This window comes from Oncorhynchus clarkii, chromosome 17 (assembly GCF_045791955.1).
Source record: "Oncorhynchus clarkii lewisi isolate Uvic-CL-2024 chromosome 17, UVic_Ocla_1.0, whole genome shotgun sequence".
In the NCBI taxonomy this organism is placed as follows: Eukaryota; Metazoa; Chordata; class Actinopteri; order Salmoniformes; family Salmonidae; genus Oncorhynchus; species Oncorhynchus clarkii.
Genome location: NC_092163.1, coordinates 52,604,155 through 52,676,243, shown reverse-complemented (window position 1 = coordinate 52,676,243; position 72,089 = coordinate 52,604,155). Strand labels below are relative to the sequence as shown.

Genomic DNA, 72,089 nt, shown 5'->3' with positions numbered 1-72,089 from the left:
GCACACTTAGATTCACACAGGACACCGAATAGGACAGGAGAAGTACTCCAGATATAACAAACTGACCCTAGCCCCCCGACACATAAACTACTGCAGCATAAATACTGGAGGCTGAGACAGGAGGGGTCAGGAGACACTGTGGCCCCATCCGAGGACACCCCCGGACAGGGCCAAACAGGAAGGATATAACCCCACCCACTTTGCCAAAGCACAGCCCCCACAACACTAGAGGGATATCTTCAACCACCAACTTACCATCCTGAGACAAGGCTGAGTATAGCCCACAAAGACCTCCGCCACGGCACAACCCAAGGGGGGGGGGCCAACCCAGACAGGATGACCACATCAGTGACTCAACCCACTCAGGTGACGCACCCCCTCCAGGGACGGCATGAGAGAGCCCCAGTAAAGCCAGTGACTCAGCCCCTGTAATAGGGTTAGAGGCAGAGAATCCCAGTGGAAAGAGGGGAACCGGCCAGGCAGAGACAGCAAGGGCGGTTCGTTGCTCCAGAGCCTTTCCGTTCACCCTCCCACTCCTGGGCCAGACTACACTCAATCATATGACCCACTGAAGAGATGAGTCTTCAGTAGAGACTTAAAGGTTGAGACCGAGTTTGCGTCTCTGACATGGGTAGGCAGACCGTTCCATAAAAATGGAGCTCTATAGGAGAAAGCCCTGCCTCCAGCTGTTTGCTTAAAAATTCTAGGGACAATTAGGAGGCCTGCGTCTTGTGACCGTAGCGTACGTGTAGGTATGTACGGCAGGACCAAATCAGAGAGATAGGTAGGAGCAAGCCCATGTAATGCTTTGTAGGTTAGCAGTAAAACCTTGAAATCAGCCCTTGCTTTGACAGGAAGCCAGTGTAGAGAGGCTAGCACTGGAGTAATATGATCAAATTTTTTGGTTCTAGTCAGGATTCTAGCAGCCGTATTTAGCACTAACTGAAGTTTATTTAGTGCTTTATCCGGGTAGCCGGAAAGTAGAGCATTGCAGTAGTCTAACCTGGAAGTGACAAAAGCATGGATTAATTTTTCTGCATCATTTTTGGACAGAAAGTTTCTGATTTTTGCAATGTTACGTAGATGGAAAAAAGCTGTCCTTGAAATGGTCTTGATATGTTCTTCAAAAGAGAGATCAGGGTCCAGAGTAACGCTGAGGTCCTTCACAGTTTTATTTGAGACGACTGTACAACCATTAAGATTAATTGTCAGATTCAACAGAAGATCTCTTTGTTTCTTGGGACCTAGAACAAGCATCTCTGTTTTGTCCGAGTTTAAAAGTAGAAAGTTTGCAGCCATCCACTTCCTTATGTCTGAAACACATTCTTCTAGCAAGGGCAATTTTGGGGCTTCACCATGTTTAATTGAAATGTACAGCTGTGTGTCATCCGCATAGCAGTGAAAGTTAACATTATGTTTTCGAATGACATCCCCAAGAGGTAAAATATATAGTGAAAACAATAGTGGTCCTAAAACGGAACCTTGAGGAACACCGAAATTTACAGTTGATTTGTCAGAGGACAAACCATTCACAGAGACAAACTGATATCTTTCCGACAGATAAGATCTAAACCAGGCCAGAACTTGTCCGTGTAGACCAATTTGGGTTTCCAATCTCTCCAAAAGAATGTGGTGATCGATGGTATCAAAAGCAGCACTAAGGTCTAGGAGCACGAGGACAGATGCAGAGCCTCGGTCCGATGCCATTAAAATGTCATTTACCACCTTCACAAGTGCCGTCTCAGTGCTATGATGGGGTCTAAAACCAGACTGAAGCATTTCGTATACATTGTTTGTCTTCAGGAAGGCAGTGAGTTGTTGCGCAACAGCCTTTTCTAAAATTTTTGAGAGGAATGGAAGATTCGATATCGGCCGATAGTTTTTTATATTTTCTGGGTCAAGGTTTGGCTTTTTCAAGAGAGGCTTTATTACTGCCACTTTTAGTGAGTTTGGTACACATCCGGTGGATAGAGAGCCGTTTATTATGTTCAACATAGGAGGGCCAAGCACAGGAAGCAGCTCTTTCAGTAGTTTAGTTTAGCTACCGTCCCTTTCCTCGCTCCTCCCTGGGCTCGAACCAGCAACAAAACGACAACAGCCACCACATCGAAGCAGCGTTGCCCATGCAGAGCAAGAGAATAAACCACCCCAAGGCTCAGAGCGAGTGAAGTTTGAAACGCTATTAGCGCGCGTTAACTAGCTAGCCATTTCACTTCGGTTACACCAGCCTCATCTCGGGAGTTGATAGGCTTGAAGTCATAAACAGCGCAATGCTTGACGCACAACGAAGAGCTGCTGGCAAAACGCACGAAAGTGCTGTTTGAATGAATGTTTACGCGCCTGCTTCTACCTACCACCGCTCATTCAGATACTTAGATACTTGTATGCTTGTATGCTCAGTCAGCTTATATGCAATGCAGGACACGCTAGATAATATCTAGTAATATCATCAACCATGATTAACTAGTGATTATGATTGATTGTTTTTTATAAGATAAGTTTAATGCTAGCTAGCAACTTACCTTGGCTTACTGCATTCGCGTAACAGGCAGTCTCCTTGTGGAGTGCAACGAGAAAGCGTCAGGTCGTTATTGCGTTGGACTAGTTAACTGTAAGGTTGCAAGACTGGATCCCCCGAGATGACAAGGTGAAAATCTGTCGTTCTGCCACTGAACGAGGCAGTTAACACACCGTTTCTAGGCCGTCATTGAAAATAAGAATGTGTTCTTAACTGACTTACCTAGTTAAATAAAGATTAAATAAAGGTGTAAAAAAAAAAATCGGCGCCCAAAAATAAAGATTTTATGAAAACTTGAAATCGGCCCCAATTAATCGGCCATTCTGATTAATCGGTCGACCTCTAATCTCTACCACTCCTGCTGTCTCTAGAGAGTTGAAAACAGCAGGTCTGGGACAGGTAGCACGTCCGGTGAACAGGTCCGGATTCCATAGCCGCAGGTAGAACAGTTGAAACTGGAGCAGCAGCACGGCCAGGTGGACTGGGGACAGCAAGGAGTCATCATGCCAAGTAGTCCTGAGACATGGTCCTAGGGCTCAGATCCTCTGAGAGAAAGAGAGAATTAGAGAGAGCATACTTGTGATGATCCATGGCCCGAAGCCTCCAGTGATGATCCATGGCACGAAGCCTGCAGTGATGATCCATGGCACGAAGCCTGCAGTGATGATCCATGGCACGAAGCCTCCAGTGATGATCCATGGCACGAAGCCTCCAGTGATGATCCATGGCACGAAGCCTCCAGTGATGATCCATGGCACGAAGCCTCCAGTGATGATCCATGGCACGAAGCCTCCAGTGACAATCCATGGCCTGGAGCCTCCAGCGACGGTCCCCAGTCCGGAGCCTGCAGCGACGGTCCCCAGTCCAGAGCTTACAGGGGGGGGGGGGGGGGGGGGGGTTCCTAGTGATGAAAGATGTTGGGTTTGCGCTAGACATAACGTTTTCTTTGATGGCCAAAAAGCTCAATTTTAGTCTCATCTGACCAGAGTACCTTCTTCCATATGTTTGGGGAGTCTCCCGCATGCCTTTTGGTGAACACTAAATGTGTTTGCTTATTTCTTTCTTTAAGCAATGTTTTTTTCTGGCCATTCTTCCGTAAAGCCCAGCTCTGGGGAGTGTACAGCTTAAAGTGGTCCTATGGACAGACAGATAGTCCAATCTCCGCTGTGGAGCTTTGCAGCTCCTTCAGGTTTATCTTTGGTCTCTTTGTTGCCGCTCTGATTAATACCCTCCTTGCCTGGTCCGTGAGTTTTGGTGGGCGGCCCTTTCTTGGCAGGTTTGTTGTGGTGCCATATTCTTTCCATTTTTTAATAATGGATTTAATGGTGCTCCGTGGGATGTTCAAAGTTTTGGATTTTTTTTTATAACCCAAACCTGATCTGTACTTCTACACAACTTTGTCCCTGACCTGTTTGGAGAGCTCTTTGGTCTTCATGGTGCCGCTTGCTTAGTGGTGTTGCAGACTCTGGGTCCTTTCAGAACAGGTGTATGTATACTGAGATCATGTGACAGATCATGTGACATGTAGATTGGACACAGGTGGACTTAATTTAACCAATTATGTGACTTCTGAAGGTAATTGGTTGCACAAGATCTTATTTAAGGGCTCCACCTTTCCATTTAAACTTTTTTGTGTTTTTTGAAACAATTAATTTTTTTCATTTCACTTCACCAATTTGAACTATTTTGTGTATGTCCATTACATGAAATCCAAATAAAAATCTGTTTAAAATACAGGTTGTAATGCAACAAAATAGAAAAAACGGCAAGGGGGATAAATACTTTTGCAAGGCACTGTATCGTGCACCAGCTTTTATTTACAAAAATAAGTAGTCCGCCGCCCCTTGTCTTACCAGACGCCGCTGTTCTATCCTGCCAGTACAGCGTCTAACCAACCAGCTGTATGTTGATAGTGTCGTTGTTTAGCCACGACTCCGTTAAGCAAAAGATATTGCTGTTTTGAATGTCCCGTTGGTAGTTTAATCTTCTGCGTAGGTCATCTATTTTATTCTCCAAAGATTGCACATTTGCTAGCAGAATGGAAGGAAGTGGAGGGTTATTTGATCGCCTACGAATTCTCAGAAGGCAGCCCGCCCTCTGGCCCCTTTTTCTCCACCTCCTCTTCACGCAAATCACGGGATCTGGGACTGTTCCTGAGAAAGCAGTATATCATTCGCGTCGGGCTTGTCAGACTCGTTAAAGGAACAAAAGGATTCTGCCAGTCCTTGGTGAGTAGCGTCAACATTATGTACAAAATAAGTAAAAAAGTAAGTGACAAACAACGCAAATCAGCAATCAAAAAAACACAATCTGTTGGGGACGCGGAAAACGTCAGCATTTTTTTCCAGTGCCATCTCTTCTTCTTATTTGTGTTCTTTAGTAGTGGTTTCTTTGCAGCAATTCGACCATGAAGGCATATGTGGCTACTGTGGTAGATAAACTTCTGTATTACCAGAGAGAGAGAGAGAGAGAAACTTCACACACCAGTCAGAGTTATACTTAAACTACACCTTTAATAATAATTAAGCTTTGCAATAGCATTTGACATTCAACAATTCACTATCTTTAATGAATAGTTGAGAGTGTCAACATAATGGCAACAGATCTTTTATAGCAAAGATCCACCTCCCTAGTCGACATGACAAACCACAGATACAGTGCCTTGCAAAAGTATTCGGCCCCCTTGAACTTTGCGACCTTTTGCCACATTTCAGGCTTCAAACATAAAGATATAAAACTGTATTTTTTTGTGAAGAATCAACAACAAGTGGGACACAATCATGAAGTGGAATGACATTTATTGGGTATTTCAAACTTTTTTAACAAATCAAAAACTGAAAAATTGGGCGTGCAAAATTATTCAGCCCCCTTAAGTTAATACTTTGTAGCGCCACCTTTTGCTGCGATTACAGCTGTAAGTCGCTTGGGGTATGTCTCTATCAGTTTTGCACATCGAGAGACTGAATTTTTTTCCCATTCCTCCTTGCAAAACAGCTCGAGCTCAGTGAGGTTGGATGGAGAGCATTTGTGAACAGCAGTTTTCAGTTCTTTCCACAGATTCTCGATTGGATTCAGGTCTGGACTTTGACTTGGCCATTCTAACACCTGGATATGTTTATTTTTGAACCATATCCAGGTTCCAGACACTGCCATACACCTCCCCCAATGGGAAAAGGAGGGAGTGACTGGCGTACAGACAGGGAGACAAGTAATTGGTTCCCCATTAATCACGCCATCCCTTCACATGGTTTAAGAATAGGTAAAGACACATTCACATAAGAAGATGATGTTCCATTCTGTCCTCTTCCCTTTCTGATATTCTGCATAGCACCAGGGACATCTGAAAGACAAGCCTGACCTCTCCCCTCTCTGGGCCCCAAGTGACTGAGCCCTAGCTGAGAAGGGAAAAGTGCAACTGCCAACAAATCAAATAAATCAAATCCAATTTTATTTGTCACATACACATGGTTAGCAGATGTTAATGCGAGTGTAGCGAAATTCTTGTGCTTCTAGTTCCGACAATGCAGTAATAACCAACGAGTAATCTAACTAACAATTCCAAAACTTCTACCTTATACACACAAGTGTAAAGGGATAAAGAATATGTACATAAAGATATATGCATGAGTGATGGTACAGAGCGGCATAGGCAAGATGCAGTAGATGGTATCGAGTACAGTATATACATATGAGATGAGTATGTAAACAAAGTGGCATAGTTTAAAGTGGCTAGTGATACATGTATTACATAAAGATGCAGTAGATGATATAGAGTACAGTATATATGTATACATATGAGCTAAATAATGTAGGGTATGTAAACATTATATTATGTAGCATTGTTTAAAGTGGCTAGTGATATATTTTACATCAATTCCCATTATTAAAGTGGCTGGAGTTGAGTCAGTGTGTTGGCAGCAGCCACTCAATGTTAGTGGTGGCTGTTTAACAGTCTGATGGCCTTTCAGTCTCTCGGTCCCTGCTTTGATGCACCTGTACTGACCTTGCCTTCTGGATGATAGCGGGGTGAACAGGCAGTGGCTCGGGTGGTTGTTTTCCTTGATGATCTTTATGGCCTTCCTGTGACATCGGGTGGTGTAGGTGTCCTGGAGGGCAGGTAGTTTGCCCCCGGTGATGCGTTGTGCAGACCTCACTACCCTCTGGAGAGCCTTACGGTTGTGGGCGGAGCAGTTGCCGTACCAGGTGGTGATACAGCCCGACAGGATGCTCTCGATTGTGCATCTGTAGAAGTTTGTGAGTGCTTTTGGTGACAAGACAAATTTCTTCAGCCTCCTGAGGTTGAAGAGGCGCTGCTGCGCCTTCTTCACGATGCTGTCTGTGTGGGTGGACCAATTCAGTTTGTCTGTGATGTGTACGCCGAGGAACTTAAAACTTACTACCCTCTCCACTACTGTTCCATCGATGTGGATAGGGGGGTGTTCCCTCTGCTGTTTCCTGATGTTGACTAGTCTCTCAAAGCACTTCATGATGACGGAAGTGAGTGCTACGGGGCGGTAGTCGTTTAGCTCAGTTACCTTAGCTTTCTTGGGAACAGGAACAATGGTGGCCCTCTTGAATCATGTGGGAACAGCAGACTGGGATAGGGATTGAATATGTCCGTAAACACACCAGCCAGCTGGTCTGCGCATGCTCTGAGGGCATGGCTGGGGATGCCGTCTGGGCCTGCAGCCTTGCGAGGGTTAACACGTTTAAATGTTTTACTCACCTCGGCTGCAGTGAAGGAGAGTCCGCGGCTGGGGATGTCGTCTGGGCCTGAAGCCTTGCGAGGGTTAACACGTTTAAATGTTTTACTCACCTCGGCTGCAGTGAAGGAGAGTCCGCATGTTTTGGTTGCGGGCCCTGTCAGTGGCACTGTATTGTCCTCAAAGCGGGCAAAAAAGTGATTTAGTCTGCCTGGGAGCAAGACATCCTGGTCCGTGACTGGGCTGGTTTTCTTTTTGTAATCCGTGATTGACTGTAGACCCTGCCACATACCTCGTGTCTGAGCCGTTGAATTGCGATTCTACTTTGTCTCTATACTGACGCTTAGCTTGTTTGATTGCCTTGCGGAGGGAATAGCTACACTGTTTGTATTCGGTCATGTTTCCGGTCACCTTGCCCTGATTAAAAGCAGTGGTTCGTGCTTTAAGTTTCACGCGAATGCTGCCATCAATCCACGGTTTCTGGTTTGGGAATGTTTTAATCGTTGCTATGGGAACGACATCTTCAACGCACGTTCTAATGAACTCGCTCACCGAATCAGCGTATTCGTCAATGTTGTTGTTTGACGCAATATGAAACATATCCCAGTCCACGTGATGGAAGCAGTCTTGGAGCGTGGAATCAGATTGGTCGGACCAGCGTTGAACAGACCTCAGCACGGGAGCTTCTTGTTTTAGCTTCTGTCTGTAGGCAGGGAGCAACAAAATGGAGTCGTGGTCAGCTTTTCCGAATGGAGAGCGGGGGAGGGCCTTATATGCGTTGCGGAAGTTAGAATAGCAATGATCCAAGGTTTTGCCAGCCCTGGTTGCGCAATCGATATGCTGATACAATTTAGGGAGTCTTGTTTTCAGATTAGCCTTGTTAAAATCCCCAGCTACAATGAATGCAGCCTCAGGATATGTGGATTCCAGTTTGCAAAGAGTCAAATAAAGTTTGTTCAGAGCCATCGATGTGTCTGCTTGGGGAGGAATATATACGGCTGTGATTATAATCGAAGAGAATTCCCTTGGTAGATAATGCGGTCGACATTTGATTGTGAGGAATTCTAAATCAGTTGAACAGAAGGACTTGAGTTCCTGTATGTTGTTGTGACCACACCACGTCTTGTTAACCATACCACGTCTCGTTAACCATACTGCATACGCCCCCGCCCTACATACCGCATACGCCCCCGCCCTACATAACGCATACGCCCCTGCCCTACACTATAGTCCAAAGGGATACATTCTAATGACAAGTATCTCACATAAGCATATTATGCAAATAAAACATCTTATCTATGTTACCCAACTAATTCTGATTCATCCACCACACTACTTTGAAGAATCTCAAATATATTTTGATTTAACAATTTTTCGCTTACTACATGATCCCATGTGTGTTATTTCATAGTTATCTATAATGTAGAACATTGTAAAAAATAAAGAACAACCCTGGAATGAGTACGTGTCTCCAAACTTTTGACTGGTACTGTATAGAAATGTAATTACATCCAACACAATGTTGAAAAACAGAATGCTTCCCATCACAAGATCACACAACTAGATGTGAGCTTGACGTGATCCCAACACTGCCACCAATGTAATGAAAGAAAGTGAAAGCTGCAACAGGGAATTTAACCAGAACTTATACGTGGAAAAGTGAACTCTAACACCTGTTGCCTTGAAAGTCTAGTAGGCCTCTAGGCAGAGGCAGTAGGCCTACAATGCTGGCATATGCTTTGTTACAATAGCCTAAGTATATAACATGATTGACACAACTGTAATAATCATCATGAAATGGCCTTGGAAGTGCCATAAGTGTAAGCCAACATAATTCCTCATTTTATGTTAACTTGTTTAACTGCATTGATATGGCTCTTTTTGATCACAGTCCAGACTTGTTATAGTTGCAAATACCATGCAGTTGCACCAGGGGAATTTAAACCAAATATTTTATGTTGCAGGTGTTTGGTTTCCCTACATTTATTGATTAATTTATTTCCCATCATGAAAATGTAACCCTATTCCCCAATCAAATATGTTCATCGATACCACACACAAAAAAACATACAAATACAGCTTTTTACTCCAATCTGTTGGTTAACCCTAAAAATCTGACATAGCACCAGTATCCCAAAGTATTAAGCAAAAACAAGCATAGAAAACAGCATTGGCATTAATAATAACACTAATAAAAAATGTAAGGCTACTATTACATTCTAAGTATTTTGGTGACAAACTGGTTGATTAACAATATTGGGTTGTTATTTTCTAAAAGGCAGTGTAGAACACCATTGCCCAAAATGCATTGCTCCAATAAATAATAAAATATTGTTCCGAAATTTGCCCCCCCCCAAATGTATTTGCCTATGAATGATGTCACACCCATTTTCTTTGTATTTTCCTACGAATTAAGTCACACAAAATGTGTGTATTTTCACACAAATTAAGACCCACAAAAACTTAACAAAATCTGCTGAAATACGTTTTGCACATATTTGCACAAATTGAGTGTGAGATTGTCTTGCAGATAGAATGGTTGTTTTTATTGGGAATATTCAAATGAATATTTTTCAATATTACATTTTTTTTGAGACAAAAATATTTCTGTTTTGGGTATCTGTTGTCAACTCCGTCAGTGTCTTGCCCTTTAAGATCGTTTTTAAATATAGTGCCTTCGGAAAGTATTCAGACACGGACTTTTCCCCCATTTTGTTACGTTATATCCTATTTCTAAAATTGATGATGAAACAAACAAAAATTGAATCAATCTAAACACAATACCCCATAATGACAAGTTTTTGAAATGTTTGCTAAAAAAGAAATATTATAATAAAGAAATATCATATTTACATAAGTATTCAGACCCTTTACTTAGTACTTTGTTGAAGCACCTTTGGCAGCGATTACAGCTTGAGTCTTATTGGGTATGACGCTACAAGCTTGGCACACCTGTATTTGGGGAGTTTCTCCTATTCTTCTCTGCAGATACTCTCAAGCTCTGTCAGGTTGGATGGGGAGTGTCGCTGCACAGCTATTTTCAGGTCTCTCCAGATATTTTTGATCAGGTTCAAGTCTGGGCTCTGGCTGGGCCACTCAAGGACATTGAGACTTGTCCCGAAGCCACTCCTGCATTGTCTTGGCGGTGTGCTTAGGGTAGTTGTCCTATTAGAAGGTGAACCTTCACCCCAGTCTGAGGTCCTGAGTGCTCTGGAGCAGGTTTTCATCAAGGATCTCACTGTACTTTGCTCCGCTCTTATTTCCCGCGATTCTAATTTGTCTCCCAGTCCCTGACTCTGAAAAACATCCACGCAGAATGATGCTGCCACCACGCTTCACCGTAGGGATGGTGCCAGGTTTGATCCATACGTGAGGAGGAACTTTGCATTCAGACCAAAGAGTTCAATCTTGGTTTCATCAGACCAGATAATCTTGTTTCTCATGGTCTGAGAGTCCTTTAGGTGCCTTTTGGCAAACTCCAAGCGTGTTGGCATGTGCCTTTTACTATGGAGAGGCCACTCTACCACTAAGGCCTCATTGGTGGAGTGCTGCAGAGATGGTTGTCTTTCTGGAAGGTTCTCCCATCGCCACAGAGGAACTCTGGAGCTTTGTCCAATGGTCACTGTCAGAGTGACCATCGGGTTCTTGGTCACCTCCCCGACCAAGGCCCTTCTCCCCTGATTGTTCAGTTTGGCCTGGCGGCCAGCTCTAGGAAGAGACTTGGTGGTTCCAAAATTGTTCTGTTTTAGAATGATGGAGGCCACTGTGTTCTTGGGGAACTTCAAGGCTGCAGACTTTTATTTTGGTACCCTTTCCCAGATCTGTGCCTCGACACAACCCTGTCTCGGAGCTATATGGACAATTCCTTCGACCCCATGGCTTGGTTTTTAATCTGACTTGCACTGTCAACACTGGGACCTTATATAGATTGGTGTGTGCCTTTCCAAATCATGTCCAATCAATTTAATTTACTACAGGTGGACTCCAATCAAGTTGTAGAAACAGCTCAAGGATGATAAATGGAAACAGGATGCACCTGACCTCAATTTTGAGTCTCACAGCAAAGGGTCTGAATACTTATGCAAACAGGTATCTGTTTTTTTATTTTTAATACATTTGCAAACATTTCTAAAAACCTGTTTTTGCTTTGTCCTAATGGGGTATTGTGTGTAGATTGATATAACACATAACACATATGGAATCGTGTAGTAACTAAATAAGTGTTAAACAAATCAAAATATATGTTATATTTGAGATTCTTCAAAGTAGCCACACTTGACTCGAAGACAGCTTTGCACACTCTTGGCATTCTCTCAACCAGCTTCATGAGTTATGCACCTGGAATGCATTTCAATTAATAGGTGTGCCTTGTTAAAAGTTCATTTGTGGAATTTCTGTCCTTCTTAATGCATTTGAACCAATCAGTTGTGTTGTGACAAGGTAGGCGTGGTATACAGAAGGCAGCCTATTTTGGTAAAAGACCAAGTCCATATTATGGCAAGAACAGTTCAAATAAGCAAAGAGAAATAAGAGTCAATCATTACTTTAAGACATGAAGGTCAGTCAATCCGGAAAATGTCAAGCACTTTGAAAGTTTCTTCAAGTGCAGTCGCAAAAACCATCAAGCGCTATGATGAAACTGGCTCTCGTGAGGACCGCCACAGGACAGGAAGACCCAGAGTTACCTCTGCTGCAGAGGAAAAGTTCATTAGAGTTACCAGCCTCATAAATTGCAGCCCAAATAAATTCTTCACAAAGTTCAAGTAACAGACACATCTCAACATCAACTGTTCAAAGGAGACTGCGTGAATCAGGCCTTTATTCGTCCATGCGTGTGTGTTTGTGAACAACTTCAGGATGGTATCCTTCGGATATATATTCCTGCGATGGAGAGAAGCTTACTTGTTCATGTTCATATAATTACACCCTGTCACTCTGCCCTAAGGGTAAATGGATTTAATCCCAGGCATAATCCATATTCTGAACAGAGTATAATTACGTTAGTGAGGGAAGGCAGCAGGGCGGTTATGGATGGCAGTTGTCAGTTGTGGTAGAAAAGCGGTGAGACCAGTCATCAATGTTGTTGGTGTGTGGAAGTTTTTTGGCTCCCTGTTATGTCTGACAACCTGGTGACAATGTGGGAAAAAACAGCAGCCTCCTGTCCTCAGGAAACACAATACATGTAGAACTGAGGAAGAGAGTGCACACACACACACACACACACACACACACACACACACACACACTCGCAAAGACAACACATCATACAGGTTCCCAGACTCACAAAGAAAGGGAACATGTACTTTCTCTCTCCATCTCCAAAGACAATTTACACACACGCGCTGTTTAGCGTGTTGGTAACACATCTACCCCGGCAGAAGTCATTCAGGTATTATTTCCAGCCGCCTCTAAAGTAATAAAACTCTTGTCAAACACTAATGCGCTTAGGGCCTGAGTGACTGTTACATAAATATAAAATTGAATAGACTTAGCCTTTGCAGTGAGAATGGAAATGCAACACGGCACTGTATCATGCAGGTAGTCTATCAACATACTTTAGGTAGTTGGCAGGCTTTTTAGGCATTATCATCCAACAATGCACTGATAAGTAACATTGAACAATATGTCTTGTTCAAAACATTATTAGGAAAAGGTTAGTCTCAGTTCCCAATGACTCATAAGTAATTACAAATGTTTTCAATTTCTATTTACATGTCAAAAAGACAGTCAAATTCATGTCTTGTCAAAACATAGACAATCCTTCTAGACCTTCTTTTTGTTAGTCTACAAGTAACTGTCACTAAGCTATAGCCTATATATGCCCATGCATTAAATATGTCTAAATGAGTGAGCAGGCAAAGTGTACGCAATAAACGTTCTAGAGCACGGCAGTAGACTATATACATAATACTGTATGTATATGACTAAAAGTAAGATATGCCTACATTGCATTGATTGTTCAGGTCTTGTGTTGCCAAACGTCAATAAATGTGCTCTGATATTTAGTGAATACTGTGATCTGATAGCATCCAGTGATGTGCTTTTTTTCTCTCAGTATTTATTTGTGCAATATCATTTGGGGGGCTTGGAAAATACTTCCTGTACTTTGTATCATAAATTCAGCTATTATGTATGTCATGTTGAGAAATATTTGCTAAATATAAGTCTGGATTATTTTTTTTAGTTTTTTACCATTACTTATTTTAAATGGGTCCGTTTTACAAAATGCATACATTAATACAAAAAATGTCCCAGTACAAATATTTTCCTATTAAAAGATACATTTTAGGCCTCCCGGGTGGCGCAGTGGTTAAGGGCGCTGTACTGCAGCGCCAGCTGTGCCATCAGAGTCCTGGGTTCGCGCCCAGGCTCTGTCGTAACCGGCCGCGACCGGGAGGTCCGTGGGGCGACGCACAATTGGCCTAGCGTCGCCCGGGTTAGGGAGGGCTTGGTCGGTAGGGGTGTCCTTGTCTCATCGCGCACCAGCGACTCCTGTGGCGGGCTGGGCGCAGTGTACGCGTTTCCTCCGGCGCACGGCTGGCTTCCGGGTTGGATGTGCGCTGTGTTAAAGAGGACGCATGACTTTCAACCTTCGTCTCTCCCGAGCCCGTACGGGAGTTGTAGCAATGAGACAAGATAGTAGCTACTACAACAATTGGATACTACGAAAATTGGGGAGAAAAAGGGGTAAAATTTATATATAAAAAAAAAAGATGCATCCCATTTCTCATTTCTCCTACAGTTTACACTGTATTCCACCTGTATTCCACAGCATGATGGGAAACAGCTGGGCACTGGCCAGATTGACTTTACTGGTTATCTGGTTATCTCATGTCCAATGGAGTCAGACTGTGAAGAGGAATTCTACAACTCAAAACTGCTCTAGTGTTAAACAAAAATATAAATGCAACAATTTTACTGAGTTACAGTTCATATGAGGAAATCAGTCAATATAAATTAAATAATTAGGCCCTAATCTATGGATTTCACATGACTGGGAATACATATATGCATCTGTTGGTTACAGAGACCCTTGACAAAAATGGGCCTGAGGATCTCATCACAGTATTTTCATGCATTCAAATTGCCAAACGATAAAATGCAACGTTGTGAACAGTGTCCCATGGTGGTGGTGGGGTTATACCATATATACCATAACCCCACCACCACCATGGGACACTGTTCACAACGTTGACATCAGAAAACCGCTTGCCCACGCGACATCATGCACCAGGTCTGCGGTTGTTAGGCTGGTTGGACGTACTGCCAAATAATCTAAAACGACATTGGAGGCGGCTTATGGTAAAGAAATTAACATTCAATTCTCTACCAACAGTTCTGGTGGACCTTCCTGCAGTCAGCATACCAATTGCACGCTCCTTCAACTTGAGACATCTGTGGCATTGTGTTGTGTGATAAAACTGCACATTTTAGAGTAGACTTTTATTGTGCCCAGCACAAGGTGCACCTGTGTAATGATCATGCTCTTTAATCAGCTTCTTGATATGCCACACCTGTCAGGTGGATGGATTATCTTGGCGAGAAACACTCACTAACAGGGATGCAAACAAATGTGTACACAAAATTTGAGAGAAATCAGCTTTTTGTATTTATGGAACTTTTCAGGAATACTTTAGTTCAGCTCATGAAACCAACACTTTACATATTGCATTTATATTTGTGTTAAGTATATATATTACATTTCTATGGATAAGTCTGAGGTTTTGCCCTTTCCTCACAGTTGAACTGGTTCATGTAGTAGTTGGTCTGTATATTAATCTCACAAAATAATTCTAAATCATTTGAGTTCTTTAATGATAAACAATCTGCTCTCCCAGTTCAGACAAGACTACATCAGCGGTGATTTAACTCATTCCAAGAGGTACAGCGACTACGACACCTTTGTGGGTCTGATGGGCAGGAGAAGTGCAGGTAAGAGTCTGGGACTCCAGGGTCCAAAGAGAGCCTTTGTATTCTGTCACCGGTAGCAGGTTCTTCCACAGTATACATGATATGGATGACCGTGTGCCCACCATCTAGAAATGTTATCAACTTTTAAACCTACTGTCTATCGCACAAATAAAATGTTTATCTAATGCAGCAAGTCTGTGACTAAAACGTCTGAAGATTAATTAATATGTCGCATTATGCAGTGGTAACATACATACTGTAATATGTGATCATCTTATTTCTAGGTGTAAATGTTCTACCTCCACAAACAGTGCAATTTTATGCAACGCCTTTTGGTGAAAATGTTACATACAGTGGGGCAAAAAAGTATTTAGTCAGCCACCAATTGTGCAAGTTCTCCCACTTAAAAGGCATAATTTGCAAATAAATTCATTAAAAATCCTACGTGATTTTCTGGATTTTTTTCTACTTTTGTCCGTCATAGTTGAAGTGTACCTATGATGAAAATTACAGGCCTCATCTTTTTAAGTGGGAGAACTTGCACAATTGGTGGCTGACTAAATACTTTTTTGCCCCACTGTATGTAATTGTGTTTTTAAAGAACCAAACTCTTTTTCTGTAGCAGACATGGATGGCGTCTTTCTCGGCCTCCTGGGTCGCAGGAGCTCCAGGTCAGGTGAGTAACTCCCCCCTGGGCAAAACACTGATTCACCCAGTTTTACATATAAACAACAAAAACATTTAATGTAATTGAATCAACGTAGAAAACTGATTGGATTTTTTAAAGTCATCAACATAAGGAAAATATTTTTTCACCCAACTAAATCCAATGACATGAATTGTTCTGTTGATTTCACATTGAATTCAGGTTAGTTGACTACCAAATGTAAATCAAAAATAGACCTTTAACTGATGTCTGTGCCCAGTGGGTAGCTACTGTACACTACACAGAGTAGTTGCTGGGAAGAGACGGAAAGCAGAACCTGGAGACCGTTTGCCCTCCAGTGACACTTTGTGGAATTCCCAAATGCCAAAGTAGATGACTATTGAACGCTGGGGAACGTGTTTCATAACTACGCCTGTTTATCTTGTTGATCTGTGCGCGGTGATAGCCATTCCTCAGCCCTGGGGAGAGGAATACCCACAGCCAAGAGGAGGAATTCTCATCAAGAACGGGAGACTGAGGCACGTAGGACTTTTACATGAAATGACCACACCAAACATTACAAAAACAACACTTAAGTCATCTCAGTGATTGAGACCCATACATGTTAGAGACCATTATGGTCTAATATGGAGTGAATTGAATATTCATAAATGAATTCTCTAACAGAAAGCCTCCAAGATCGTACCAGTTATCAGCCCTGTGCTGGCTGAAATGTTGTGCTACTGCTTAGTGCTGCTCCGTCATCTTACTAGATCTGACCACAGTTTTGTTCTCCATTTTTTCTCCTTACCATCTCTCTGCTTAGATTTGCACCCGTTGTGTAGGGTCCTGCTTCGTCTACTACGCCGGACTGTATTCATCATTCACCCAGAGTTCCTCTAAATAGGATTTACTAAGAAACCGTAGTCTTGCCGTGATGCCACTGCTTATTTCTCACCACCACGAGAGGATGATTCTGTAAACATACATGTAACATATTGCAAACTAATGTAATGTTAATTCTGTATTTTACAATATGTCACCTAATGTATTACAACCATGTCTAAATTATACCAGATTAAGGGTCATATACCGTACCAGCCTTTGGTAACCCCTAGAGCACCTCTGTCTGAGATATAATTTCACACAGTCAATAAAATCAGCCTCTCTGATGAGATTAGACATACACAGCTGAGTAAAATTATGCCTTTGAGAACATACTGCAAAATATGGTTATAACACAAATAACCATATGGTCACTGCCAACATAAACAGATACAGTTCTATACACACAGTTCCCTTTTACAGGAATGTGAACTATATAGCAGATTGTAGGATTGGGTTGCTTGTACCAACACACACACCCCCCAGAAAGAGAAATCCAGAGGCTTGGTAAAAGGCAGGTGTTTGAGGCAGACTTCACTCTGATCCATGTGATCTTCAGTTAAGAACAAATTCTTATTTATAATGACAGTCTACCGGGGAACAGTAGGTTAACTGCCTTTTTCAGGGGCAGAATGACAGACTTGACCTTTCGGTTACTGGCTCAACGCTCAAACCACTAAGCTACCCTCCGCCCCAATGAATGGTGACATTATACAAGATTGATGCCTTTGTGGTTGAAGGAGTGGAGTAGACCTGCCCCGCACCTTTCACACTGACGCATGTGACTAACGTCATGCACCGTTTCCCCCCCATAGAGTACATTCAGACTCGACAGCTCCAGAGCTATTCAAAGTCTAGGACACATGCCAGTTGGGTGACTAAGATCTCCACTGAAGTAAAGAACAGGACTTAGTTATTTGATCAGCGTTGTGAAATGACGGCTCGTAAGGTGAACAGGAAGTAGATAGGACAAGAAAGTGAGGAGGATACTTCCAAGTCATTCTTGTTTGAAACAGGTTTAAAATACAGAATAAAATCTTACAGCATACATGCTGATTTGGTTTACTGTTTAAGTTACAATGGAGGCTGCCATGTGACAAATGTCAATACACCTATACAGGCCCTCTGTTTGTGAAAAGGGTGTCTGACCAATATACAGCACCACGTACAGGATGTTAAGTTAACACATGTCTATAAAACAGACATCAACCAGTGAAATACAGGGCTATAGACATAAGTCCCATTTGAACTGAAGATGAAAAGACAAGACACCCTGTGAGTTTGGTTTGAGGTGATCAATGAGTCACTTTGCTCAAAAAGTATAATATACTGGAAAAGCGTACAGAATAAGAATATGGTATAATACAATGAAGACTCATAAAAATTAAAACAAAATCAGTCTGCGACATCAGCTAATGACATCACACACACACCAAACATCCCCACCCATTGTCATTTCCCAGAAAACTCTCCCCTAAAAACGATTGAATCATCCTATCCATAACAGATTTAAATAGAACTTGAATCAAACAAATAAACACAATATTATCCAATCAAACAGGGTGCAAAAACTGTTCTCTAGAGATCGGCTAACTGAACATGCACAGGTAGGTTCAAGCGACATGTCCGTCTTGTTTTTAGTCACAGTGCAGTTTCAAAATGTGCAACTAACGTTGCACACAATCATGCTTCACAAGGCACAAGCTACTGGGGCTGATTGAGAGAGAGTCTCCCTGGTTTAAAAAGTGACCCTCTCTCTCGTTACCACTCTTCAACAGAATGTCTGAAAGACCTGGTCTTCTTATACAGACAATATTTTATACAGGTATAAATAAAAACACAAATCTAAGACCAAGTTTGGTTTTCAACTCCTAGTAGCGTAGGTTGATTAGGGTAGGGGAAGCTGATCCTAAATCCTTTCTGATAAATCTAGTTAATCTAGTCAGCTCAATGTTAAAGCGAGGGCTGTGAGGACTGGTCAAACTGGTTACAGTGGGGAGTAGCAAGATGAACCAGTCCAGTAGGAATATCCTATAGGAACATTGGCCCAGGACCACTCACCAAGTCATCCTCTAATTATTTGATGATGCGTTAAGAGTGGTCCAAGAACTGAAGGAATTAAAACAGGTATTTAAAACAACAATCATGTTAAATATCTTAAAAAATTGAAGGGCTGTTGACATTTCAACATGGAGGCTGTGTGGTAAGGACAAAAAAAAAAAAGAAAAAAAAGGGGATGGTTGGTGCCAGTAACAACCCAACCAACAGCCAGTCACACATTCTTCAACACTGACACAATCCTTCACAACAGCACACTTCTTTGGGAGGCACCACAGTTGAATCTTTTCACTTCTGTAAAAATGTGTGCAAGTGCGTCCATACAGATGCATATGCACACATGCACGCTCAAAAGCAACCATTAACACACCTCGCTCTCAGATACACAAGGCTGCTACTGCTTGTCATCCGGTGCAGCAGCAGGCGGGTCCTTCTCTGCTGCAGCAGGAGGCATCACTTCCTGTTTCCTGTCTGTCCTGGACGGACTCTCCACCCTCGCCATTGGCCCCCTCTGGATGGTCGGCTGCTCTTTGGAGTACGAGTGTCCACCCTCTGACCTGTCCCACGCCTCATTCTTGTAGCCCAGGGGGGCCGGGGGCTGGTAGCGGTACCTGTAGCCAAAGGCACGTAGGTGGTAGACGTAGTACTCCAACAGGTACATGAGAGACGCGTCCACATAGTGGAAAGACACAGACAGGTCCGAGCAGCAATTTGGCCCCTACGGGACAGTACAGAAGACCAGGGTTAGAGCCAGGATGGGGAAAGGAAAAGGGAGGGGGTACAGACAGTGAGGGAGGCCCAAGGCTCAATTTAGCATTACAACAAACTGGACAGGGGACAATGATTCATCTAACTACTAAAATGTCAAACTAAAATGTAGTAGTCGTATCATGTCAGTAAATCAAAAACAGTGTGACCGTGCAAGGAGCTAAATTATGGGGTGTTCAATCAAAAATGGATCTTTTGACCAATGGATAAAAATAATTGTTAAGATACTACTAAGAAAGGGTCCAAACCTCATGTCTTTATCATAATTCGTTTAACATTAATTGGAGTTTTTACCCTTGTAGAATGGCCAAGTTTAAGGAGACTAAATCCATGTAGGCCAGAGGTTTAAAAAAAATAATCTGGAAAATAGTATTGCGTCAGCTAGGCTGGATGCTGTGCGATTGAGACAAGACATTTTCATGTTTTAGTATATACTTTTCATATTAATGAGAAATTCCTGTTCCCCCCCACCCAAAGATTTCTCAGAAAAACAAGCGTCTCTGAAAAGTCAGAGCATACCGCAAGCTTTTAATTTTTCCAAACAATTTCACATTTAAACTGAACAAAAATATAAATGCAACAAGTTAAAAGCTGTTACTGAGTTACAGTTGAAATAATGAATTTATTTCAATGGAGAGATTACCTTAGGGCCTACTCTATGGATTCACTACTGGGAACACAGCTATATTTGGAAAGTATTCATAACCCTTCACATTTTGTTACGTTACAGCCTTATTCTAAATAGTGCCCTCCCCCTCTTCAATCTACACACAAAACCCCATAATGACAAAGCAAAAACAGGCATTTAGACATTTTTGCAAATGTATTTATCCTGACTAGCCTCCTAGTCCATGCAGCTGAAAAACATCCCCAAAGCTGCCACCACCATCCTTCACCTGTAGGGATGGTACTGGCCAGGTGATGAGTGGTGCCTGGTCTCCTCCAGACAGGACACTTGGCATTCAGGCCAAATAGTTCAGTATTGGTTTCATCAGACCACAGAATCTTGTTTCTCATGGTCTGGGAGTCCTTTAGGTGAATGTTAGCAAACTCCAAGCAGGCTGTTCTACATTTTACTGAGGAGTGGCTTCCATCTGGCCACTCTACCATAAAGGCCTGATTGGTGGAGTGCTGCAGAGATGGAACTCTGTCAGAGTGACCAACGGGTTCTTGGTTACCTGCCGGACCAAGGCCCTTCTCCCCCGATTGCTCAGTTTGGCCGGGCAGCCAGCTCAAGGAAGAGTCTTAGTGTTTCCGAACTTCTTCCAATGAAGAATGATGGAGGCCACTGTGTTCTTGGGGACCTTCAATGCTGCAGACATTTCGTTGGTACCCTTCCCCAGATCTGTGCCTTGACACAATCCTGTCTCTGAGCTTTATGGACAATTCCTTTGACCTATTGGCTTGGTTTTTGCTCTGACATGCACTGTCAACTGTGGCACCATAGACAGGTGTGTGCCTTTCCAAATCATGTCCAATCATTTGAATTTACCACAGGTGGACCAATCAAGTTGTAGAAATATCAAGGATGATCAAAAGAAGACGCACCCGAGCTCAATTTCAAGTCTCATAGCAAAGGATCTGAATACTTATGTAAATAAAGTTTATTTTATACATTTGCAAACATTTCTAAAAACATATTTCTGCTTTGTTATAAGACCCCTCCCTCCTTACATATATAGGGTCCTAGACTACAAATGAACAATATAAATACACACATTGAGTTTTAATATTGTTCCACAGTAGTTTTCTAGTCTAGGCCTCTTATAAAGAAACTGTCTGAGAAATGTGTGACTTCAGGGTGTCTGTGAGAAGAGCCTAAAAGATAAAAGATGCAGGGAGTGTAGGGACTCCCCAGGGAGTGTAAGAGATGAGACGAGTCAGACATTCCACTATAAATCAAAATTGGGGAGTGGACATTTAACTTCTACGCTTTTAGATAACACTGAAACTCTATGTAGCTGTGGCTGCATGGGCTTGGTCTCATGAGTAGAAGGTAATGATGTAGGCAGTGACATCACTAAGGCTGGACTTCAGGTTTAATAAAATAACTTGGGACTTGACTATTTTGCAGAACATATGTTTTATGTTCCTGTTGTCAACTGTCTGTAATTGAATTAAAGGTTTTTGAATTATTTAATTTAAGATAGTCATAATGCTAATTTCACCAATGAGCCAGTGATTGACAAGGAAACGAACCCCAACACACTATCACAATTCCAATGGGTCAGAAGTTTACATACACTTGACTGTGCCTTTAAACAGCTTGGAAAATTCCAGAAAAATATGTTATGGCTTTAGAAGGTTCTGATAGGCTAATTGACATCATTTGAGTCAATTGGAGGTGTACCTGTGGATGTATTTCAAGGGCTACCTTCAAACTCAGTGCCTCGTTGCTTCACATCATGGGAAAATCAAAAGAAAAATCAGCCAAGACCTCAGAATTATTATTATTATTATTATTATATATATATATTTTTTTAAAGACCACCACAAGTCTGGTTCATCCTTGGGAGCAATTTCCAAACGCCTGAAGGTACCAAGTTCACCTGTACAAATAATAGTATGCAAGTATAAACACCATGGGACCACGCAGCCGTCATACCTCTCAGGAAGGAGACGTGTTCTGTCTCCTAGAGATGAACGTACTTTGGTGCGAAAAGTGCAAATCAATCCCAGAACAACAGCAAAGGACCTTGTGAAGATGCTGGAGGAAACAGGTACAAAAGTATCTATATCCACAGTAAAACCAGTCCTATATCGACATAACCAGAAAGGCTGTTCAGCAAGGAAGAAGCCACTGCTCGAAAACCGCCACAAAAAAGCCAGACTACGGTTCGCAACAAAGATTGTACTTTTTGGAGAGATGCTCTCTGGTCTGATGAAAGAAAAATAGAACTGTTTGGCCATAATGACCATTGTTATGTTTGGAGGAAAAAGGGGGAAGCTTGCAAGCCGAAGAACACCATCCCAACCGTGAAGCACGGGGGTCGCCGCATCATGTTGTGGGGGTGCTTTTCTGCAGAATGGCTGGTGCACTTCACAAAAGAGATGGCATCATGAGGAAGTAAAATTATGTGGATATATTGAAGCAACATCTCAAGACATCAGTCAGGAAGTTAAAGCTTGGCCACACATGGGTCTTCCAAATAGACATTGACCCCAAGCAAACTTCCAAAGTTGTGGCAAATTGGCTTAAGGACAACAAAGTCAAGGTATTGGAGTGGCCATCTCAAAGCCCTGACCTCAATCCGATAGTACATTTGTGGGGTGAACTGAAAAAGCGTGTGCAAGCAAGGAGGCCTACAAACCTGACTCAGTTACACCAGCTCTGTCAGGAGGAATGGGCCAAAATTCACCCAACTTATTGTGGGAAGCTTGTGGAAGGTTAACCGAAACGTTTGACCCAAGTTAAACAATTTAAAGGCAATGCTACCAAATACTAATTGAGTGCATGTAAACTTCTGACCCACTGGGAATATGATAAAATAAATAAAAGCTGAAGAAAATCACTACTATTATTCTGACATTTCACATTCTTAAAATAAAGTGGTGATTCTAACTGACCTAAGACAGGGAATTTTTAATAGGATTAAATATCAGGAATTGTGAAAAACTGAGTTTAAATGTATTTGGCTAAGGTGCATGTAAACATCCGACTCAACTGTACATACTACCTCAACTAACCGGTGCCCACATACATGGACTCTGTACAGGTACCCCCCCTGTATATAGTGTCACTATTGTTGTTTTACTGCTGCTCTTTTAAACTACTTGTAACTTTTATCTCTTATCGTCTATTTTTATTTTACCTGCATTGTTGGTTGGGGGCTCATAAGTAAGAATTTAAGCATTTCACTGTTAGGTCTACACCCGTTGTATTCGGCACATGTGACTAATCAAATTTGATTTTAACAGCAATAAACTAATTTGTTCACAAAATTTGAGAAATAAGCTTTTTTGGCATATGGAAAAATGTTCAGCTATTTTATTGAATCTTATGAAATATGGGACAAACACCTTACATGTTGCGTTCATATTTTTTGTTAAGTGTAATTCTGCTTGTCAGGTTCAATTTTGCGACCCGCGGAAACAACTTTACAGATGACCACAACAACAAAAAAATTGTCAAAGTCTCTGCAGGAAGCAGCACTGCTCTGTCAACAGAGCGCTGTGTTTATTATCGAATGTATTAGGTTAGGAAATCCGATTTTTGAATATAAATGTTAGAGAAAGACCCCACTGAACAATCCAGAACATGAAGAAACATAATTTGTCTTAGTAAAATGGATTTTATAACATGAGAAAGTGAAATTGCATCACACCCACTCTGGGCAGTGATGGTACACCCTCAAATTACACACTTATCTGGGAAGACAATCAGTCCCCTGTCCTTCCCTCTTCCTGTTCAACCTGTTCCAGTTTTGTTTTGGGTCAATAAGGATATCCCATGAAATGCTGTACAGAAGACCAGGTACAGTTATAAAGCAACCAGTCACATAGTCAGATCCTACTGACAATGAATAGCCTACACATGGCAAAGCAAGGAATAACTGGTAGTTATTTTGTACTTATTATTTTTTTTAACCCCTTTTTCTCCCCAATTAGAATCTTGTCTCATCGCAACAACTCCCCAACAGGCTCCGGATGTGAAGGTCGAGTTATGTGTCCTCCGAAACATGACCCGCCAAACTGCACTTCTTAACACTTGCACACCAGCCGCACCAATGTGTCGGAGGAAGCACCATTCAACTGACAACTGAGGCCCGCCTGCAAGCGCCCAGCCCGCCGCAAGGAGTCGCTGGAGCGCAATGAGCTAAGTAAAGCCCCCCCCGGCCAAACCCTCCCCTTAGCCGGAGAATGCTGGGACAATTGTGCACCGCCCTATGGGACTCCCGATGACAGCTGGTTGAGATACAGCCTGGGATCAAACCCAGGTCTGTAGAGATGCCTCTATCAGTGCAATGCAGTGCCTTAGAGCACCTTGGGAGGCCCAACTGGATGCTTTTTAAACCATATCAAATCCCAACTCAGCAGGAGTTGCTTTACATGTTTATCATGATAAAGCTAAGGTGAATGATAATTAGCCTTAAAAAGGCTTTACCCACCTTATTAACTGGCCACATTAGCAGGGATAGCAACAGCACTGGCGAAACTGGTTTCACTAGGACATATCTGGTGCTAGGTTGGGTCTATTCAGTAAATAGTCCATGACGTCTACCACTAGGGCTGTGACGTCATGGAATTTTGGATGACTAATTGGCCAGCCAAATGACCACGGTTACCATAATAACCGTTCGAATAGCACAACATTTACACACACACATTTTCTTCACTCCTGACCGCATGCCTTGCCTTAGAAATAATACATTTGTATTTTAAGTGCTTTTCACCATACCCAAAGTAACTTTACATGCACAAGAAAATGTGCAGGATAAAAAGCAATACAATTACATTAAAATCAAATGAATAGAACGGGCATCGCCATTCAAGTCAATGATGGCATAATGGGTGGACTGGCGGACATTACGAGTGTACCCATAGGAAGTAAAATATGTGCTGTGATTTATTGATTCAACTGACATTACAAAAAAAATACATTCAATTGCATGAGCCACATCAGTTTAACATTCTACATTACCATGGAAATTATTGCATCACATTACTGTCACATTTCCAGGGTTAGAGGATCTAAGCCCGTTCTATTCATTCTATTTCCTCATAGCTATTTCATTCTATTATACTTTGGGGTTCCATGGTTGCCATGGCGCCACGAGGAATCCTAGGCAGAGAGCTCCTGTACAATTGTAAATATTGTGTTGTTTTAAATCTTTTTATTGGATTTTTAAAACTAACTTTTTTATGACTTCTTGAGTGTTATAGAGCTACAATATCCGATGGTTTAGACTCATGGAGTTGCTGGACAAATGGCAAGTCCGAATGTTACTGCAAATAAATGCATATTCCCTAATATTGAACTAATTCACATCTAAGCCTCTAACTTACTTATTCAGCCCAACAACAGCCTCCAGGTACTTACCTCTGAGATGGGGTAGTAGCAGTAGCTCCAGTACCAGAAGCTCTTGGGGAACTTGGAGGTGAGGTGCTGCTCAGGGACAAAGGGGTGGAAGGTCTCCCTGAGGACGGTGTCTCTTGCGTCCCCGGCCACCACCCCCACCTTCTCCATGCACTGGCCCATGGCCAGATCCTCCACGTGGGTGGTGTGGGTGCACACCTTGGTCTTAAAGCCATCCACGAACCTCTTAAGGGCCTCTTTGCTCAGCACGTAGCCTGCCCCGCCGCTCATGTAGCCCTGCTTGGTGTAGGGCTTAAACCTGCGTCCAAAGTAGATGGGCTCCTCTGGCGTGTGGTTGGCCAGCACCCAGCGCAGGTTGTCCACGACAACATAGGTGTCGTCGTCAGCCTTAAGGAACCAGTCGGCCTCATCTCCATGGTTCTCCAGGGCGTAGTGGAAGGCCCGGATGGTCTTCCAGTAGAGCTGGTCGCGGCCTTCCTTGGTGCCCAGCCCCACAGTGGGGAAGTCAGGGTCGTCCACAGAGCTCATGAACACCACCACGTTACAGTGGCGGCTCCAGGTGTTCTTTACGTGGCGGGCCTTCTTCTGCAGGTTGTTGGGCCCTGTCATCACCCAGCAAAGGATGCGCACCTTCTTGTACAGCTCGTCTGCCATGTGGCTGTCCTCACCTAGAAGAGGGGGGGGGGATTTACTTTTTTGCACTTGTTTATTGAAGTTCATTATCCATCAGTCTGCATGTCTTCAGATCCAAAGACCCCATTCTTCTAAATAACATGGATGATAAATGCCTTTTTTCCCCATTTAAAGAGTATTTAGGGATATATGGAAATACCGCCTAAAGGCACAGCATGATCTAATGATTAGGTTAGGTTACTGTTGCACTCTGTATGAAGATAAATACAGTAGAATGATTTGTCTGCACAAGAAAACTGCTAATGTTTATTCTAAGACAAATGCATAACAATTAACATTGCCCTGGGCTATTGTAAATATGTACATATGTAAAATGAGGTTGAGTCACGATTTTTACATTACCACATTCACACTGTGGTTTCTAGAAGAGTGCACAAACAGAACATAGGCCTATACAGTAGTAAAATGTGTAAACCAACCCATGATGGTCATATTTACTTCTTCAACCCAAACCCTCTTTGGAACAAAGGTGGCTTCCGTTAACCGATTTACCAGATAGCCAGGAACTACCATCCACTTCACAGCCTCAACAACCATTACAGACTGAAGTCTTAACATGCTTAAAAGATAAGGATGTGCTAAGCACATAAGGAAGTACATGAGTCATGACTCTTTATAAATGCATTTATATTTGAGATCTCAACCATAAATGTATGTAACGTTACTGGCTCAGTGGCTCTATTTGAAATCTGTCAAGATTAGAAGATACATACAATCATGTCAAGCTTAGTGTTGACCCCTGGCTTTTAAAACTACTCTCTCCTTCTGGCACTGTACCTTTGTGGTGGGGGTGGTTGAGGTTGAAGAGAGCCGACCTCTCCTTCTTCCAGTTCTTGCTGTCCTCCTCCAGCTCACGTAGCTGAGCCGCTGTCTTCTCCAGGCCATCGGGCTGAGAACGTGTTGGGAAGGTCCTCTCGAACCACACCTGACGTAGGAACACATAGAGCGTACAGGTCCCCACCAGGAAGCCTATGAGGAAGGCAAAGCGCGAGCCCAGCGCCTTCATGACGAACTCAAACAATGTGCCTCAAGCTGTGTCCCTATTTCAAGAGTCAAGACAAACAAGAGAGAGGCAGGGCAGTGTTAACTTAGAGCTGGGTTTCCCAAACTCGGTCCTTTCCCCCTCCCTCTCCCTCTGGGTATACATTTTGATTTTTGTCCTAGCACTACACATCTGATTCAAATAATGAACTCATCAAACTTTGATTATTTGAATCAGCTGTGTAATGTTAGGTGGACGTTTGGGGGAAACCCCCACTGTTTGACAGGCATGTACAAATGAATGCCATCTATGCTGGGCACTATGCAAAGAAATGAATGGGTGATTAGTATATGGTGTGTACATTATTGGAGTAGAGAGAACTCATCATTAGTTCATTCAGCTGACTACTTTCATTGTAGCTAGATGTATGATAATGTAAACAGCAAGCCAGTACATTTTAGATCTGTGATCTCAAATAAAATACAGCTACGCTAGCTACATAGCTGACCTTGCCACACTTTGTTAACTAACAAAAAGTGTGGGAGGGTCAGGCTGTTGGCTAGTAACAATACGTCTAGCGGAAATGTCAAAAGAGAAATTGGGGGTTAGAGGCCCTTACCGCTAACGTTACTTGAACACCATTGCGGAAAAGTCCCTCTCTTGGGTCCAGTTGAAAAGTGGGGAAACTGTGGCGCGTGTCATGTTAGAGAGCCATCTGCTTACGACTAAAACACAATCTCGTCAAAAACAAATAACGTTACCACTTGGCGTTGAAGGGATGAAAACGGTCTTCTCTTTGAATATTCTTTACCTAGCTAGCTCTGTGGGTTTGGTAGCTAGCCGCATCTCACATCATCCTTATCAGCCAGCCAACTATGGATTAGAAATAGCGAAACGAGACATCAATTCCAACTGTCATCCGAAACCAATACTGATTCTCTAAGAGTATCCGGTGTCTTTCATATTATGTCAAAATAAACTACCTTAGCCACAGGCTCAACTTCGATGTAAAAGCAGTATGATTTTATTGAGGTGTAAAACGCTTCTTTACGGTGGCTGTATTGCACTTACAGGAAACGCCAACATTAGCTTCTAATGCGCAGGCCCACAACACGTATCTGAAGTCATTGATTGCTTAATCCTTTGCCTTGTCTTGCCTTAGTCCCCGCCCTTTAAATAGTGTTAAGTTTCTATTGGATCATTGCATGTACACGGAGCAGGCACAACCAATCATTGGGTGGCATCAGAGCACTATTCGGGTGCTAGTGCTGTAGCAAAACACAGTGGGCAAGTTCGTTTTGCATGGCCCGATGCCATGGGTGAGTGGAGATTACACTTAAGTACCAATGGAATTGTTCTCTAAACTGTATAAACTCCACTAAAAACGAACTAGCCCAATGACTAGACAAAGCCATCGATCATCTGACACCATTCATTCCTATGCGAAAGACTCAGGGCACGATACTCTGCCCAGGCATTGCTGACGCATGCCAGATCTTACAACGCCTGGATAAGTATTTTAAGTATCAGCTAATCACATATGTTATAGCAATCTGTCAGTCGCCGACGTAGCACGCAACCATAGGTTGATGCATGCAACGTCTGAGCAAGGGGAACGTTGCAGGCTAACTCGTTGCTGCCTCCTCTCATTGAATAACTCAAGTTGAAGGCCGAATGAGGAACTGCAGGCTGCCATTAGCAACTTTTTGTATTTATTTTACTAGGTAAGTTAGTTAAGAACAAATTATTATTTACAATGATGGCCTACCCCGACCAGACCCTAACGACACTGGGCTAATTGTGCGCTGCCCTATGGGACTCCCAATCACAGCCAGATGTGATACAGCCTGGAATCAAACCAGAGTCTGTAGTGATGCCTCTAGTACTGAGATGCAGTGCATTAGACTGCCGCGCCACTCTTGAGCTAAATTATCCTTCTGTGTGCCATAACTTCTGTGTGCAATTTTCAAATAATCGGTTCAAGAACATACATCTGGTGTATTAGAAGCAATTATTGGTACCATGATGGTCTTCAAAACATTTTTGTTCACTTAAACAAATGGCATTTTTCTATTCACTACACTGCCTGCACTACGGCAGTCGATTTTCTTTATGATAGCTTCTGTTAGAGTTACGTAAATTCGAATCTGGTATCAGGATAAATATAACAATGAGTCACCGATTTTATACTATGTATTTTTTATTAGCTAAGTAATAAATGGCAAATGCAACTTTCGTATATACGGGCTCACTGTAATACCACGCAGGGCAGAACAGAGAACTGACAAGATGTATGTAAACAGTATTCTTTATACTGTGATAGACAGTTCCAACCCGTCTGTTGGCCTATCACAGTAGATACTGGGCGTGGTTTAAACTTGCTCAGCCTATTGTAGGCGCTCAGGCGGGTCCCCGCCTCTTGGCGCTTCTGTTGATAGATGTAACTGTTGCTGTGAAGAACATCCATGCGCTCATGCTCCATACCCTTATCTCGCACCTGGCTCCTGTTATGTAACAAAAGACCGCTTGTTCTGCAACACCCCATGCTACTCTGTATTTTTCCATCATGAGAAAGGCCCATGGCCCTCTAACTGTTAACAATGTTTCAAGTCAGCTATGTTGCATAACACATACATACATCCACACAAGCCAACAGCAGATAATATTCAATCATATATATGGTAATGGCTATAATGTAAAACACAGGATCCAACACTTCCACAAACTACTGACTTCAACAAATAGTAGAAAAATGTGAGGGTGGTGTTAGGGTTGTTGACAGAAAAATAAGTAGTTTCCTCAAACTTCATATAGGCCTATCACTTGAAATTACTGAGATAATTCCTCAAAACATCAATAAACAATATGGCATATCTTGCCCAAGTATTTTCTAATGGTCTTTATTTTAAATTGGCACGGTATGAATATACAACATTTTACAATGCAGCTCAGACTTTTAGGGAGGGTCTTCATCTGGTGAATTTAAAATGTAACAAAATTGAATCTGTTTGACATCTTCATTCAATAACACCCACCAACAAGGAAGTGTGCGTATAATGATCTTAACAAAATATAAAAATGATCCCCTCACATGCTCAAGCTAAATTATTTACAGATTTGAAAGAGCTACGATTATTCACGATATATACACACACGTTAAGCCTTTTCTAACTCAGTTGTTTGAGCATGGCGCGTGTAACACCAGGGTTGGGGGTTTGATCACCGGGACTACCTACAGTGGGGAGAACAATTATTTGATACACTGACGATTTTGCATGTTTTCCTACTTACAAAACATGTAGAGGTCTGTCATTTTTATCATAGGTACACTTCAACTGTGAGAGACGGAATCTAAAACAAAAATCCAGAAAATCACATTGTATGATTTTTAAGTAATTCATTTAGCATTTTATTGCATGACAATTATTTGATCACCTACCAACCAGTAAGAATTCCGACTCTCACAGACCTGTTAGTTTTTCTTTAAGAAGCCCTCCTGTTCTCCACCCATTACCTGTATTAACTGCACCTGTTTGAATTCTTAACCTGTATAAAAGACACCTGTCCACACACTCAATCAAACAGACTCCAACCTTTCCACAATGGCCAAGACCAGAGAGCTGTGTAAGGACATCAGGGATAAAATTGTAGACCTGCACAAGGCTGGGATGGGCTACAGTACAATAGGCAAGCAGCTTGGTGAGAAGGTAACAACTGTTGGCGCAATTATTAGAAAATGGAAGAAGTTCAAGATGACGGTCAATCACCCTCAGTCTGGGGCTCCATGCAAGATCTCACCTCATGGGGCATCAATGATCATGAGGAAGGTGAGGGATCAGCCCAGAACTACACGGCAGGACCTGGTGAATGACCTGAAGAGAGCTGGGACCACAGTCTCAAGAAAACCATTAGTAACACACTACGCCGTCATGGATTAAAATCCTGCAGTGCACGCAAGGTCCACCTGCTCAAGCCAGCGCATGTCTAGGCCCGTCTGAAGTTTGCCAATGACCATCTGGATGATCCAGAGGAGGAATGGGAGAAGGTCATGTGGTCTGATGAGACAAAAATAGCTTTTTGGTCTAAACTCCACTCGCCGTGTTTGGAGGAAGGAGAAGGATGAGTACAACCCCAAGAACATCATCCCAACTGTGAAGCATGGAGGTTGAAACATCATTCTTTGGGGATGCTTTTCTGCAAAGGGGACAGGACGACTGCACCGTATTGAGGGGAGGATGGATGGGGCCATGTAACGCGAGATCTTGGCCAACAACCTCCTTCCCTCAGTAAGAGCATTGAAGATGGATCGTGGCTTGGTCTTCCAGCATGACAACGACCCGAAACACACAGCCATGGCAACTAGGGAGTGGCTCCGTAAGAAGCAGCTCAAGGTCCTGGAGTGGCCTAGCCAGACTCCAGACCTGAACACAATAGAAAATCTTTGGAGGGAGCTGAAAGTCCGTATTGCCCAGCGACAGCCCAGAAACCTGAAGAATCTGGAGAAGGCCTGTATGGAGGAGTGGGCCAAAATCCCTGCTGCAGTGTGTGCAAACCTGGTCAAGAACTACAGGAAACATATGATCTCTAATTTGCAAACAAAGGTTTTCTGTACCAAATATTAAGTTCTGCTTTTATGATGTATCAAATACTTATGTCATGCAATAAAACGCTAATTATTTACTTAAAAATCATACAATGTGATTTTCTGGATTTTTGTTTTTAGATTCCATCCCTCACAGTTGAAGTGTACCTATGATAAAAATTACAGACCTCTACATGCTTTGTAAGTAGGAAAACCTGCAAAATCGGCAGTGTATCAAATACTTGTTCTCCCCACTGTATATGTAAAATGTATGCACGCCTGACTGTCACTTTGGATAAAATTGTCGGCTAAATGGCATGCATTTATCACTGAGGAAACCTTTGCGCCAAAAAAACTAACTAAACTAACATTTTGTTGACAGGAACAGCTAAGCTCCAATCACTATTTCTGAGAAATAACTTCTCAAATGAAAATAGGATAAGTATTTTTGGGTTTGCTGGCATCAAACCAAAAAATTCTAAAACATAAAATAACAGTTCAAATGTACAACTTTCCAGAACCATTTCTCAACTTTTAAAGTGCTCCCAAATGTATATGGAATATGATGAATGTTTCATCAAGCATGTCAATTCTACAATGAACAATTAAAGAGTTGTATAAGCTTCACTAAATTACACTGGTTCTCATTTAAATATTCAAACTGTGGTTCAACCTCTAAACCACAACAGCATGTGGCTCTCACTCTTTTTCAGGTTTCCGAATCGGCATTCTGTTTAAATAAATGTAGAATGACTAAACAATAAAATATACCTGGTAAACAGAACCCTCCTTTTGCAAACATACTGTATCATTTTGTGACGCCAAGTGTAAATACCAGGTGAATTCCTCCATTGCATCACTCCCGGAGATCATTTCCTCACACTGTAGAGCAGCAGATATAACTACGCCACTGTGTTTTTAAGCACTGCTGTGTGGCAACGCAAGGACAGGGCATCATACTTCTGTAGAAATGTCAAGTTAAACCCCATTCAGTCCAAGCCTTAGATACATTTTCACAGGTACAGATTGCCAAGTCCATGGTGTTTTTCCAACCCTCCTCTCAACCCAACATAGACATTGAAATAATGCCCCTTTTCAGCCATCACATTGAGGAGAGAAAACAAAACCTGACACCATTACACCACCACAGCTAAGACATTTGGATTGATTTGTGTAAGGCACATAAGGGTGCCTGATAGGGACAACACATTTCTAAGTGTGGGAACAGGTGTACTTGTGGACACTGGTGCTTCCAGTGGGTCCCAAGGGGCAGCTGAGACTTAGCAGTGAGTTCAGAGTTCTGACAGTGGCGAGGGACACTCCCCGCACCTAGCCTCCACAGGTGCTTGGTTCCCACGATGCGAGCAAACATCTCCCCAGAGCTCATAACTCCACATCGTCTGAGACCGGTGCAGTACTGGTGTACTGGGCCTCTTCTGGTCTCTCTCCCCATACAAATCTGTAGTTGTTTTCCAACTTCTGATGTCTCTTTTGCTCCTTGTAAACTTCATCTGTTCCCCCTGTCTGAGAGACATCAAGGAAAGAACAAAATAATAGCTCACACATTTACTCATATTACTTAGACTTCTTTGAAAATGTTGAACTGCTTAACTCTTCCAATTGCTTATCTTGGTTTTGATAGCACTCTTTGAACCCAATTAATGAAGAAAATGTCCTTACATGACCAAAAGTATGTGGACCCCTGCTCATCGAACATCTGGTTCAAAATCATGGGTATTAATATGAATTTGGTCCCCCCTTTGCTGCTATAACAGCCCCCACTCTTCTGGGAAGGCTTTTCCACTAGATGTTGGAACATTGGTGCGGGGACTTGCTTCCATTCAGCCACAAGAGCATTAGTGAGGTCAGGCACTAATGTTTGGCGATTAAGCCTGGCTCAGAGTTGGGGTTCCAATTCATCCCAAAGGTGTTCGATGGGGTTGAGGTCAGGACTGTGTAGGCCAGTCAAGTTCTTCCACACCGATCTCAACAAACTATTTCTGTATGGACCTCGCTTTGTGCATGGTGGCATTGTCATGCTGATACAGGAAAGGGCCTTCCCCAAACAGTTGCCACAAAGTTGGAAGCGCAGAATAGTCTAAAATGTCATTGTATGCTGGAGGGTTAAGATTTCCCTTCACTAGAACTAAGGGTCCTAGCCCAAACCATGAAAAACAACCTCAGACCATTATTCCTCCTCCACCAAACTTTACAGTTGGCACTATGCATTGGGGCAGGTAGTGTTCTACTGGGATCCGCCAAACCCAGATTGGTCTGTCGCATTGCCATATGGTGAATCGTGATTAATCACTCCAGAGAACGTGTTTCCACTGCTCCAGAGTCCAATGGTGGTGAGCTTTACACCACTCCAGCTGACACTTGGCATTGCGCATGGTGATCTTATGCTTGTTTACGGCTGCTCGGCCATGGAAATCCATTTTATGATGCTCCAGACGAACAGTTCTTGTGCTGACGTTGCTTCCAGAGTCAGTTTGGAATTCGGTAGTGAGTGTTGCAACCGAGGATGGCAATTTTTACACGCTACACGCTTCAGTGGTCCCATTCTGTGAGCTTGTGTGGCCTACCACTTTGCAGCTGAGCCATTGTTGCTCCTAGACGTTTCCACTTCACAATAACAGCACATATAGTTGACCGGGGCAGCTCTAGCAGGGCAGAAATGTGACGAACAGACTTGTTGGAAAGGTGGCATCCTATGACGGTGTCACATTGAAAGGCACTGAGCTCTTTAGTAAGGCCATTCTACTGCCAATGTTTGTCTATGGAGATTACATGGCTGTGTGCTAAATGTTGTACACCTGTCAGCAACAGGTGTGGCTGAACTAGCTGAATCCACAAATTTAAAGGGGTGTCCAAATACTTTTGTATATGTATCAAAAACACTTTTTATAGACTAAAAATAAGACAACCCATCTGTAGTGTATTTAAAAGGATTATGATACTTGTCATTGTGATTACCAAGAGGTTGATGAGCAGCTCTCTGAATGACTTAGTATCTTCTTCAGTCAGCCACTGATCCTCAGCTGTCCTTGGTGTTAAAATCTTCACCTCAATTTGACCTTAAAAAAATACAATAAAGTTACAATACTTATAGCTGTTTCACTTACATCAAACAAAGCAAATACATACAAACAGGCAAAAGATACCACATCGCCTAACCTCTCATACACATACAGTATAAATATACAACAAACATACATTACACATGGGCAGCTTGAAATGTGCAACTGTGCACAAATATGGTCTTGAATATCAGCCAGAAACCCCACAATACCAGATACAGAAAGCAAACACTTCAGAAATAAGAACAGAGAACAGAAACTGCACATGGAAAGCACATTAAAGGTGGATTATGAAAATGGATGAGACAGTGTCACTGTTGCATCTACAGTCGTGGCCAAAAGTTTTGAGAATGACACATTCATTTCCACAAAGTTTGCTGCTTCAGTGTCTTCAGATATTTTTATCAGATGTTACTATGGAATACTGAAGTATAATTACAAGCATTTCATAAGTGTCAAAGGCTTTTGTTGACAATTACATGAAGTTGATGCAAAGAGTCAATATTTGCAGTGTTGACCCTGCTTTTTCAAGACCTCTACAATCTGCCCTAGCATGCTGTCAATTAACTTCTGGGCCACATCCTGACTGATGGCAGCCCATTCTTGCATAATCAATGCTTGGAGTTTGTCAGAATTTGTGGGTTTTTGTTTGTCCACCCGCCTCTTGTGGATTGGCCACAAGTTTTCAATGGGATTAAGGTCTGGGGAGTTTCCTAGCCATGGACCCAAAATATCAATGATTTGTTCCACGAGCCACTTAGTTATCACTTTTCCCTTATGGCAAGGTGCTCCATCATGCTAGAAAAGGCATTGTTCGTCACCAAACTGTTCCTGGGTGGTTGGGAGAAGTTGCTCTCGGAAGATGTGTTGTGAGTGAGCCCACTCCCTTGGCTTAGAAGCAACCCCACACATGAATGGTCTCAGGATGCTTTACTGTTGGCATGACACAGGACTGATGGTAGCGCTCACCTTGTCTTCTCCAGACAAGCTTTTTTCCGGATGCCCCAAACAATCGGAAAGGGGATTTATCAGAGAAAATGACTTTACCCCAGTCCTCAGCAGTCCAATCCCTGTTCCTTTTGCAGAATATCAGTCTGTCCCTGATGTTTTTCCTGGAGAGAAGTGGCTTCTTTGCTACCCTTCTTGACACCAGGCCATCCTCAAAAAGTCTTTGCCTCACTGTGCGTGCAGATGCACTCACACCTGCCTGCTGCCATTCCTGAGCAAGCTCTGTACGTACTGGTGGTGCCCCGATCCCGCAGCTGAATCAACTTTAGGAGACGGTCCTGGCGCTTGCTGGACTTTCTTGGGCGCCCTGAAGCCTTCTTCATAACAATTGAACCGCTCTCCTTGAAGTTCTTGATGATCCAATAAATGGTTGATTTAGGTGAAATCTTACTGGCAGCAATATCCTTGCCTGTGAAGCCCTTTTTGTGCAAAGCAATGATGACGGCACTTGTTTCCTTGCAGGTAACCATGTTTGACAGAGGAAGAACAATGATTCCAAGCACCACCCTCCTTTTGAAGCTTCCAGTCTGTTATTCGAACTCAATCAGCTCGACAGAGTGATCTCCAGTCTTGTCCTCGTCAACACTCACACCTGTGTTAACGAGAGAATCATTGACATGATGTCAGCTGGTCCTTTTGTGGCAGGGTTGAAATGCAGTGGGCATGTTTTTGGGGGATTCACTTCATTTGCATGGCAAAGAGGGACTTTGCAATTAATCTGATCACTCTTCATAACAATCTGTAATATATGCAAATTGCCATCATACAAACTGAGGCAGCAGACATTGTGAAAATTAATATGTGTGTCATCCTCAATACTTTTGGCCACGACTGTACACCACTTTTACATAAATATTTCATGCTGTGAGGCCAAATCCTATTGTGAAATGTAATTATCGCAAGCACACCCAGAAGCTCAGATAACATGTTCACACAGTATCTTTGCAACACCCCAATAGCGATGTGTGGAAGGGAATTTTAAAAGTGAATTTCAATAGATAAGAAATTATAATGTGATGCGTAGCTCTGTTTTGTCATTCTATTTTTAGAACCCGACCAAAATTAGATGAGAGGAGATTTGCATGATCATACGCTAAAGAAAGCAGGCGGAAAAGAGAGAGATAGGCCATGTGTTTTTTGGGCACCCCCCCTCCTACCTTCGGCCTTCAGTCCCGCCTTCTCTAGCTGTCCTTTAACCATGTCCTTAATATGCTGCCACTGGAGGTCGCCTTCGCCCATCTCCTGAACTTCGACCTCCCCATCGGAGCTGCCGCTCGTCTTATACTTAGTAACTCTGATTTGAACATGGTCGTCAGTCGCTTGGTTTGGGGTGACGAGACAAGAGAGACAAACAGAGGTCCCCTCCCAACAAGTATACGTAGGGCAGCAGGATGTAGGGGGGATCTCTTATAGAAGTGTCTTACTGACATGTAATTGAAAAGGGCTTTTTTCTACAATGTCGTAACTTAAAATGTACAGTGCCAGTCAAAAGTTTGGCCACACCTACTCATTCAAGGGTTTTTCCTTTATTTTTATTTTTTACTATTTTCTACATTGTAGAATAATAGTGAAGACATCAAAACTATGAAATAACACATATGGAATCATGTAGTAACCAAAAAAGTGTTTAACAAATCAAAATATATTTGAAATTCTTCAAAGTAGCTACACTTCGCCTTGACAGCTTTGCACACTCTTCACATTCTCTCAACCAACCAGCTTCATGAGGTAGTCACCTGGAGTTCATTTCAATTAACAGGTGTGCCTAATTTGTGGAATTTCTTTCGTTCTAAATGTGTTTGAGTTGTGTTGTAACAAGGTAGGGGTGGTATACAGAAGATAGCCCTATTTGGTAAAATACAAAGTCCATATTATGGAAAGAACAGCTCAAATAAGCAAAGAGAAACAACAGTCCATTACTTTAAGACATGAAGGTCAGTCAATCTGGAACATTTCAAGAACTTTTAAAGTTTCTTCAAGTGCAGTCGCAAAAAACATCAAGAGCTATGATGAAACTGGCTCTCATGAGGACCGCCACAGGAAAGGAAGACCCAGAGTTACCTCTGCTGCAGAGGATAAGTTCATTATAGTTACCAGCCTCAGAAATTGCAGCCCAAATAAATGCTTCACAGAGTTCAAGTAACAGACATAGGAAACTGCGTGAATAAGGTCGTCATGGTTGAATTGCTACAAAGAAACCACTATTAATGGAAACCAATAAGAAGAAACTTGCCTGGGACAAAAAACACGAGCAATGAACATTAGACCGGTGGAAATCTGTCCTTTGGTCTGATGAGTCTAAATTTGAGATTTATTGTTCCAACTGCCGTGTCTTTGTAAGATGCAGAGTAGGTTAACGTATGATTTCCACATGTGTAGTTCCCACCATGAAGCATGGAGGTGTGATGGTGTTTTGCTGGTGACACTGTCTGTGATTTATTTAGAATTCAAGACAAACTTAACCACCATTGCTACCACAGCATTCTGCAGCGATACGCCATCCCCATCTGGTTTGCACTTAGTGGGACAATCATTTGTTTTTCAACAGGACAATGACCCAACACAGCAAAGCTGTCATCGAGGTAAAGGGTGGCTACTTTGAAGAATCTAAAATAAACAAATCTAAATGTAACACTTTTTTGGTTACTTCATGATTCCATTTGTGTTATTTCATAGTTTTGATGTCTTCACTATAATTCTACAATGGAGAAAATAATAAAAATAAAGAAAAACCCTTGAATGAGTAGGTGTGTTCAAATGTTGGACTAGTACTGTATGCCAGCAGTGACAGTGGCAAATAAAATCTAACTACATGAATCCAGCATATTGAAGCTATTCTATAATTTCTCTTCATATAGGACTATCAGTATGCTGATATAGCCTACAGCGGTTTTAATCTCCCTTGAGCATTGAACCTCAAATCTCCAAAGGTACTGAATATGGGATGGAACAAGAAATGAATATACACAGAATGTAGATGTTTGAACTATTAACACATAGACCCAGGCCCAGTGAGTGGAGCCCTTGGCGGAGAGCGCAGATACCTGGCTGTTGGGGGGCCAGGCTGGGGCTGCCCCTGGCTGGGTCGTTGGCCTTCTGGCCTCCCTCTGTCAGGTGCTCTGCCTCTGTGTCCCCGGCGTCTTTGTCCTCTAAGTGGTTCAGCAGCTTGTCCAGAGTTGTCTCAAGAGTCTGGGTGGCCTGAGTGCGGTCAAACTCCCCCTTCAGACCCTCTGTGTCCAGCTCCTGCTGAGCTTAGAACACAGAGAGAAGCCCATCAAGTCAAAGGAAGACAGCACCATTGAGCCTGTCAAGTAAATATGACTGAAATAACATTAAATATTAAAGATGTCCCCTAGTCATTTTTTTACTTTTCCTCCTGAAAAGTGATATCCCAAGAATAAATACAGTAAAGTACACACTAAAGGGTAAAAAAAAATATGGGCATTCAAGGAGTTGGTTTGACAGGAAGTCGTGATGTCAACCGGCCTCCCCCCTTGCTTGAGCAGCAATGGAGAACAAAAGAGGAAAGGCCTACCTGGACCACCTATTGAGCTATGCCTTTAGTTAAGGAAATCAGGTGTTAAATGAGGTGAAAAGGAGACAAAATAATACTGTTCATTTAGATGTCCATCTATCTCACATGTTTGGCCCATAATGTGACTGAGCACTCTCAATAACTTTAAACAAATCCTTCCAGACAATAACCTGTTCTACTACATAGAACCATTTACAGCCTGTACACTTATCTGGCATCTCTAGCGTCTGTCCGCACCTCGTCTATGATGTTGTCAAACTTCTTTTGCATTTCCTCTTTCATCTCCTCGATGTTGGCAGAGGGCACCGAGAGGCCAGCTATCTCTTCATCAAACTCCTGCAGCAGGAGACGCTCTTCTTCATCCTCATCCTCGGCTCCACGTCTCTCCTTTTCCTTCCTCAGTGCCTCTCTTTCGGCTTCATTTTGTGCTTTCTGAAAGGGAAGTCAAATAACCATATTGAAATTGAAATACACAGAAATGGCACTGCATTATGAATCCACGGCTATAGGAAAAAGGTGACTGTTCCATAGCCTGGCCTGAAGGCGGCACCAACCTTTCTGTTGCTCTCTTTTAGATTCTGCACAAATTTCATCAGGTCTCCAGGGTCTGTGATGACCTTGAAGTTGAATGTTTCATCTCCAAAAGCTGCGAGGAATCAAAAACACCTGATAGAAATGATCCAAAAGGATGACACTTCAAAATATCAGATGTGATATTGTAGTGAGTAGTGTTTTTAAATGCCAATATAATACATTACCATCCTCTGTGACCTCATTATCTGTGAGCTGATTATCAAAGGCATCCTCTCCAGCCTGTCAAAACAGAAAGCTGTTGGCGCCATCCTGTGGAAGACTAAAGTTGAAAGATATTATGATCACTGACTGTGTGTACCTGATGCTCTGAAGTGTGTCAGTTGCTGTGGTACCCCCTGGATTTGTCACTCCCTCCCAGAAATTAGAATCCTCTTGATGTTCAGGAGGTGGCACCTGCATCTGGTCCAACAGAAATTAATAGAGAGGAATGATTATTCCCTAATATGATGCTTTCATTGTAAAATCCTGCAAGCAAAATCCAGTCTTACTTTATCAAATGCCTTTTCAAAATCCGCTATAAATACCAGGCCTAGCTTCTTATATGTTCCATGATGTTCTAGTATTTCTAGTAGTTGTTGTATATTATTTCCAATGTATCGTCCATGTAAAAAACCTGTCTGATCAGGGTGAACAACACCTGGTAAAACCCTTTTTAATTTTGAGTGCTATGCATTTCGCTAGTATTTTGCATCAACATTGAAGTGTAAGGGGCCTCCAGTTTTTTAGATAGCAAATATAATCATCTAGTCTATCTGGATCTTGTTTTAATAATAGTGAAATCAGACCTTCCTGCAGAGTACCTGACAGACTACCATTTCTATAGGAGTAGTTAAAACAATCTAACAATGGAGCTTTTAGTATTTCAAAAAAGGCTTGATATACCTCTACCGGTATGCCATCGAGGACTGGGTTGGGCGATTAGGCTTGGCTCGCAGTTGGTGTTCCAATTAGAGGTCGACCGATTATGATTTTTCAACGCCAATACCGATTATTGGAGGACCAAAAAAGCCGATACCGATTAATCGGACGATTTGTATTTATTTATTTGAAATAATGACAATTACAACAATACTGAATGAACACTTATTTTAACTTAATATAATACATCAATAAAATCAATTTAGCCTCAAGTAAATAATGAAACATGTTCAATTTGGTTTAAATAATGCAAAAACAAAGTGTTGGTGAAGAAAGTAAAAGTGCAATATGTGCTATGTAAGAAAGCTAACGTTTTAGTTCCTTGCTCAGAACATGAGAACATATGAAAGCTGGTGGTATCTTTTAACATGAGTCTTCAATATTCCCAGGAAAGAAGTTTTAGGTTGTAGTTATTATAGGAATTATAGGACTATTTCCCTCTATACCATTTGTATTTCATTAACCTTTGACTATGGGATGTTCTTATAGGCACTTTAGTATTGCCAGTGTAACAGTATAAGCTTCAGTCCCTCTCCTCACTCCTCCCTGGGCTCGAACCAGCAACACAACAACAACAGCCACCATCGAAGCAGCGTTACCCATGCAGAGCAAGGGGAACAACTACTAGAAGGCTCAGAGCGAGTGACGTTTGAAACGCTATTAGCGCACGCTAACTAGCTAGCTATTTCACACATTTCACGCGTAACAGGCAGTCTCCTTGTGGAGTGCTACGAGAGAGAGGCAGGTCGTTATTGCGTTGGACTAGTTAACTGTAAGGTTGCAAGATTGTATCCCCCGAGCTGACAAGGTGAAAATCTGTCGTTCTGCCCCTGAACGAGGCAGTTAACCCACCGTTTCTAGGCCGTCATTGAAAATAAGAATGTGTTCTTAACCTCTTTGATCTCTAGGGGCGCTATTTCATTTTTGGATAAAAAACGTTCCCGTTTTAAGCGCGATATTTTGTCACGAAAAGATGCTTGACTATGCATATTCTTGACCGGTTTTGAAAGAAAACACTCTGAAGTTTCAGAATCTGCAAAGATATTGTCTGTAAGTGCCCCAGAACTCATTCTACAGGCGAAACCAAGATGATGCATCAACCAGGAAATGATCAGAATTTCTGAAGCTCTGTTTTCCATTGTCTCCTTATATGGCTGTGATTGCGCAAGGAATGAGCCTACACTTTCTGTCGTTCCCCCAAAGTGTTAGCAGCATTGTGACGTATTTGTAGGCATATCATTGGAAGATTGACCATAAGAGACTACATTTTCCAAGTGTCCGCCTGGTGTCCCTGCGTCGAAATTGGAGCGTAAAGCCAGGTGCAATTATTTTTCCATTTGAGAGCAAGGAGAAACCAGGCTTCCACAAAGGATATATCATTGAAGAGATATGTGGAAAAACACCTTGAGGATTGATTCTAAACCACGTTTGCCATGTTTCAGTCGATATTATGGAGTTAATTTGGAAAAAAGTTCGCGTTTTGAGGGCTGAATTTTCGTTTTTTTTTTTTTTTTTTTTTTTTTTTTTGGTAGCCAAATGTGATGTACAAAACGGAGCTATTTCTAATACACAAATAATCTTTTTGGAAAAACGGAGCATCTGCTATCTAACTGAGAGTCTCCTCATTGAAAACATCAGAAGTTCTTCAAAGGTAAGTTATTTTATTTGAAGGCTTTACTTGTTTTTGTGATAGTTGCCTGCTAAATGCTAACGCTAATGCTAACGCTAATGCTAACGCTAAATGCTACGCTAGCTAGCTACTGTTACACAAATGATTGTTTTCCTATGGTTGAAAAGCATATTTTGAAAATCTGAGATGACAGTGTTGTTAACAAAAGGCTAAGCTTGAGAGCTAGCATATTTATTTCATTTCATTTGCGATTTTCATGAATAGTTAACGTTGCGTTATGGTAATGAGCTTAGGTCTATAAATAGAATCCCGGATCCGGGTTTGGTCGTCGCAACAGGTTAACTGACTTGCCTTATTAAATAAAAGGTATATAAAAAATAAAATAAAAAAATAGTACAAATCGTCAAATCGGCGCCCAAAAATACAGATTTCCGATTGTTATGAAAACTTGAAATCGGTCCTAATTAATCGGCCATTCCGATTAATCGGTCGACCTCTAGTTCCAATTCATCCCAAAGGTGTTCGATGGGGTTGAGGACAGGGATTTGTGCAGGCCACTCAAGTTCTTCCACACCAATCTCGACAAACCATTTCTGTATGGACCTCGCTTTGTGCACGGGGGCATTGTCATGCTGAAACAGGAATGGGGCTTCCCCAAATGGTTACCACAAAGTTGGAAGCACAGAATCATCTAGAGAATGTCATTGTATGCTGGAGAGTTAAGATTTCCCTTCACTGGAACTAAGGGGCCTTGCCCAAACCACAAAAAACAGCCCCAGACCATTATTCCTCCTCCACCAAACTTTACAATTGGCACTATGCATTGGGGCAGGTAGTGTTCTCCTGGCATCTGCCAAATCCAGGTTCGTGCGTCGGACTGCCAGATGGTGAAATACGATTCATCACACATTTCTACTGCTCCAGAGTTCAATGGCAGCGAGCTTCACAACGAACAGTTCTCGTTCTGACGTTGCTTCCAGAGGCAGTTTGGAACTCAGTAGTGAGTGTGGCAACACGAGGACAGATGATTTTTATTCGCTACGCACTTCAGCGGTCCCGTTCTGTGAGCTTGTGTGGCCTAGCACTTCATGCTGAGCCGTTGTTGCTCCTAGACATTTCCACTTCACAATAACAGCACAGAGTGGACCGGGGCAGCTCTAGCAGGGGAGAAATTTCACAAACTGACTTTTTGGAAAGGTGGCATCCTATGACGGTGTCACATTGAAAGTTACTGAGTGGATATTGTGGATATTGAATGGCTGTTTGCTCAATTTTATACACCTTTCAGAAACAGGTGTGGCTGAAATAGCAGAATCCACTCATTTGAAGGGGTGTCCACATACTTTTGTATATACAGTGTGTATTCTCCTGAGCCCCCCCCAAAAAAACAAAGACAAATGTACATTACAGTCAATGGGTATAGTAGTTAAAAAAACATAGTTGCGGCATCTGGGTGTCCACTACAGAGGACATTGCTTGATGAGAACTGATGTCCACTAGAAAGGACAAAATGAATTGCTGGGCCTCTGGAGGATATCAATTTATAGATTATGGACATCCTACTAAATCACCAAATTGCATAGAACATCACAGTGTGAGTCTCAGGGGAGAGTAGGAGTCAAGTCAACAGGCTCACGATGTTCTTTCCCTCATCATGTCATCAACCTGAACAAGGTACATGCTGTGTTCCAAAACTAAAAAGCAGCCCGTACCTTCCAAGCACTCACTCCAACTCTACTTGAACTACAGTACAATGGGTGAAAAATAAAACAAGAAACAAACCGAAACAGTTTGAGATTTTTCTGTAAAAATAAATTATATTGGTTCATGCAACATGCTCATTTCATATTTGCCAGCAAGTATACATCGAAAAACTCTTTAGTCCTATGTATGAGAAGAGTACACTACAGTAGCACAACAAGGTATGTCAAAATGCTATGGAGGGGAGAGAGGAGTGAGGCTGCATGCAACAGACAAACAAACATTTTACCTTGGCTCTTTCATTGATCCAGTCAAACTCTGAATCAAAGTAACCCAGGAAGAAAACATCCCCTTTGACACCTGTGTCTGTGGAGAGATAAAAACAGCCCCGATAATTAGAGGCATGACCGAAATCTAAATAGATAAAGTAGCGTCAGGTAGGTGACACCATGTGATGCAGCAGCCCTTGACAGACAGGTCAACACCAGAGGAGTAAGTAACGAAAGTAAAAAGGTGAAAGTGTAAACAGTGAGTACAAACAAGAAGGATCCAGCTGTTGCTACTTGTTGTGTTAACTTTTTTCTTGGCCTAAATAGTTGTTGAAAGTAAGTCTTACCCTCAAGATGGTACTGTCTAATGTGTTGTCCATAGCAGAACTCATATGTCCACCAGTCTTTCGCCTGCAGTCATAAAGAATGACAACGTTTTACTTCATACTACATTTCATATCCATGTTGAGTGGCCTTCCAATGCTAGATGAAATAGAACATAGTCTGCTTTATATGGAGAAGTTGCATTCTGTTCCCTTCCTCTTACAATCACATGGTCATCAACCAGACATCTAATTCTAAAATGTATATAGTCTGTCCAACTCAAACTCTGGTAGATTACAAGTCCAACCTTCAGATTGACCTCTTCATCAATATACAGTAAAGTGAGGTAGCATGTCACAATTTGGTTAGGGAATGCAAACTGACCAATCAGATAAGCACGATTGAGATTTAACTATCAATACAAGTTGCACAACTCATTGCAAAAGCATCCTCCTGGGCAAACATATGCCCTTTCATTTCCTTTAAAGCATCACTTTATTACTTATAACTGTCTGCAATAGTTCTGGTGTAGAGAGGCCTGAAAACAGTTTAGATGTTGATGCAATATGAAGGACTGCAGTCTCTACGCAGTGATGTTGTATTCCTCCCCTAAGTCTTCTGTGGCTTGTGTCTGACCTTCACTAGGCAAGGGGCAGTGTGCATAGGCTTGAGCAAGTCTGGGATGCTTGGTCCGGTGTAGCCTTGGGAGTCAGGCTCAGAGGCTCGGTCCTGGTGAAACCTCACTGCCTGGGCTGGAAGGCGGCATTCATACATCTGCTTGTATTTGCTGGACACAAGCATGATTTTGTCTGTCTTAGACTGCAATGTGGGAAACATGATATAATGTTAGATAAAACAGACTGTATTACATCAGTTACTCTTGTATTTTCCTGTAACATTACTTGGAAAATAGCAAGCTAGTTAGGCTTCTTGCTTAGCTAGTTAATTAACATTAGCTATCTGACAGCTGTCAACTTGAAACTGCGTTTTCTTCTAAACGATAGGGCCAGTTAGTTACATATTAGCGGGTAGCTCAACAACACTCAGTCTGGAGAGCTACTGGGTGTGCAGACTGTTAATCAAGCCCTGCATCTCAGGGCTAGAGGCGCCACTACAGATCCTGGTTAAATTCCAGGCTGTATCACAACCGGCCGTGATTGGGAGTCCCATAGAACGACGCACAATTGGCCCAGCGTCGTCCAGGTTAGGGTTTGGCCGGGGTAGGCCAACATTGTAAATAAGAATTTGTTCTTAACCTCACTAGGGAAGGGGGCACTATTTTCACCTCCGGATGAAAAGCGTGCCCAAAGTAAACTACCTGCTACTCAGGCCCAGAAGCTAGGAGATGCATGTAATTAGTAGATTTGGATAGAAAACACTCCAAAAACTGTTAAAATAATGTATGTGAGTATAACATAACTGACATGGCAGGGGAAAACCTGAGAAAATTCCATCCAGGAAGTGGGATTTTTTTATGTTTTCCATTGACTTAGGACTCAAATTGCACTTCCTATGGGTTCCACTAGATGTCAACAGTCTTTAGAAATTGTTTCAGGCTTGTATTCTGAAAAATTAGGGAGTAAGACCACTCTGAATGAGTAGACACTGCAGTGTCCCAGAGGTTTTTGAGCGCGCCTTTCTTGTTTTCCTTTTATAGTGACGAAGCTTTTGTCCGGTTGAAATATGATTGATTATGACTAAAAGCAACCTGAGGATTGATTATAAACATTGTTTGACATGTTTCTACGAACTTTACTGATACTTTTCAGATTTTTCGTCTGCCTGTTGTGACTGCCTTTGAGCCGGTGGATTACTGAACAAAACGTGCGAACAAAACTGAGGTTTTTGGATATAAAAGAGGGACTTTATCGAACAAAACTAACATTTATTGAGTAAGTGGGAGTCTTGTGAGTGCAACCATATGAAGATCATCAAAGGTAAGTGATTAATTTTATCGCTATTTCTGACCATATTTCAACTATATATGGTTCCTACTTGGCTGGTAACTGTTTGCAATGATTTGTCTGCTGGGCACTGTTCTCAGATAATAGCATGGTATGCTTTCACAGTAAAGCCTTTTTGAAATCTGACACCGTGGTTGGATTAACAAGAAATTAATCTTTATACCGATGTATAACACTTTTTTATAATGAGTATTTCTGTTTTTGAATTTGGCGCTCTGCAATTTCACTGGATGTTGGCCAGGTGGGACGCTACCGTCCCACACCCCCTAGAGAGGTTACCTGACTTGTCTAGTTAAATAAAGGTTAAATAGAAATAAAAAAAGTATGTGGAAGGGTCTACAGACAATCACGGATTACAAAGGGAAAACCAGCCACGTCGCAGACAATGACGTCTCGCTCCAGAACAAGCTAAACACCTTATTCGCCCACCATCGACACAGCCCACTCCCAAGGACTGTGGGCTCTTGATCTCCGTGGCTGACGTGAGTAAGACATTTACGTGTGTTAACCATCGCAAGGATTCCGGCCCGGACGACATCCCTAGCCGCGTCCTCAGAGCATGCGCAGACCAGCTGGCTGGAGTGTTTGACATATTCAATCTCTCCCTATCCCAGTCTGCTGTCCCCACTTGCTTCAAGATATCCACCATTGTTCCTGTACCCAAGAAAGGAAAGGTAACTGAACTCTGTACTAGCGAAACGGGACTGTTTAACTAGCACAGGCTGGAATATGTTCCGGGATTCATCCAATGGCATTGAGGAGTTTACCACACCAGCCTTCATTAATAACTGCATCAAGGACATCATCCCTACAATGACTGTATGTACATATCCTGACCAGAAGCCATGGATTACAGGCAACATCCACATCAAGATAAAGGCTAGATCTGCCGCTTTCAAGGAGCAGGACACTAACCTGGACACTTATAAGTAATCCCGCTACGCTCACCGGATGTGGCAGTGCTTGCAAACTGTCACAGATTACAAAGCGATACTCAGACGCGAGCCTACCATGTGTGAGATCCCCAGCTATTCTGGATGACTGTGATCACACTCTCCGGAGCTGATGTAAGACCTTTAAAAAGGTTAACATTCCCAGACGGATTACTAGAACATGCACTGACCAGCTGGCAAGTGTCTTCACTTACATTTTCAACCTCTCCCTGACCCAGTTTGTAATACCTACATGTTCCAAGGTAAGGTACCTGTCTAAATGAACATTGCCCCGTATCACTCACATCTGTAGCCGTGAAATGCTTTGAAAGGCTGGTCATGGCTCACATCAACACCCTCATCCCAGACCCACTCCAATTCGCATACCGGCCCATCAGATCCACAGATGACACAATATATTTTACACTCTACACTGCCCTTCCCCACTTAGACAAAAGGAACACCCTATGTGAGAATACTGTTCATTGACTACAGCTCACCGTTCAACGCCATAGTGCCCTGAAAGCTCATCACATACCTTAAGGGAACATTTCGGCATTTCGTGTATGATCAGTGAAAAAGTCCATATTGCAAATGTACGGTCCCTTACTAGACGTCCGAAATCGTTTGTAAAATTCGCGGTCGGCGTCGGGCCGTGCGGTAGGGCCAGACCTACCGGGAAGTCATCAAATGAACTTTGTCGGACATTCGGTTTCCGTTTTATAAAATAAACAAGTTTTGGACCATTTTTCCGCTATCCCGGAAATTCCCACAAGAGGGCATACGGAATCATATGGCAATTTGGCAAAACATCACGAATCACGACGGGGCCTTATCTCGAAAACGGAAAATATTTCGAAGCCGAAACTTGGTGACCGTAGGTTTGGCATAATGGGCAGTTGGCCCCGAACAAGATGGCGTCTAGGCCTCAACGGTTTTTGAGTTATGGCCGTTTTTCTGGGATTAAAGGTCCAAAATGGAAATAGAGAAATTATTTTTCCACTTCAGGTCAAAGTCAAGGAGCCTCCGGTGTCAATAAAAAAAGAACCAGCCATTTATCTATCGTCATTTAAGAGAAACGGAACAATGACAACTTGGCGATGGTCACAAATAGGCGTTTTTTTTTTTCAACGGTTACAGATCCAGTTGCAGGGTGTTCATACGAATCTTTTTAAAGTGTGCTGCGGAGCTCTGCGAGATTTCTGTGTTTTTCTATGATTTTCTGAAATAACACACACATACTAAACCCTCCGTAAATAACTCAGTTCTTAACGTAAAGACTTAAAACTCAGGATTATGTAAAAGCATACCCCAATGAGGATATGTGGTGACTTATAGCTTCCTGTGCCAACCGGAAGTGCCATAATTGGTGTCTCAGGGGCTGTTTCGAAGGGTTAAAAAAGTCTGATCTGTCCAAAACTTCATATATGTGATTAGGCAACCCCCATGAACTGTAAATCAGTCATTTTTCCCAAAAAAAATCAAAGGAAAAAAAAATCACACTAAAACACAACTTGGATGGAGGGACGTATTGGGGTGCGTAGAGACAGACAGTGGCTGCAATAGTTAGCTTTGTTGGAGCTAAAAAAGAACCGTCAGACCTAGAGTTCCGAAACTTTAGAAACCTGTTCTAGACCTCCGGTCGATGGTACGTGGTGAGTTACGTGGCTCTAGACGGTTCTCGGACCGAGAAACAGCCTCGTACATTTGCAATACCTTCAATTCATTTTGACCATTACGAAAATGACGACGTTTAGAAAAGTCTCAGAGACGCAAGGCTAGGTGCATTGAAACCGGCTCGGCCCATAGAGACGGACCCCAACGTTTCTGTCCGATAGCTCGTTCAAGGACCCTGTAGCAAGGCATGGAAAAAAGTGGATTTTCAGCACCAATTAGGGTTTTTCTCGGACACCAAATGACCTATCGAGCCGAAACTCGGGATTCGGGGTCGCCTCACATAGGACTTCACATAATGTCCGAACTGGACCCGCAGCTAGAACGTAACTATGTGTTTTACCTTTTTATTATGTTTTAAACTAAAGGCGCTGTGAATTATGGGACTGCTCTGACATATGTGATAGTTGGCTTCTAAATGAGTAGTAAAAAGTGGGTTTGGTGTCATAATGACATCTAATGGACTGATGGACACTGACTTGCTAGTTGACTTTTGTGCATTTGCAATATGTTTAAACGGAGAGGGACCATCACCAAAATGGCATTCTGAAATCAACACAAAAAATGGCATCACCATAGTCTCCAGACTGTGCTGAGTTCAACGAGCTATCCCGCTTGACCGTAGCTCGCTCGGTCTAAGCGCAACGACCATTAGAAAAGTAGGCCCAAAATGAAGCCTGCCCCACAATGTCATTTGCTTTTGAGTGACAGTGAGAGAACCGTTTAGGTGAGAAGAAAAATTCCACCACATGAATGTTCCTAAGGTCCTCCCGATCCGTGCAAGCCTAACCTTGACCGTGTGGCATTAACCCTTAACAGTAAAACAGTGTTTTTTGATCTCACAGATTACAGTGTCATCTCTCCCCAAAGGAATACATTCCCTGCACCCCTAATTTCAACCTGAAGTCTATATGGGTTATGAATGCCGTATGAACCTGTCTTCGGTACCAGTCCATCAGGCCACTATGAGGTCTACCTGTGTTGATTCTAAGCTTCCTGGACCAACCGGAAGTGGTTAAAATCACTCTAAAAGTGTTTACCCATACCCTGCCTGCAGTTTGATAGACATAGTGCATTCAACCCTGTGTAAATCAGTCAATTCTTAACGTAAGGACTTAAAACTCAGGATTCTGTAACAGCATACCCCAATGAGGATATGTGTTGATTTATAGCTTCCTGTGCCAACCGGAAGTGCCATAATTGGTGTCTCAGGGGCTGTTTCGAAGGGTTAAAAAAGTCAGATCTGTCCAAAACTTCATATATGTGATTAGGCAACCCCCATGAACTGTAAATCAGTCATTTTTCCCCCAAAAAATCAAAGGAAAAAAAAATCACACTAAAACACAACTTGGATGGAGGGACGTATTGGGGTGCGTAGAGACAGACAGTGGCTGCAATAGTTAGCTTTGTTGGAGCTAAAAAAGAACCGTCAGACCTAGAGTTCCGAAACTTTAGAAACCTGTTCTAGACCTCCGGTCGATGGTACGTGGTGAGTTACGTGGCTCTAGACGGTTCTCGGACCGAGAAACAGCCTCGTACATTTGCAATACCTTCAATTCATTTTGACCATTACGAAAATGACGACGTTTAGAAAAGTCTCAGAGACGCAAGGCTAGGTGCATTGAAACCGGCTCGGCCCATAGAGACGGACCCCAACGTTTCTGTCCGATAGCTCGTTCAAGGACCCTGTAGCAAGGCATGGAAAAAAGTGGATTTTCAGCACCAATTAGGGTTTTTCTCGGACACCAAATGACCTATCGAGCCGAAACTTGGGATTCGGGGTCGCCTCAGCTAGGCCAACACATAACATAAGAAATGGACCCGCAGCTAGAACGTAACTATGTGTTTTATGGTTTTTTTATGGTTTGAACCGAAGGCGTTGTGAATTTTGGGCCAGCTCTGAAGTATGTAATAGTTGGCTACTAAACGAGTTGGAAAAAGTGGGTTTGGTGTCAGTTTGTATCAGTTTGGTGTCAGAATGATATCTAATTGACTGATGGACTCTTGTCCACTTGACTCTTGTACATTTGCAATATGTTTAAACAGTGAGGTACCATCACCAAAAGCGACATTCTGAAATCAACCCTAACGAGCGATTGAGATGAACCAGAATCACTGCAAAGCCATCCCGAGTTCATCGGGCCAGTCAATTTCACATTCCTGCAGGATTTTTATAGCATGACCAATTGGTGATGGTACCTGCCCATTAAAACATATTGCAAATGCACAGTGACTTTGAAAAAGTAAGGAAACATAAACATTTTTTTTTAATTTTTGGGTGACCAGTTGCACGTGCATTTGCAATATGATTCTATAGTGAAAAAACATCACCAAATGCAACATTCTGAAATCTACCCTAACGAGCGATTGAGATGAACCAGAATCACTGCAAAGCCATCCCGAGTTCATCGGGCCAGTCATTTTCACATTCCTGCAGGATTTTTATAGCATGACCAATTGGTGATGGTACCTGCCCATTAAAACATATTGCAAATGCACAGTGACTTTGAAAAAGTAAGGAAACATAAACATTTTATTTTTATTTTTGGGTGACCAGTTGCACGTGCATTTGCAATATGATTCTATAGTGAAAAAACATCACCAAATGCAACATTCTGAAATCTACCCTAACGAGCGATTGAGATGAACCAGAATCACTGCAAAGCCATCCCGAGTTCATCGGTCCAGTCAATTTCACATTCCTGCAGGATTTTTATAGCATGACCAATTCGTGATGGTGCCTGCCCATTGAAACATATTGCAAATGCACAGTGACTTTGAAAAGGTAAGGAAACATAGAATCAAATTTTTTTTTTTGGGTTACCAGTTGCACATTTCAGATCACCAGTTGCACATTTCAGATCACCAGTTGCACGGAGGAAAATCGTTACTTTTGACTTTGACTTTTGACTTCGTATGACATCATATTGCAAATGGACAAAACATATGCCTTATGCACAAGTAAAACAAAAAAAATATGATAATACAAGTTGACAAAGGTATAGTTTGAGCAAAGTATAGTTTGAATTTTGAGCATGACAAATTCGTGATGGTACCTGCCCATTAAAACATATTGCAAATGCACAGTGACTTTGAAAAAGTAAGGAAACATAAACAAATGGACATAATGAAATCATCATTTTTTTTTTCCGGTTACCAGTTGCACGCGCATTTGCAATATGATTCTATAGTGAAAAAACATCACCAAATGGACATGATGAAATCAACACAACGAGTGATGGAAATGAACAACTATCACTGCCCGGCCGTCCCGAGTTCATCAGTTCAGTCAATTTTGGCCCCCAAAAAAATTGACTTTTGACTTTGACTTTTGACTTCCTATGAAATCATATTGCAAATGGACAAATCATATTCCTTATGCACAAGTAAAAAAAATAAAATTATGATAATAACATTTTACAAAAGTATATTCATACACTTCTTACACATGATTAATTGTCTTAAAATCGAAACAATTTCGAAAAACGGTCCAGAAAGCACTTTTTTTTAGTTTTTAAAGTTTAAAAAAAAAATCAAATTTTCGACTTTTGACATCCTATTAAATCATATTGCAAATGGACAAAACATATGCCTTATGCACAAGTAAAAAAATAAATAAAAATTATGATAATAAAATACGAATAAAGTATGTTGATACAGTTCTTATACGTGTGTAATTGACACAAAATTCGAAAGAATTTTGAAAAACGGTCCAGAAAGCACTTTTTTAAGGGTGTGTGAAGTTTTTTATAAAATTTTGACATTTTTGACTTTTGACTTCCTATGAAATCATATTCCAAATGAAGAAAGCCTTATGCACAAGTAAAAAAAAAAAAAAAAAATGATAATAAAGTATGACTAAAGTATGTTGATAAAGTTCTTATACATGTGTAATTGACACAAAAATCGAAAGAATTTTGAAAAACGGTCCAGAAAGCACTTTTTTAAGGATGTGTGAAGTTTTTTACCAAATTTTGACATTTTTGACTTTTGACTTTTGACTTCCTATGAAATCATATTGCAAATGGACAAAACATATGCCTTATGCGCATGTAATTAAAAAAAAAAAAATTTGATATCAAAATTGGACAAAAGTATATTCATACAGTTCTTACACATGTGTAATTGACAAAAAAAAAGCGAAAGAATTTCGAAAAACGTCCCAGAAAGCACTTTTTTAAGGGGTGATAAGTTTTTGAAAAAAAAATCCTTTTTTCAAAATTTTGCTTTTGGATGTTGACTTGGGTTGCATTTCCAATATGAAAAACCCCGGTGGAGCGCACTCGCCCCCTGTTGGATTTTTGAGGTGTTACAATTGGCAATTGCCATATGGCATTACCAACACTAGTTGGTATGGGCTGTAGCCATGAACATTGTGCATAGAGTTTTTTGCCATCAAATTCCAATCTAGGGCTGTTATCCAGTCACATCTATTGTCTTGCTTCACTTTCAGCATAATCTTTGAGTGTTCATCAAATCAAATGTTATTTGTCACATGCGCGGAATACAACAGGTGGTTACTTCCATGTTGAATTTCTCAGCCATTTCTCTTATTTCATTATTTTTGAATTCTCCTACATTGTCACTCTACAATTTCTGGGGCGGGCCATGCACACTTATCCAGGAATTAATGAAGTGCTTGACGATTCCACTGGGTTTCTTTGTATTCACAATGCTTCCAGCACTGAAGCGTGTGAAGTGGTCGATTATGTAAAGGTACCACACACTTGGTCCTAGCTCATGTGGATTTACAGCCATTGTACTTGGAAGCCAGTGGCAAACCAACAGCTGGTCTGGGCTTAGGTTTGCTGTATTTCTGATATGTCTCCCAACTCTTAACAATCTGCCGTAGAATGGAAATACTCTCATCATCATTATTATTCCCAGAAATGCTGATTAATTTCTGAAGTCTCAACTGTAGCATGTCCAAACTGCTTTTTAAGTTAACAGTACTTTGTGTTTTTCTTCTGTGTTCATGATCTCTGTGACTGTCAGAATCTCCATGTGCTCTGTGTCTGTCAAAATCTCATTTTTACATGGACTCTGTGTGATGTCTAAAATGTTTACACAATAGTGGCCTGAGGTAGTAAGTTCAAGAGTCACTGGTTGTCATTTTATATGTCTAGTACAGCTTCTGCCTTCTTGAGGGAAGCTTTGCTTTATAGTAAGGGGATATCTGCAGGGACCAACTCTTTTTCATTGTGACACTTAGTCTGACAAAGTTTTGCTGGTATCTTGACTATCTTGGTAGAATGGACGATTCTCCCATGTCTAAATTTGAAAACTCTGTTGCTTGGTGTGTCAATCATGCTTTGTACTTTCAGATTTAGTTCACTGACATAGCTATCAAGCCATTTTGCACCACACACTGTGCGTGTACATGCAGTATCAATCACAGCAGATCCTAAGGGTTCAACTAGAAAGACCTCATAATCAGAAGCAAATTCGTTTGAAAACAGTGTAATGTTACTGTGTTTACATTTCCGTCTGTTAGTTTAACTTCTTATGGCTGCAGGGGCAGTATTGAGTAGCTTGGATGAAAGGTTTCCAGAGTAAACGGCCTGCTCCTCAGTTACTAATATATGCATATTATTATTAGTATTGGATAGAAAACACTCTGGGGAAAAAAACCTGAGGAGAAATCCAAACAGAAAGTAAGAAATCTGAGGTTGGTAGGTTTTCAACACAGTTCCCATGTTCCCATTAAAATCCCCTTGAGATATGAATGAAGTTGCACTTCCTAGGGCTTCCACTAGATGTCAACCGTCTATAGAAATTTGAATGAGGCTTCTACTGTGTTGTGGGACTGAATAAGAACAGAATGAACAGGTGTCTGGCAGTCAGCCATTTTCTGGTCACGCGCATTCCACATGATATCCACTTGCGTTCCATTGCTCCTCAGGTCACAAAGGAATTCTCCGGTTGGAACTTTGCTGAAGATATATGATAAAAAAATCCTAATGATTGATTCTGTACTTAGTTGGAAATGTTTCTTCGAACAGTAATATAACTTTTTGAAGTTTTTGTCCGAAGTAACGCTCGACCAGAACGAGTGTTTGGATATGTATATCAAACGCGCTAACAAAAGGAGGTATTTGGACATAAATAACGGACATTATCGAACAAAACAAACATTTATTGTGGACCTGGGATTCCTGGGACTGCATTCTGATGAAGATCATCAAAGGTAAGGGAACATTTATCATGTAATTTCTGGTTTCTGTTGACTCCAACATGGCGGCTAATTTGACTATTGTTCAGAGCGCCTTCTCAGATTATTGCATGGTTTGCTTTTTCCGTAAAGTTTTTTTGAAATTTGACACAGCGGTTGCATTAAGGAGAGGTATATCTATAATTCCATGTATATAACTTGTATTATCATCTACATTTATGATGAGTTTCTGTTGAATCGATGTGGCTATGCAAAATCACTGGATGTTTTGGAACTAGTGAATGTAACTCGCAAATGTAAACTCAGATTTGTTTATATAAATATGAACTTTATCAAACAAAACATACATGTATTGTGTAACATGAAGTCCTATGAGTGTCATCTGATGAAGATCATCAAAGGTTAGTGATTCATTTTATCTCTATTTGTGCTTTTTGTGACTCCTCTCTTTGGCTGGAAAAATGGCTGTGTTTTTCTGTGACTTGGCTCTGACCTAAGATAATCGTTTGAGGTGCTTTCGCCATAAAGCCTATTTGAAATCGGACACTGTGGTGGGATTAACAACAAGACTACCTTTAAAACAGTATAAAATACCTGTATGTTTGAGGAATTTTAATTGAGATTTCTGTTTTGAATTTGGCGCCCTGCACTTTCACTGGCTGTTATCATATCATCCCGTTAACGGGATTGCAGCCCAAAGAGGTTTTAACTTGTTCATTTTTATGAGGACAGTCTTTAATGGGTTAAATAGCACATTTTGATCTCCTGTCTAGTGGATTTGTGGCGAGCAATGGTGCCCTCGTCTGGTTGCCTTGAATGTGACTTGTTGGCGTTTTTTATCTGCTCCTCAGTGTAATACATTGCGTCAATCACTTGCATTCCATCTGTTATTGGTGCGCCAGACGTATTTTCAGCCAAAAATATTTTTAGTGCTGACTTCATGCAAAAGTCAGCACAGTACAAGCAGTCAAAGCCAACTGTGTCTCCCTACCATTCAGACAGGCAGTATCTACTGTAGCAACTTGAAAGCTAACACTGCATCCGGGAGAACCATATGGTGCTTGCGCATCCTCGTGTAGTCCGTCATTGCAACCGAAATGTCTCTAGTTACACAGTCAAAGTTTGAATATGCCTCGTAGGCACGGTCTTTCTCTTGTTTAAGAAACACAGAATTCAGTGCTCTGATCAAAGTTCCCATGCAGTCATCCTTGTTGAAATCCTCAACGGATATTTCCAGTGCTGTATCTCACGCTCTTCCGTCAAGCGATAATACCACCACAAGTGCTTGCTTTTTCTCATCCAGATTAGTAACCCGTGTCCAGATTCTAAATTAATTTTTCCAACTTTCATACAACCTCTTCTCATCGAAGCGATCTGGCATATTGTAGTTATTAGCTACCCTCTGCTACCAATAGTAATAACAGAAATATAGGGATACTTGAACTTAACACTGATTACCGAAGAGGATGAGACAGCCTATAGGGAGGTCATCAGATACCTGGCAGTGTGTTGCCAGGACAACTACCTCTCCCTCAACGTCAGCAAGACAAAGGAGCTGATCGTGGACTACTGGATACGGAGGGCCAAGTACAAGGGCCAAGCACATCCCCATTCACATCGACAGGGCTGAAGTGGGTAAAGAGCTAAGTTCCTCGGTGTCCACATCACTAATATGCTGACCACACAGCCTGCGTTTTGCGCATCAGTGTTGCAAAATAAATGTACACACATGTTATTCAATCATTTCACCCAAACTGGTCACGCGCATCTGCATAGCCAGGCACTAAAATAGAACCTGGTTCTATTTGACATGTGAAGCGCTGCAAGTCCCACCTCTCCCATCTCCTCATTGGTTTTGTGTGACTCAGATTTCGTCAAAATTCTACAAAGATCCAGGAAAAATAAAGGACATTGGGTTGTTATTTTACTTGTTTTGCACAATGTTTATACCCCAATACAAATGAGCTAGCAACAGCAAGCTAAATAGCTATACCTCCATGAATGTTTCACATGTTTCGACCTGTTCCCAAATTAATATAGTTAGTTCAGAGTTCGTTTTGATATTTCAACCTGCATGTACTGATCACGTCTGGTGTAGATGGACAAAATCAACATGCAGTCAGCATGTAAGTGTAGCGTGGTTTGTTCTGCGTTGTGTACTTTTAATTAGGACGCTGCCACAACTGGAGGTCTGCTAGTTGAATTCTTTTTTTTATTTGCCCTGCACACGAAGAGACAACACACATTATGTTAACCCTTGGCTCAGTCCTAGCTCTCAGGCACCTTGCTAGCTGAAGGTCAGGCAAAAGAGCGCCAAAAGGAAATAACAGGTGCTGCGTGCACACATTCAATGCACAACATACAATACAAGTAAAATGATACAGAACATAATTCGGACAAAATAAAAAGACATACCTGCACACGAAGAGACAACACACATTATGTTAACCCTTGGCGCAGTCTTAGCTCTCAGGCACCTGCGCAAGCACATGGACACTCACTCAAACACTGTCCCAAGTACTCACAAGTTACAATAGATACCCTAGTTAGCAAGCTTTGCGAAACTTGTTAACATTAATCTTTATATTATCCACATTGTAACAAACTTATGTTTGCATAACAGTACATTGTGTAACATTACCACGGTTTTATATTGAACAATTTCGGAGCTAAAGACAACATTCCGAAGGTCAGGCAAAAGAGAACAATAAGGGGAGGGGGTACGGAAATACAGATAACCCGCGATGGGCCAAACCAAAATATACAAAACTTTTACAATCACATGTATGTACAATATTGATATGAACAAGTGTTTGTACACCAAAGAAAAACATTAGCTATGCAGCTGTAATTAAAAAAAAAAAAATACACAGAATTATTATTATTAACAAATTATTAACATCCCCTCTTGACCTGGCCTATTTGAATTGGTCCTTGTGTGCAACTTGGTGCATAATCTAGGGAAACAACATCACACTGCTACATAAGGATCCATCCTTGTCCAAACACACCAACACAGTCGTGAAGAAGGCACGACAACGCCTCTTCCCCGGGGGCTGAAAAGATTTGGCAGGGTCCCTCAGATCCTCAAAAGGTTCTACAGCTGCACCGTTGAGAGCATCTTGGCTGCATCACCGCTTGCATGGTATGGAAACTGCTTAGCATTGACAGCAAGGCGTTATAGAGGGTAGTGTGTATTGCCCAGTACATCACTGGGGCTGAGCTCCCTGCCATCCAGGACCTCTAAACCAGGAGGTGTCAGAGGAAGGCCCTAGAAGTGGTCAATGACTCAAGCCACCCAACTAAGCTACCTGTGGCGGTGTGGTTAGAGCGTTGGGCCAGTAACCGAGCTGACAAGGTAAAAATCTGCCCCTCTGCCCCTGAACAAGGCTGTTAACCCACTGTTCCCCAGTAGGCCGTCATTGTAAATAAGAATTTGTGCTTAACTGTCTTGTCTACTTAAATAAAGGTTTTAAAAATTGTTAGCTAACATTGATGTTGACAGGAACGCTAGCTCACACTAAACCACAGAAACAATTGACGACATCAAACTTTATCGGTACAGCATTATAATGTCATTATTAGGCTGGACACATTACATTTTTAATGCTTTTTTCTAATAAAGAGTAGTTAATTGCATCTGTGGTGGAGCCCAGTTTCATAATATTATAATTCACCCTGCCAGCTCCTATTAGTTCTATTGAGCACTGTGGCACCAACTCGCCTTCCAAACGTTCTAATCCCATTTTGTTGTACTGTCTCACAATGGCAGCTTCGCTATAGTTGGCCATGGAGACCTGTTATAATGTAAACAACAAATTACTAATGTTACTCTGAGGTCATCCCATTGTTTACTATAGGGAAATATATGTATGTCTGTCTATTTTGCCAAATATCTCGCAATGTGTATATTTAGATTTGTTTTAATTGGACACCATTATATTCATGATAATCTCGTTTTTCTAATTATGTAAGGCTGGGTAGTGTATATCGTTGTCATAAAACGCTTGCCACGAAATACCTTTTGCCCTTGGAACGCTGAGCTCCCCCCATGTTTTTCCTATGGAGAAGCATGCTGGTATATTTCGCCAAATATCTCGCAATGTGTATATTTTGATGTATATATGTCGTTGTCATCAAATGCTACACCAGAAATAGTCAGAAGTTGCCATTCTTTTCCTATTTTATTTCCTCGGATACATGTTTTGGTGCCATTTAGGCTAAATGGGATTCGAAGCTTCACTCCAGTCAAAACAGGCTCTGCGAACGTTCGATTCCATTCATTTGCTACGTGCTCGCGCTAGTGTTCCAGTTTAGCCAACGTTCTAAAGCCGTTTGACTCGTTCTATTGTCCAGCCCATCTTTATTAAATAATAGCTGTAGCATGTCAGCTGACCACCTGACGCCTCTGACTAATATTAGTTAGTGAGCTGTGCATAATCGTTCAGACCATGCATGCTAGCTAACGTTAGCTTCTTAGCAAAATAAGTTATTTCACGCCTCACCTGTGTTATATAAATAATCTAATATCAAGCATTACTAGCAGGCCAATGCTCTGGTTAAACCTGATGTCCTCAGATAACTCTGGGCCCAGTGTCCTCAGTCAAGTTTAGAGCCTACGTGTAATAACATGATTATCCGAAGGACACACAGCTGCCATCACGCAAATATACTCCCCTGTAAACCACAAAGAACATCCTGCAACACTAACGAGCTTAGAGTGCCAAACTATCTCACTGACATTGACCCTTGCATGCACTCCTGCAAAGACAGGAAACACCTGAGCCTAAAGCAGACATTGCCAGTCCCTATATCCACGCTTCCTTGACACACAAACATCTCATGAGCACTGTACACTCACACTCCACCCCCCCCTACTGGTCGGGTGCCAAGAGCAGGGGACTCTGCTGTGCACCAATGGGGCCCCTGCTCTGGCTAGAGCAGGCCCGCCTCCAACTCTTCAGGACCAGTCAGAAGACCAACACGACGAGACTCCACCTACATTATTCTGTGTATACATTCTGCTGTAAACTCTGGCTAAGCACCCCTTTCTGATCTGACTCCTTCTGAGCCAAATGAATAGGGTCCGTGCACGTTAAACTGCAGGACAAGATATCTTTTGACTCAATAAACTGCCTTTTTGCTATACTTGATTACACTCTGTCCAGCGTCCATGATTTGGTCTCACTCTCCTGTATTTCAACACCAACACCTGCCCCATAACGACTGGATTGGGAAGAATCTGTATCCCATATTTCATCTCATTTAATTCCTCCAGATTCAAGAAACCCAAGACGGATAGCAGACATGTCAAAAAGAAAACGTACAATCCCCTCAACCACCTAATCAATGAAGCAGCCATGATGGATAGTTAGCAACATCAAAGATAATTTATAACTAACCCACGACAGTTCACCGGTGTCGTATACAGTGTGAATAAATGAAGCATAGTAGACCAAAATAGCAAGGAGGTAGGCATAGCCAAGCACGAGCTAGCGAGATCCTATTGGCGCGTTGTAGCATTATTTTGCATATTTCCGTTAAGGAACGCCTCATCTGTGAAGTGCGCATTTGCACAAACTCAATTCAGCCTTGCACTCCTTCTAAACAACGCATTTTGTTTTTAAAAGTTGGCAAAGCTTTAAGTCCATTAAAAACGTAAAGCACTGTGTTCGTAACAGATTAACGTAAACTCACCCCATTCCGTACAAATGTGCGCAACCGCGACATTCAAACAAGGCTGCAAATAAAACTAATGGGACTGTGATGACTTCAAAATCGGGGGTGTGAACTACGTTTCAATTCAAGCGTTGATAGACATGGTAATGGCTCTATAGTATTGGAGAAAAGTTGAAAAAACTGACCCTCCATTACATCGTGACGTTTCATGCTGTAACGTACAGCACGCGTAAAGAACGGTCGGTGCCAAGTTGGCTGCTTGAACAGAGGCATTTTTACCGAGCTCCGTACCAAACCTCAGAAAGATTGTGAAAAAAAAAAAGTTTAGTCATTATTTTTATTTGTTCAAGATATAAGACCTTTCCTGTGACTGGAATGATAATTGGATCATTTATTTCAGCATGTCCAGGCAAAGTCGTGACAAAAAAAGAAAGGAAGAAGTTAGCCGCTCTATTGCTAATCAACAAGAGAGAAACGTGCTTATAGACAACTGCCATAACTACGCTTCGCCTATGGATAATAGCATGCTTTCGAATGCTGAAGATGACGAATTCCCCTCTTTACCGGTTACTCCGTGCAAACCTCCACCCTCCAAAAAACCCAACATGAACTCTGACATCATGGCTACCCTCTCCTTACTCATCAACTCCAGGTGTGACGCCATTGAGAAAATGGTAGGCGCGAACACCATGGTTATCGAAGGCTTGAAGAAGACTGTGGAGTTTGCATGTGGTGAAATCAAGGATGTGAAAACGAGAGTGGCAAAAGTTAAAAAAAATGTGGAAAGGGTGGAAAAGAATAACAATGTCTACCATAGACGTCTCACTGATCTGGAACAATACACAAGGAAATGGAACCTGAGACTCTACGGCTTGCCAGAGGTGGAGAATGAAGATGTGCGAGGACAGGCTATCCATATCTGCCAAGAAGTTTTGCCTGCAGAGAAGAACAAAGTTGGTGATACCATCGACGTTGTGCATCGCCTCGGCAAGAAGCAACAGCAACAGCAAAACGATTCAAGACCCAGGGGTATCATCATCCTATTCACTACCAGATTCTACAGGTATGCTGTCTGGAAAGCTGCTAGGAAGAACGCCTTCCTTCAGAGCCATGGTATGCGTTTCGCCAAGCATCTCAGCCCGGAAGACAGAAAGAAGGAACAAGTTGTGGCCAACGATCAAGATAGCACGAAGTGAGGGGAAGGCTGCTTACTTCGTCGGAGGACGAGGTTTCATCAACGGTTCAGAAATCCATATTCCTCCCTAAAATGTCACCAGAAGGAACAGGTTGATGGTTTCAGCCATGGTATTCTCATTTTCCTTATGTGGTTTACCTAACAAGCACCAGGTGACTATTTTACAGGAATACTCAGGTATTTCAATTCATTAGTTTGTTCTTGTATGACCAGAAGACCTATTTTGTTTACAAACTTACGAAGAAGATTGAAAGCTGAATTTATGTTTTATGTATACAGTAACTAAGATACTGTTTTAAATGGCATACAGGTCTGCTCTGACTTTACACGGTTATTGTTCTATTTAGTTATTAATACTTATTTCCAAAAAAGGTCTTAGGAACGTTTATATGTAAAACAATTTGTTATTCAATTATTTTATGATCAGTTTTCATTAGTACATTTCATTAGTTCATTAGTAGGTAGCCTTTTATTTAAATTATTATTTGTTGTTTTATTTCTCAGAATAGTTCCTGATTACACTAAAGAGGGTTTTTAGTCTCTCTTACTACAAGAACCCTTGGTTTGGTCTTGAACATAATTTCCAGTTGAGTTGAATTTCAAAGGTTATGGAATAAGCTATTTTCTCTTTAAATTGACTTAAATGGTGCAGATCTCGGTTCCTTATCGTTTACGTTCACTGCTCCTACGTCTTTGACTCATCCTACTACAGTTTATACTTTTATATAATCTTTGTTGTTTTGTCTTTGTCTATATTATCTCTTAATGCTAGGGGGTTACGAAACAGTGTGAAGCGCAAGGCCTTATTTTTTTTTGCTAAACAATTTCGAACAGATTTTTGCTTTTTTCAAGAGTCTCACTCAATTTTGGCTGATGCCAACTTCTGGAGGTCACAGTGGGGCAACGATATTTGGCTTTCCCATGGATCTGAACGCTCTGCTGGTGTCACTACAATGAAAAATAACTTTGGTGGTAATATTCTACACTCGGAATGTGACCCCTTTGGTCACTTTATTTGTCTTGTGATCAGTTACAATGACATTACACTCATTACTGTAAACTTCTACGGGTACAACACCAAACATGAGAATGATGAGTTGCTTGAATCTATAGAGAAACATATACTTCATTGGTTATCTAAATTTCCAAATTCGTTATTATTGATAGGAGGGGACTTTAACATTACAATAGATCATTCAACTGATAAATGGCACCCAGGTAGGCCAAACAATCAGAATTTGGGTTTAATACTTTTTATGGAAAAGTTTGATCTTACTGATACAGTGCCTTGCGAAAGTATTCGGCCCCCTTGAACTTTGCGACCTTTTGCCACATTTCAGGCTTCAAACATAAAGATATAAAACTGTATTTTTTTGTGAAGAATGAACAACAAGTGGGACACAATCATGAAGTGGAACGACATTTATTGGATGTTTCAAACTTTTTTAACAAATCAAAAACTGAAAAATTGGGCGTGCAAAATTATTCAGCCCCCTTAAGTTAATACTTTGTAGCGCCACCTTTTGCTGCGATTACAGCTGTAAGTCGCTTGGGGTATGTCTCTATCAGTTTTGCACATCGAGAGACTGACATTTTTTCCCAATCCTCCTTGCAAAACAGCTCGAGCTCAGTGAGGTTGGATGGAGAGCATTTGTGAACAGCAGTTTTCAGTTCTTTCCACAGATTCTCGATTGGATTCAGGTCTGGACTTTGACTTGGCCATTCTAACACCTGGATATGTTTATTTTTGAACCATTCCATTGTAGATTTTGCTTTATGTTTTGGATCATTGTCTTGTTGGAAGACAAATCTCCGTCCCAGTCTCAGGTCTTTTGCAGACTCCATCAGGTTTTCTTCCAGAATGGTCCTGTATTTGGCTCCATCCATCTTCCCATCAATTTTAACCAACTTCCCTGTCCCTGCTGAAGAAAAGCAGGCCCAAACCATGATGCTGCCACCACCATGTTTGACAGTGGGGATGGTGTGTTCAGAGTGATGAGCTGTGTTGCTTTTACGCCAAACATAACGTTTTGCATTGTTGCCAAAAAGTTCAATTTTGGTTTCATCTGACCAGAGCACCATCTTCCACATGTTTGGTGTGTCTCCCAGGTGGCTTGTGGCAAACTTTAAACGACACTTTTTATGGATATCTTTAAGAAATGGCTTTCTTCTTGCCACTCTTCCATAAAGGCCAGATTTGTGCAATATACGACTGATTGTTGTCCTATGGACAGAGTCTCCCACCTCAGTTGTAGATCTCTGCAGTTCATCCAGAGTGATCATGGGCCTCTTGGCTGCATCTCTGATCAGTCTTCTCCTTGTATGAGCTGAAAGTTTGGAGGGACGGCCAGGTCTTGGTAGATTTGCAGTGGTCTGATACTCCTTCCGTTTCAATATTATCGCTTGCACAGTGCTCCTTGGGATGTTTAAAGCTTGGGAAATCTTTTTGTATCCAAATCCGGCTTTAAACTTCTTCACAACAGTATCTCGGACCTGCCTGGTGTGTTCCTTGTTCTTCATGATGCTCCCTGCGCTTTTAACGGACCTCTGAGACTATCACAGTGCAGGTGCATTTATACGGAGACTTGATTACACACAGGTGGATTGTATTTGTCATCATTAGTCATTTAGGTCAACATTGGATCATTCAGAGATCCTCACTGAACTTCTGGAGAGAGTTTGCTGCACTGAAAGTAAAGGGGCTGAATAATTTTGCATGCCCAATTTTTCAGTTTTTGATTTGTTAAAAAAGTTTGAAATATCCAATAAATGTCGTTCCACTTCATGATTGTGTCCCACTTGTTGTTGATTCTTCACAAAAAAATACAGTTTTATATATTTATGTTTGAAGCCTGAAATGTGGCAAAAGGTCGCAAAGTTCAAGGGGGCCGAATACTTTCGCAAGGCACTGTATATGGAGAGAGAGGTTTCCGGCTGAAAGATCATTCACTTGGAGTAACAAAACAGGCTCCAGACAATCCAGAATAGATTTTTGGCTTATATCCAAATGTATTGATAGTGAGTGTGTTACTACAAATATTTATACTACTCCCCTCACAAACCATAAGGCTATTTACATTGATATCAAAATATTTACTCCTGATACGAACCTTGGCAGAGCATCCTACTGGAAGCTAAATAGCTCATTATTAAATAATGATATAGTCCAAATATCTTAGAAAATATGGTAGTAATCTTGCTAAGACCAGAAGAGCTGAGGAGGAAAAGGTGATCATTAAGATAACTTCCCTTTCTCAGAGGTCCCCAGCTGACCTCTTGGGGGAGGAGAAGATGGAACTAATTGAGTTACAAAATAAAGTGGATAATATATATAAATTAAAAGCAGAAGGAGCCTTTATTAGATCTAGGAAAAATGGATTGAGGAGGGAGAACAGAATTCATCCTATTTCTTTAGACTTGAGAAATTTCATTCTAAAAATAACACTATCCATAAGTTAAACATTGATGGTGTTATTACAGATGACCAAAAATTAATCGCTAAATACTGCAGCAATTTTTACAGAAAATTGTATAGCTCTACGTACTGTCAGGAATCCACAGATATGTTTTTTAACTCAATGAATAATGTTCACTATCAGTGATATAGAATCTAAACAGTGTGATGAACCCATCAAAGTTGAAGAGATTATAGAGTCTATCAAACATCTAAAGAACAATAAATCACCAGGTGTTGATGGAATTACATCAGAATTGTACAAATTATTTTCTGAACAAGTAGGTCCCTTCCTATTTGAAGTCTTTTTAGAGAGTATTAAAAACAATGTTCTCCCTCCTACAATGAGTCAGGGGTTAATAACACTGATACCTAAACCTAAAAAAGAAGTGCTGCTCATCGATAACTGGCGGCCAATTTGTCTTCTTAATAATGACTATAAGATATTAGCCTCACTACTTGCAAAAATAATTAAAGAAGTCCTGGATGCAAACATTGATGAAACACAGTCTGGCTTCATGAAGAACAGACATATTTCTAACAATGTCAGACTAGTATTAGACGTACTTGACTACTCAGACCTAATAACTGAGGATAGCTTCATATTATTTTTAGATTTTTATAAAGCATTTGACACAGTAGAGCATCAGTTTCTCTTCCAATCCCTTGAGAGACTTGGCTTTGGGGATTTTTTCTGTAAGGCTATTAAGACTCTCTATGCAAATGGTAACAGCTCTATCAAATTGAAATATGGCACCTCACCTAGATTTGAGTTAAAGAGAGGAATTAGGCAAGGTTGTCCTATCTCTTCGTACCTGTTTTTATTAATCACCCAACTTCTTGCAAATTCTTTAAATAATAGTCCTGTACAAGGTATCTCCATAGCTGGTAAAGAAATTATTATAAGCCAGCTGGCTGACGATACTACACTTTTTCTGAAAGACGCTAACCAAATTCCCATATCGATCAATGTGATACAATCCTTTTCCAAAGCGTCTGGTCTATATCTTAACATTAAGAAATGTGAACTCATGGCTGTCAAAGATTGTGTGACACCTTCATATTAAGGTATTCCAGTAAAAGAATAACTTACATATTTAGGCATAACCATTACAAAGGATCAGAAGTCTAGAGGCTTACTAAATTTTAACCCTCTTATTAAAAAAAACCAGAAGAAACTAAATCAATGGCTACAGAGGGACCTATCTTTAAAAGGTAGAGTCCTAATAACCAAGGCTGAAGGTATCTCTAGACTAACATATGGTGCGCTATCTTTATATCTTGACCGTAAAATAAGCAAGGAGATAGACCAGATGCTTTTCAACTTTCTTTGGAGAAACCGTACCCATTACATTAGGAAAACTGTTGTAATGAACACTTATGAGAATGGAGGACTGAATTTTCTGGATTTTACTACTTTAAATAATACTTTTAAGATCAATTGGATAAAACAATTTCTAAGAAGACCCACTTCTATCTGGAATTTTATTCCTCATCATGTCTTCTCTACTTTTGGTGGCCTTAACTTCATGTTGTTTTGCAATTATAATATTGACAAAGTTCCAGTGAAACTTTCTGCTTTTCATCGGCAGGTTTTCTTGTCATGGTCCTTAATTTATAAACACAATTTTTCTCCACACAGATATTATATATGGAATAATCGGGATATATTGTATAAAAATACCTCTCTGTTTTTAGAATATTGGTTCCGAAATAATATCCTATTGGTGAGCCAACTGGTAAATGCAGAGGGTCTTTTACTCAGTTATAAAGAATTCTTAAAACTTTACAAGGTCCCTGTAACACCTAAAGATTTTGCAATTGTTTTAGATGCCATTCCCTCAGGTGTTGCTATGTTATTCAGGAACCTGTCAAGACCTGACCCTCAGAGCCTACCTTCTGTTGACCCTGTTGACTCATCAGTAGGAAAGATTTGTTTATCTTTTGGTCCATTCAACAACAGAGCGATACGAACCTTGTTTCAGCAGGATGTTCTATCTATACCTTATGTCATACCTTATTGGAATGGATTTATTGAGAATATCTGTTGGAAAAAAGTTTGGATGTTGCCACACACATACCTACTTGTTAACAAAATTAAGGACGTTTCCTTTAAAATTATTCATAAATATTATCCTGCCAACCACTATATGAAGAAGTTTAAGGAAAACATAAACTCAAATTGCTCCTTTTGTAATGACCACCCAGAAACAGTTGTGCATCTTTTTTGGCATTGTATGCATGTAAGAAAACTGTGGCAAGACATCAGTAGGTTTATAATTGAACACATTTATGAAGATTTTACACTATTGTGGAGAGATGTACTGTTTGGATTCTTTACATACAATAGAAATAAGCGGAATCATTTTTATGTAATTAATTTCATTATTCTTTTGGCCAAATTTCATATACACAAATGTAAATTTACAAACAGAAAACCACATTTTCGTACCCTACAAAAAGAAATTGAACTGTATTTTAAGACGGTTAAATGCTCGACTAACAAAAAAGCTGTTAGAATTGTAAGTATATGCATGTCCCTTAAGATCCTTGTGTAATTGTAATGTGATATTGTACCCCCTAGCTCGATTGTCTATTGTTTGTAATCTATGTATGCTTGTGTTCCCTCATGTGCTTTATGTATTGATTTGTTATTAATAATAAAAATAATAATAATAATAATAATAAAAAAATAAAAAATAAAAAAAGTAAAGCAACTAATTCTGTCTTACAATCTCTCTCCACCAGGTGTAGCACTTCTCTCATCGTTTAAAAACAAGAAATGGACAGTGACGGGTTAAGGGGGGGATCCCTAGTCATTTTTTGCGTCGTCACTGAAGGCATCATGTCTCTCAAAATACAATGTTTACCTCTGAAGATCAATTTAGCACCGCCCTAAAAACCAGATTCAAATTCGACACAAACCTTCAAATAGGTATGTAATGACACATTATATAAACTCTTTATAGTGTTTTATTTACATTTTACAGGCGATAAGGTGATAAATTGGATCGAGTGAAAAAAAGCAGTTTTCCCACATGTGATCTCTCCTTCTCACTATCAGGCATTAGTTTAGCTTCCCCACCCGCCATTTTTAAAAAGACCCGACAGAGCTCATTGCCTTCTTGAATTATGCAGAAACGGGCAGCGTGGAGGTCATGCCATTTATTTTGTTGGAAAGGGGAGAAATTGTGCTTTACAATGGTATTAACATTACAGTTGATCTGGAAGTATTACGTTTTTGGGGCGCTAAAATTAGGTCAATTGTATGGACCAAGGCACTGTACAAAAGTGAGTGAGTTTACGTTATAGTTTTGGGAACAGAAAAATGTATTAAGGTCAGATGTTTCATCGATGAGAAAATGTGCAGAATGTCGGCCAAGGTTCACCTAGTTCTATTCTCTCCCACTACCAGCGACTGGACTTTCTCAAAATGGATGCTTCTGCTTTATAGCCCCTTTGACATGTCTGAGTTACCCATTCTGTCTGTGGCTACATATGTCAGAGATCTTCTGTTGTTTATTTGGGTCGTCACTAGTTACCGCAAAGTCATAAGCCCCGCCTATTTCTAAAATGTATCTTCTTAAAATGTGACGTTAAAACCTAACCCTAAACTTAGATTTAGACCAAAAACTACATTTTTGTTTTCAACCATTTTTAAGATATAGCCACTTTGTGGCTGTGTTATCTAATGGGAAAAAATATTTTTTTGTCCAAATAAATGAAACGTATGACATGGTTGTTGTGGATAGGACAAAATGGACATAAAATACCACTTCATAGGTTAGTTTACATGTCAATCAAATCCATTACGTTGCCCTATTGGATCATTTAAAAAAAATCCAGAATCCCTCCTTTTGGTCCGAATAATAAAAGCCTGTATAGGTCATTTTGTCAACAAGGCAGCATGATGCATCGTTCAGAAACATACATCTCTTTCCCATTAAGTAAATGTTTGAATTTTCTGGAATTCAGTGGGAAGGCATTTAAAGCAAAACCAACCATTTTTGCCTGAGAACACAGAATCCTACAAGTTACTACACGTGCTTAATTACGTCACTTTTATTTTGAATGGGGCACCAGGCTCACGCCCGGGAGGTAGCCCGGTTTCCCGAATCGAATGCAATCAAGTGTGTCAGACAATGCAAAACGGCCGCGTGAGATTTATAAAACACCCTCATTGATTTGGTTTCAGATTCTACAGTCGTGGCCAAAAGTTTTGAGAATGACACAAATATACATTTTCACAAAGTCTGCTGCCTCAGTTTGTATGATGGCAATTTGCATCTACTCCAGAATGTTATGAAGAGTGATCAGATGACTTGCAATTAATTGCAAAGTCCCTACTTGCCAAGCAAATTAATTGAATCCCCCAAAAACATGTCCACTGCATTTCAGCCCTGCCACAAAAGGACCAGCTGACATCATGTCAGTGATTCTCTCGTTAACACAGGTGTGAGTGTTAACGAGGACAAGGCTGGAGATCACTCTGTCATGCTGATTAAGTTCAAATAACAGACTGGAAGCTTCAAAAGGAGGGTGGTGCTTGGAATCATTGTTCTTCCTCTGTCAACCATGGTTACCGGCAAGGAAACACATGCCGTCATCATTGCTTTGCACAAAAAGCGCTTCACAGGCAAGGATATTGCTGCCAGTAAGATTGCACCTAAATCAGCCATTTATTACCAAGAACTTCAAGGAGAGTGGTTCAATTGTTGTGAAGAAGGCTTCAGGGTGCACAAGAAATTCCAGCAAGCGCCAGGACCGTCTCCTAAAGTTGATTCAGCTGCGGGATCGGGGCACCACCAGTACAGAGCTTGCTCAGGAATGGCAGCAGGCAGGTGTGAGTGCATCTGCACGCACAGTGAGGCGAAGATTTTTGGAGGATGGCCTGGTGTCAAGAAAGGTAGCAAAGAAGCCACTTCTCTCCAGGAAAAACAACAGGGACAGACTGATATTCTGCAAAAGGTACAGGGATTGGACTGCTGAGGACTGGGGTAAAGTCATTTTCTCTGATGAATCCCCTTTCTGATATTTTGGGGCATCCGGAAAAAAGCTTGTCTGGAGAAGACAAGGTGAGCGCTACCATCAGTCCTGTGTCATGCCAACAGTAAAGCATCCTGAGACCATTCATGTGTGGGGTTGCTTCTCACCCAAGGGAGTGTGCTCACTCACAATTTTGCCTCAGAACACAGCTTTGAATAAAGCATGGTACCAACACATCCTCCGAGAGCAACTTCTCCCAAGCATCCAGGAACAGTTTGGTGACGAACAATGCCTTTTCCAGCATGATGGAGCACCTTGCCATAAGGCAAAAGTGATAACTAAGTGGCTCAGGGAAACAAAACATCAATATTTTGGGTCCATGGCCAAGAAACTCCCCAGACCTTAATCCCATTGAGAACTTGTGGTCAATCCTCAAAGAGGCGGGTGGACAAAGAAAAACCCACAAATTCTGACAAACTCCAAGCATTGATTATGCAAGAATGGGCTGCCATCAGTCAGGATGTGGCCCAGAAGTTAATTGACAGCATGCCAGTGCGGATTGCAGAGGTCTTGAAAAAGCAGGGTCAACACTGCAAATATTGACTCTTTGCATCAACTTCAGGTACTTGTCAATAAAAGCCTTTGACACTTATAAAATGCTTGTAATTATACTTAGACTGAACCAGCAAACTTTGTGAAAATTTAGATTTGTGTCATTCTCAAATCTTTTGGCCATGACTGTACAGACCAGGCTGGGTCATCACTAGTTACCACAAAAGCAAAGTCAAAAGGCCCGCCTACTCCACCAATCAGATGAAGGAGTGTGATCATGCATTTTCCCATTTGCGGGAAACGCCTCATTTTCGAAATGGCATATCTGGAGTTCAAGTTTTAGGACCAAATAGAGGTGGGGAGAGAGGTTGAGATGGCAGAAGAGTTGTTTATAAACTCAGAAAAAAAATAAATGTCCTTTTTTCAGGACCCTGTCTTTCAAAGATTATTCATAAAAATCCAAATTACTTCACAGATCTTCATTGTAAGGGGTTTTAATGCTGTTTCCCATGCTTGTTCAATGAACCATAAACAATTAATGAACGTGCACATGTGGAATGGTCGTTAAGACACTAAAAGCTTACAGACGGTAGGCAATTAAGGTCACAGTTATGAAAATGTAGGACACTAAAGAGGCCT

At 41.4% G+C, this 72,089-nt stretch overlaps 1 protein-coding gene and 1 pseudogene across 2 annotated transcripts; both read right to left on the bottom strand.

Annotated features, from left to right (window-relative positions):
* Positions 1 to 17,939: 17,939 nt before the first annotated feature.
* Positions 17,940 to 28,345, bottom strand: LOC139371086 (core 1 synthase, glycoprotein-N-acetylgalactosamine 3-beta-galactosyltransferase 1, like b). 2 transcript variants are annotated; one of them, XM_071111140.1, is made up of 5 exons: positions 28,185 to 28,345; positions 27,821 to 28,074; positions 26,997 to 27,259; positions 25,530 to 26,194; positions 17,940 to 19,439 (listed from the first exon to the last, which is right to left on the bottom strand). In XM_071111140.1, exons 3-5 carry the CDS (start codon positions 27,223 to 27,225, stop codon positions 19,116 to 19,118), a joined length of 1,218 nt encoding a protein of 405 aa, XP_070967241.1. In that variant the 5' UTR covers positions 27,226 to 27,259; positions 27,821 to 28,074; positions 28,185 to 28,345; the 3' UTR covers positions 17,940 to 19,115. The 2 variants fall into 2 exon arrangements, with proteins under 2 accessions (XP_070967241.1, XP_070967240.1); XM_071111139.1 differs by having other exon boundaries at positions 27,821 to 28,295.
* Positions 28,346 to 33,166: 4,821 nt separating this feature from the next.
* LOC139369454 (protein OS-9-like) lies at positions 33,167 to 60,946 on the bottom strand (annotated as a pseudogene).
* Between the last annotated feature and the right edge of the window lie 11,143 nt (positions 60,947 to 72,089).

Bases quoted from the DNA above. Each gene is read 5' to 3' on its own strand.
- LOC139371086 (XM_071111140.1), bottom strand. From the start codon at position 27,225: ATGAAGGCGCTGGGCTCGCGCTTTGCCTTCCTCATAGGCTTCCTGGTG. The intron at 26,195-26,996 runs GTACAGTGCCAG...CCCCTCTTCTAG, and splicing joins CAACCACCCCCACCACAAAG to GTGAGGACAGCCACATGGCA. The intron at 19,440-25,529 runs GTAAGTACCTGG...ACTGTCCCGTAG, and splicing joins GCTACTACCCCATCTCAGAG to GGGCCAAATTGCTGCTCGGA.